Below are 65,171 nucleotides of genomic sequence, written 5' to 3' on the forward strand. Positions count from 1 at the left end.
AATCCGTATACTACACATAGTATGCATTTACGGGAAAAGTCTGGTTAGCGTATTTTTCGAAAATACTGGTCCGCGCATTCCTGTAAAGAAAAAACAAATTCAGTCTGACCGTGACATTAATATGGAATTTGTATACAACATATATCTTGCATAAACGGGATAAATATTGCCCGTATATACAAAGCTGCAGGTCCGTATATCCCCGTATATCAGAGGCAAATACATTCCATATATGACACAAGTACGGGGTCCGTATATTGCACATACCATGCATATACGGGGCAAATCCGTAGCCCGTATAACAAAAAGAAATAACGTTCCTTATGTTCCCCGTATATAACAAAAGTACGGGATTCGTAAACTAAGTATATTACGCGCTTACGGGAAAAATCCGCAGTCCGTAGAATAGAAAATACAAGTCCGTATATGCCCCGTATATTAGATACAATCGCAGTCCGTATATGACAAAAATACGGGATATCTGGAATATACAGGCTCGTATACGTGTTCCCTATATTCTAAAATACGGAAAGTATACGGGAAAGAAGTCTAAGACCCTTCGAATGCATGAAAATAAAATTCTATGTTAAAGCAAGACACGAATAAACGCCATTTCTACAAAAAGAAATATGAAATATCGTATATTCAAATATACGGGAAATATACATATATGTTTATTCGGCGTATACAGGATCCCGTATATGTATGACGAATATACGGACTTCCACTATAATAGATGTTCCGAATACGGGATCTTATATTAGGTCCGTATATTGTAATGTATATCCCGTATACTCCTGTATTTTCGAAATATACGGGTCCGTATATTCACGTATATCAACTCTTGTTTTCGCTTTGATTAAGGTTTTGCTATATACAAAATATGCAATAACTAATTGTTTTTATACACTTTGATAACAAAATGTTTTCCGCCCGGAAAAAAAAGTCCAGCACGCCAAAATATGGAGAAAAATCCGATTGAACTTTAAAAGGAAAGGCAACGTTGTTTTTATGTTAATTTCGTCAGCTCGAATTTCATGAATCATCTAAAGGAGTGAAATGATTTTCAAAATCGGAGTAAAAATGAGACAGTTATGAGCATTTAAATATTTGGTAAAATTTGTGGCCATTTTGTTTCAATGGCAACACATCAAAAATGGCGGATTTATTGAATTTTTAGACACACATTTGAACTGTATTTACATATTTCTATAAAATAATTTCTATGCTTTTCCAGCTATATTGAAAGAAGTTATCCTGTTTCACACCTAGCACTCAAGAAACAAATGAAAATTAATATATTTTAAAGGTAATTTGCTAAATAAAGAAATCAGCAATGTGAAAATGATGTCATAAACTCATTGAAATGGCTCATGATCAGCCATTTTCTTAGATTTCAAGCTGCCATATCTCTTTCAACAGTGGTCCGATTTTAAAAGTTCTTCCATCGTTATAAAAGGCTTTTTCATACAGAATTAACTTATTGTCAGGCTTTCCTTATTCTTTGAAAATTTTCAATCGGACGCCATATTTCCGACTGTACACATATTTTTAATCATCATTTTTGTACATAAGAAAATCAAAAAAGATGCAAAACTATATCATTTAATATTCCTTGGCTTCTAAAGTATCATCCAATCTAAAACAGAAGTTTCTATTACACATAAAAATTGCAGTGAAGTTTGCAAAACGTCTAGTTTAAAACGAAAAGGTTGCGAAATATAGACACAGTATGATCTTGCTCGAGGGCCATCTCCATCAATGTCGGGAAAGGTGACAATGTTAAAATTAAAACCATCCCTTTTATCATATATTTTTGTTTCTCGACTATTATTTTCAATTGTTAAAGTTAAATCCAAATATGGCGCTTCTAAATCTGAAGTATTAGCCTTCTTATGCTGTAACTATTTTGGGTAAATGTGTTTCACCATTTCTAAAATATATAGCTTGTCCGTACTTAAAATACCATTCAAATACCTTGATGTTTGATTAAAAGCTTCAATAATTTCAAATTGTGTCTCAGGTGATAAACTAAGCATGAAACGTCGTTCATAACAGTATAAGAATCATTCAGGAACGAGTGGGGCGCAGGTGGTTCTCATCGGGATACCAATTACGTTTCTGTAAGTTGTAATGCCAAATTTGAGGCAATAGTCGGCTTTCGTCGTCGACACGGGTATAACTCTTCTATCTTAAAATTTAATTTAATTTATTAATATTATCAAACGTTTCACATGAAATAAGTTTAACAGGTTTGAAAACCAATTTCTAAGCTTTATGTCTATTTTCACTTTTAATATTTTAGATTCATGCACTGTGTTTCAATTAACAAATGCGGACAGCTTACATTGTGAAGAAAGGTAAACAACAATTATACATAACCATTAAGTATCATGAAGAGAAGTAACATTAGAAATGATAATTTGCAAATTCAGTCGAGACAAAACACAATATGGCTTGTATGTTTTAGAAACAAAAGTTTCAGTACTGAATTTACTAGTTAATAAAAGTGCTGGCCACCTGATGTTTCTACCAGGCAGTAGTCACATCGCATAATGCAAAAATGAGTTGGCTAAAAATATGATAATGACAATTTATAAATTACAAGAAAGAGAGATATCCTAAAGAAGAATGAAAAGAAATTTTAGAAATTCACACTTTTTGTCCAGAACTAATTCTGTTTCAGTTTACATCCCTTTTACGTAATATAAACAATGGTTTTGTCATTTTCAATATAAATTGAATACTTATTCGAGGTGAAGTGTAATATTAAACATCTAATCCAAAGTTAAAGTATTTATGGTTGACTGTTGTCCTATATATGTGTGAAGAATGGTGGCAACTTTGTATTTTAGTGACCATCTAAGATTTCCAAAAAGACGTTTTCTAGGCGTAAATGAACCCTGTAATATTTATTAACCACTTTTCCAAGTTCCATGCTTTTCACGGAAGGTGCGCAATTTGCACATTGCAAGCACGAAATACTTTAATTTCATTGCTCATTTTTAATAAGCAGTGCTTACTATGAAAAAAGGAAGTCTTCAATTAGTTTTCTTCAAATGTTATGGTTTATGCATCTCACTCAAGCCTGCTAGGACGGTTGTGAGTGTAAATTTGTAATACAATTTCAAGGACTCCGTGAACCGTAAGGTATATTTTACTTAGTACCGGTTCTAAATTGTCAGTATTTGAAAATGTCAAACAGTCGTTACACTGTTTATCTTGTATTCCAGTACGGACATGCTAAAGAAGAAATTGATTGACTGTTTCCCTTTATATGGCATTATTCTGATCGTTTGGATACATTTGTATACGCCAAGTAAAGAGTATGTCAGATATAAAGTGGATGTTAAACCGATCTGCAAATCTTTAAGTAAGTATTACAACATTTATTATTTATCTTTACTAACTGTCAGCGTCGTTTAGATATGATTTTTAACATAACTAAATATGCAGATCATATATGCTATTTTATCACTGTTATGCGTACTATGTTCGAAAGTGGAAACAACACTATAAGATATAAAATGTATTGGCGTGACTATAACAAGACCTCTACTTCTTTGGAACTTTCTTTAGGTGTCTACGACCATAAACCATTAAAGAAACATCAGTTTAGCAATCAATATCTTCTTTAAGGTACAAGTAAAGGAGAAGAAAAAAATGAAAGAAATGATATTGCCTTTCAACAGAATACATCTCAAATATAGTATTGCATCGGCATCACTCTGAGATTATATAATATCAGTACAATTAGGAAAAACACGCTACATTTAGGAATGATTAGTTGACACTTGCCTTAATACTGTTCTACAGACACAATAAATCTGGTCATTTGAACTGTAATTTTTATTATATTTTTATATCAAAGTTAGGCTGAAGTTCAAAGGAGTGTTTATTTATTGACTGTCATTAAAAAACTCTTAAATCAGGCTTTTGATAGATTTATTGAAACACTATAAAACAGGTAATTAAGTACTTAAGGGTAAATTCTGGACGTCGTGTATTTAAATAAATAAATCATTTAATTAAACAAGAATCGTCAAGTTAGGTTTTTAATTTCAGTCTTACGCTGTGCACGAGTGAAAATATTACATTTTGTGTTTACTACTATTGGAAAAAAGTATATCCTCAACATAGACATAATTGTTTTAAAAGGAGTATTTCCATCAGTATTAATGACATAAAATTTCTTGTCACCTGATGACATCACAAACGTGATATTGCAGAAATTTAAAATATTTTCAGATATAGTATAGATAGTGGAAATGCATGCTACTTCCCACGACCTTTAGCCCCGGGTTGAGCAGAACTCAACATTTACACATGCTAAAAGTACAAAAAGCGATTTAGAGACATCCACAGATGTATTCAAACGGCACTGAACATGGAACCTTCAATGATACACGGGCTGTGGCGTGTAATTCCATGAAAAGCGGCGTTTGGTCCCCAGATAAAGTAATGGGTTTGCCCCAAACGAGAAAACAATGGGCAGAACTAAACAAACTGGCATTTAGAAAGGGTATCTGAGGTTATGGAGCCTGCATATCACATGAACTGTAAAAAGACAAAATTAAAAAGCAGGCACCATATCCAAGGGGTGATTATACGATACCCAAGGCTATGAAAGCGAGTATTGGAACCAACCAGGCCGAAATGGTCATGCTGAGAAACTAAACAGTACCAATAACACGACATAAAAGTCGTGCTGACCTATCTGTGAAGATCGAAATATAGCAGCCACATTTTACAAAACATGGACTTGTAGGAAATCTGAATCAATTTGCAAGTCCAAAACGAGCCATAATTACTTGACAGAGTTATGTAATATTGCCTACAGGTAGACACTAATATATATAAATAAGTGTTCAAAGTTTTAAAGCTACATGTCACATAGTTATTACACACAATCATTTGAAAAAGAATTGAAAACGTGTGTACAGTATATTAAAAAGTGTTGTTTTTTATGTGTCCTTTTTTGCTAGTTTGACCAACTATCCTTGAATGACCTCAATCACTCCCAACAATATAACATTTAAAAGAATCTTTTACTACAAACAATTAAAGGGAGTTTGTAAAATGTTTTTTTTACACTTGTATGTAATGCCACCAATTGGATCTTAATAACAGATATATTAGAACCTATTTTGTTTCACCATGGTAACCATGTTAGCCAAATGTACTCCTCTAAAAATATTGCAAATGAAATTGTCATGCACAAACACTTTTTCTAATAAGAAAAATGACCAGTTATATCATAGAATTTGGGGAGAATGTAAAACAATTGCAGATAAAATAGTAATTTTAGACATTTTTGACCTTTTGACCTTACCTGCGGCCTTGAAATGACCTTGAGTGACCTCAAAAATATAATATGTTTTTACACATTGTTAGTTTAAATACTTGTATACAGTTAAGTTACAGGGTTTTTCTTCATAAATTATTTACATCCTTATTTTGAATTTTAACTATTAAATCTTAAAGTGGCGGCCATCTTGGACGCCATCTTGGATTTCTCGGTCCGCACCAAAAATTTGCAATTTATGCTGCCAGTCCGATAAACCTCAGACCCTGCCAAACATTTTGCTATATGACATGTTTTGTAACTTTTTTGTGGCTAGGTTACTCATTAACTAAGCCATTTATTAGGTTTTGCTGCTCTACTAATAGCATCCAGTATATCATTTCCTATACGTAACAATGCTGATTCGCAAGAAAGGTTTTCCCTGTAAGAAGACTGTTTTTTTTTTTTGGTAGAAGATTGTGTTTAATTTGTTTACATGATCATTGAGTTTGAACAGAGCTGTTTTTTTTTTTTTTTTGTTCTTTTTTTCAATAAAATTTGACAGAAACTATATGTTACTAACAGGCCTGTAAGTTGCAAATTCAAGTTCGAGTCCCATTCAACCAAGGTCTTACAAGTGCCTGTTTTCATTTTGTTGGAAAGATGTCGTCACGCAAAGACAAATTTACGAATTTGGTAAAAACAAGCAACGATTTTAACACTTTTGTTGGTAGAATATCAAGTTCACATGATTTCGTCTGTGGTTGGTTTATAAGTTTTCTAACTTCTTTCTCGCTGAGATCTTTAAAACTGTCAAAACAAGGAATATCTTTTTCGCATGGTTGAAAATTAACGAAATGTTTCAACGATTCTCGAATTGTTTCGAATTTTTTAATGAAATAATCTGCAAATTTCTCCGCCAGTGTGCTGTCATGTCCTGTTGGCATAGGGTTCTCAAACCTAGTGCCATTTGTCTCAGATACACATCTATAAAGCTTTTTCGAGCCACCTTTTGCATTTAGAACTTTTTCATTCAGAGATGATTTTTTCTCTTTCTTTTTCATATGTGATTGTCTATGGTTCTTCCACAAACAATCAGATTTGCGAGCTTCTCTCTGAAGGAGTTTTCTGTGAACCAGAGTTTTACAGAGCGACGAATGATTGTTTTTGTTTCTATGATTGATGCGTAATAATCTTTTCTACTGCTGTCTGAAGGAGTTTTTCTGTGAACCAGGGTTTTAGAGCGCGACGAATGATTGTTTTTTTCTATGATTGATGCGTAATAATCTTTTCTACCGCTGTCTGAAATTCTTCAACAAAAATGTCGACATTTTCACTTTCGATGGTCATTTCTCTCAGATCACTTGAAAATTTGTTCATATCCATGTCTTTGAAATTTCTAAAAAGCACCACCTCACTGGTTATATTTTCCTTTCTAACATTTGTCACAATTGTAACTGCACAGTGGTCAGAAATATTTGGACCCTGTTCACAAGAAACTACTTCAACACCATTCACCACTTCCGTAAGGACTCAATCAAGAATGTTACCACACGTGTGTGTACTAAATAGTACATGTTGTTGCAAACCCATGGCGTACAAAGAATTATTGAAATCTGTTACTGAATTTGTGTCATCGTGGATGTGAAGATTAAAGTCACACATAACCATTACATTTGAGTACTGTGATAGTACTCCCTCCATAAATTGAAAGAAGTCTGTGACGAACTGGGAACAAGTTGATAAAGATGGAGGTCTGTATATCTCAACTACATGCATAGTAATGTTCTTGAAAATCAACTGACAAACACCATATTCAAAACTGGGAGAATTTCCTGCCGATAGTTTGCGCATGTTTACAGCAGATCTACGTGTCAGTGAAACACCACCACCCACATTAATTTGCCTATTCGTAACACTTAATTTATAGCCATTTTGATTGAGATCAGACGTTTCATATTGATGTTGTTTCTCGTCCGAAACCCAAGTCTCTGTAAGAAGTGCAAAATCTATCTTTTCCTCGCGTAATAATTGACCATTAAGAACATCTTTGTTTACTGCTATAAATTTATACGTTAAGCGTATATTGTACCCGCTAAACGCGTAAAAATACACAGTGAGCGAGTACTTTTATAGGTCTACCGATTGAAATACACGGTAAGCGTGTACATTTACAGGCTAACCGTCTATAATGGTACCGCTCGAGCGATTTCAGACTTTTGACTCAAACGGTACGGGTTGTTCAAGGCTTGTGTCTTCAGGCGACCAGCTCTTTTTTCTCTGTACTGTTTCAATATTCTCAAATATTTTAACATTGTACAAAATAGGATTAGGTCTAAACCTTGTTGATTGTCCAATTCGGTGTAAGAAGTTGTTGTCATACATGATAAAATCCATGATTGAAAACTACAATGGTGAGCGAAAGTTCACAAAGTGTTTATCAACAATTAATATTTCAAGTTTATATATGTGATTGTTTCTCATGCTGATTCTGGATCAATACATGCAGCAATCCAACAAATAATGACATAAACACATTAAGCACACATTCACAAAACTACACTCTAAAAATCACGTCACTTCCTCCACTATTAACGACAACAAAATTAAATCAAATCAGATCACAAAAAGTGCAGCCTGACAATATGTCGCACACAGTAATCTCGGTGCCATAGAGGACAGAAGTGCATGTTTCTGAAACGCGCATTTTTATTGGTCATAACAAATTTAAATATACCGTTGATAACAGGTGATTACACGATAGTAAATTAATATCTAAACAGTTCTGTTGCAAGAAAATATAAAAATATAACATCATTCAGTAATTTTGTTTCAGTGTAACCTAACCGTTACCGAAGGAACGCATGAGAACCGTCGTACTTAATAAATGTGTACCAAAAACAATTGTTTTTGGTTCCATACTCTTACACGTTTCTTCCTCTTATTGGGATAGGCACGGTATCGCATCACCTTATTTTTGCTCTTTTTGCAAATGTAGATGATTGAGACATACATACAGTAGTGCATCCATTAAAATGATGCGAAACAAATCCTCAGTTTTTCAGCTCTGTAGAGCTGTTTTCCTTGTTTTCTTTGCATTTGTATTGCTGAAAACACTTGTCATGTTTATGCTTGACATGTAGGTAGCATTTTTATAATACTAGAATTTGTCAGTGATACTTAATCATACATCACCACTTCAATTTTGGATCTCATTTTTTCTGGCTGTAGATTTTGTGCGGTGCTTGACTGAAAATGCTTTTCTTACGTCAAACATGATCCAAACTTTCTTTTATTTTTTCAGCACCGACAATATTCTTATAAGTAACAAATATTTAAAGCAGGCATTAGAAAAATGTCAATTTTTGTAAACAGTACTTTCTTTTCTTCCAGCTTCCCTGGTGAAAACTAATAGGGGCCCTGCAAACCTTTGAAGCAAATAACCATATCATTATGATAGAAAAATTTCCGGCACCTGTACAGTTACGAGGTCACATGTCATCATGAACGTGATATAATATGATGCATTTGTACTATGCATTTTGATGGTCCCGCGTTCAGGGCCTGTGGTCTTTGAACTTTGTCTTTGGGACTAGACCATAATTACACTTAACTTGGTCTACAGCACCATTGTACATTCATTTCCCAAAAGTATTCAAATGGGTCAATTTAAGTGCTCTTAGGGACAGTTATAACTAGAATTAGGGAAACCTTTATACAACTTCTCATTAACCTCTTCACTAATCTTCACTGAACCTATTCTGTGGCAACATTATAACATTGCGTTGTAATTCTTTACAATTACAAACGTTGGAGCCCCTGAGCTAGAAATAGAAATAGTTTAAACGACTTATTCTCAAAATAATCGATGGATCTTTATTGAGCTTCCTTTGAAATAAGAATAATTCAAATGGTGATACCTGCCTCATTTTAGGGGCTGCTGGAGCTTAAAATAAGATAAGCTTTATATATGTACTCATTTTTCATTTGAACTGCTTGATAGATCTTCATCAAACTTGCTCTCTAGCGTCATTTTAATGTCCCATCTAAAGTATGTCCAAAATAGGGATGTTGACCACCTTGAGTTAAAATTAGAAATTCCTCGAAGCAAATTCTTCTCGTGAACTACTTCATGGATCTTCTTCCGTTATTACAAATTGCGTAAATAGTTTGCTAAATTTTACATCGTAATTCTGATTTAGTTTTAAAATTCAATAGTAATTTAAGGCCCCTTACGCGAGAAGGTAGTTCTAAACCCATTTTTTATGGGGATGTTGTTTAATAACTTCGTCAGATCTTCGGTCATGGTAATTTTCCAAATGTGTTTAGTAAAATTATAAAACGTTTTATTAAAAGAGGTTACGACCCAACTGTTTTGAGACATACCGCGTGTTTAGTGTTCAACCCGTTTACAATTGGACGCTACGCTTCCCTCTTTGATTGTGTCTGACGGAAGAGGGGAGGACTCTATGATAAGCAGTTTTTAAATCCTACGAGGACTGAACTGTTTTGATATGTGTCTTCTGGCCTGTTTCGTCGGGCCCTTAAGGGTGTTTCTCTTGTTGCTCTGTCTTCTGAAAAGGCATTGAGTACATACGTTTATGGTTCCTAAGGTTTGCTTTTAATATATTTATACACGAGCATTTTTGTGTTTTACATGTCATGCCTTTTTGTTTCCATTACGTGTGTAAGAGATTCACCTGGAGGGGATTACTTTTATTTAGACTGTGCCCGTTGGGTCTTTTGTTTGGACTGGTGGTGGTCAAGTTGAATTGGCTTGTTTCTACCATAAACGGTTGTAGATCCTCTCCAATTGTTTTGCCCCTAGACCTGTTCCTAAGCGATGAACTATGTTCCCTTTTTTGTTCGTTTGTTAATGTGTTGGCTTTGTGTGTGTGTGTGTGTGTGTGTGTGTGTGTGTGTGTGTGTGTGGTGCACGCGTCTGCGTGCTATGGGTTTCGTTTTGGGGAGGCTGCGTTTTTGGTACGTGGCATTCCCTGTTTGATATTTGTCTTTGTTTTTCATTAAACTTGGTCAAGAGAATTATTGTAACGTTGGTAGGATCCTCTCCTAAATTTGTATTGGTCCCTCTTAGGGACTACTAGTTTATACTTAACACAGATGTAACTATCCATGATCCAACATGTCTTACATACGTTAGATGTATGACTTCTGTTAGAATTAAGAATGAAATATGCCTTTGATTTATATCCATCATAGTTTACATGATTTTGAAGAAAAAGGAACATGTGTCTTTAATTTAGATGCTGCTCATTTGAAAGTTTTGATGTTGAGTTGTACAATAAATATTTATATGTAATATAATAATTTTCTGCGAAATACAGTACAATCCAACTTTGTCCAAATGCCCCAATTTGCTAGGCCCTAAATTTATTCCAGCTAAAGGTAGTTCGTAACAACTATATTTACGTAAGACTAACTATGGAAACATAATGTACTGCATTTCTTTCTAAGCAATAGACAAATGAAAGTATGGACATGCTATAAAATACAGTTTTATACTTATCCAAAACAATCACATTAATTGTAAATCATATGAAGATAGGGAGTTTATAAGGACCAAAGGTGGAGTTCACGCGACACAGGTTATTCGATATTTTTTGTTTGTGCAAATGAAGTTGGATGCACCATCAAACTTAAACAATGCACTCACACGTCCGTTTTATTTTTGCATGTTTACAGGTTTGATGCAGCATTAAGGTTAGACTGGCATCATTTAGTAGAGCCATAAAATCAATCTTCTTTGATATCACCTTCTGATAAAATTTACACTATCTCTTATCTTTATGAGGAAAAGAGTATTTTGTTATGGGCTTGATAAATATTAATTTTAATAAACGATGTAAGTCTACCTTAAGATAAACTTATGATGTAAGGACAGAAGGACAGTGCTGTGTTCATAAAGAATAAAATAATCAAACATATTTGAATTGATATTTATTCATGCATTTGGGTTAGAACTATGCAATGAAAACAAATGTGTACTATTGTTGGAATCTTTCAACAAGTAAATAGATAAATTAAAATTTAGTCATATTTGTGCAAATAGGATAGCCACGCAGTGATTTCTTAGACCATAGTTAGGCGATACATTGCCGCAGGTCATCTCAATAAACAACGTTTGATTAACTAATTTCCATTACATGGTCATAAAATTACCTGCATGGATAAGGGGAAACCAAAGAAAATCTCTAAAATCTAGGCAAAAAGTACAAGATGTAAACAATAAATACTACTTTATGTGATGTAATCTATAAAGGAACGTTAGAGAAAAAATATGCCCTGATGAGGGTGTCTTATTTGTTAAGGATTTGAAACAAAAATGACAATTGTATTGCATTCTTGCTGCAAATATAGATAAAATATAAAATATGTTTTACAGTTTTGGCTGTATATTTATGAAAAGAAACATATTTTTGCAGACTGAAAATTAGTAATTTCTACCAGCTAAAGGCTCTACTTTTTCTCCTTTTTACTCCTTGACCGTTTCGTTAGTCGCTGATCCTCAGTGTCGCCATTCTGTTTATGGTGGATCGAGGTAACTATCGGTCAAGTCAGAGCTCGTTTCTGGCCTCGTCGTTTACATTTTTGAAGTTCATGCCCAGTGGCCTGATCTTCCTTATCACACGGACAGATTGGTAATGGTGGAAGTCTGTTTTTCTTTTTCATGTAATCACTGAGCGTTTTGAGTCCTTCGCGAAACCTGACCAGCATCACTTGTTCCTCTATCCTTGATCTCGTCAGTGCGACGTTCTCCCTGTAACGCAGATTTTTTGTTGGTTTCTCTAAATGAACTCCTAGCTTTGCATAATTGTCTGTAAGTCAACAATGGAATGGAGATCATTTTGTAGGTAATACTTAGACACTGCATTCCCCTGACCACCTTGGGATCATTATTGCTGATCAGAGCTTCCCTGTTAAACAAAGGATTGAGCAGCCGAAATTAAATCTTTAACCCGCTAATAACTGAAAAAGGAACTTGAAGGATAAATAACTTTTTTTTACTTGTAATATGCAAAGGTACATTGTCTCCTGGTTGACAAATTCTAATGTTGTAGAAATTACTGTACCGTGAAGAAGTCAAATTGTGTTGCAGTAGTAAAACCAGGACAACTTTAATGCAGTCTAACAAACTCATTTTCATCACTGTAATATGGGAAAACTCAAGTTCTGCATCACATTTCTACTGCAAAAATCGTCACAAAATATCAGATGCATTGAATTTGAATTTAATGGTAATGTGCATATAACTTAATTTTGACATGACTCACTTTGGACACACATGCATTGTTCTGATGCTGAATTGGAGTTTACTAACACAATGTTCCCTTTCTTAACAGACATATTTAAAGAGGCACTGTATTTTACGTTCAAGTCAAATTTCAAAAGTAATTGAAATGCATTATATTAGTAGTGTATATAATACCGCAGCGGAGCCCTATTTCACCTAATTTAACATTCAGTCCCCGGTCCGAACTGACCAATGCCGGACAATTTAAAATCCACAGGTTTTAAACCCAATTAAAAGTTTTAAATACATATGATATAGATGAGTTTACAGAATAAAATATATTGTTTGAAAGAAAGAAGATTTACTGATAATATAAACCCCCATTATGTTATAACAAAAAATGGGAGAAAAATGATAAAAGCTACCTGTTCGTCTTGTGGGAAAATGAAAGCAAAATTTGTTAAAAATACTATCAAAGCAGGTAATTTAGATATTCATAAAGCAATGTTACCTTTATTACCTAAAAAAGGTTTAACACTTCCAGGATATAACTATTGTGGACCAGGAAATCCTTTAGATAACGGACCTCCTGTCAACGAACTGGATGCAGTATGTATGGACCATGACTTTTGCTATGACAGTGGTGTAAAAAAGAGTACATGTGATAAGCAAATGCTTTCCAATTTAAATAACACTAAATCAAAAACATTTGGAGAAAAGATTGCAAAACATTTAGTTGTAAAACCAGCTATCAAAACGAAATACACACTTGGTCTCGGACAAAAATCAAAAAACGGGAAAAGGGGGTAGAGTATACCCCCGGAATCACTGCACCAAGCTACCGCTGGAGTGATGAATTAGCAGAAGAATTACACAAACCAATTAAAAGGAAATTTAGGAAACGAAGAGTGATAGTTAATGATATTGATGATACTTGGTCAGCTGATTTAGTTGACATGCAAGCTTTTTCAAAATATAATAAAGGAGTAAAGTACTTATTAACCGTTATTGATATATTTAGTAAAATGCTTGGGTTATTCATTTAAAGAATAAAAACTGGAGAATCTGTTACTGAAGCATTTGAAAAAAAATTTTAGAAGGTAGAATTCAGGGACAAAAGTCCCGAAGACTGCAAGGATTCCACAAAATTTATGGGTAGATGAAGGAAAAGAATTTATAATAAAAGTTTGAATCATTTTGAATAAAAATAAGATTAATATGTACCATACATTTAATGAAGGAAAGGCTGTAGTAATAGAAAGATTTAATAGAAGTTTAAAAGAATAATGTGGAAATATTTTACAGCAAATAATACTTATACTTATTTAGATAATTTGCAGGATATGGTTGATAAATATAAACAAAACAAAACATTCTAGTATAAAAATGACACCAACCGAAGCTAGTAAAAATTTAAATAAAGGTACTGTTTACTTTAATTTATATGGTGTTTTTAAAGATACCAAAGAGTAAAGCAAAATTTAAAATTGGTGATCGAGTTCGTTTAAGCAAACTTAAAAGACATTTTGAAAAAGGATATACACCAAACTGGACAGAGGAAATATTTATAATTTTATAAAATTAATAATACAAATCCCAGAACGTACACTATTAAAGATTTAAATGATGAAATAGTTCAAGGTTCATTTTATGAACAAGAACTTTAAACCTACTACACAAGAAGTTTTTAGAATTGAAAAAGTTATTAGACGAGACTATAAGAAAAAACAAGCTTTAGTAAAATGGAAGGGTTATAGCGAAAAATTTAATAGTTGGGTACCATTTAGCGATCTTGAACAAATTTAATTTAGAAATAAAAAGTTAATTATATAAATGAGCAATAAAAATCTAATTTCTAATAATAATGGAATAGAAACAATAGATCAATTTAATTATTCACTAACTAAACTAGCTGCTGCTTACAGAAAAAGTTATAAATTTTGTGGGAGAGTAAGTACCGGATTATATATTACAGCAGGTGTCTTTGGTTGTTCAGCTGCATTAGAAACTTGTTCCAGCTATTCCTATATTTGTAGCAGTTGCTGGCGCTGTTCCATCAGTAATTACCATATTCACAACAGACTAAAACTTGACGACAAGAAATTTATTTTAAAAGCACATCATCATAAAATAAAACACACTTTAACAAAAGCACGGATTGGAAAAGTAAATAAAGAAGATCCAAATAAAGTTATTCAGGATATTTTTACAATACTATTAGAAATGCAGAAAGAAAAAAATTATTCAAACACCTCTTGAAATGCATATGAAGGAATTTAAACTTAACGGATATAAAAGTAAAAAAGAAGAAGAGTTGTATTAACTTTAACTTTAATTAAAGATTTTTTCTATAAGTATTTATATAAATGAGAAAAATTATATCAGTTAAAGGTAATATTGCATCAGGAAAAAGTACGTTTTTAGATATTATTAAAGAATATAATCCTAATTTTAATATAATTCCAGAACCAATTCACGAATGGCAAATGTTATAAAACTCTGATTATAATTCATATAACCTTTTTGAACTTGCTGCTCAAGAACCTTCCAAATATTTATTTCCTTTTCAGTTAACAACTTTAAACAGTCATATAAAAATGTTATCTTCTGCTAAACAGTTTGATGGTGTTTCTGTCCTTGAACGTTGTTATTTAACTAACAGTAACGTTTTTACAAAACAACATCACGACAACGGTGTTATAAATGACCCGAGTGGGCAGTATACAATCTTTTCTTAACTGATCATATTATAAAACCATACGGAAAAAACCCTATTGATGGATTTGTTTATGTTAAAACCGATCCAGAAATATGTTTTAAAAGACTTCAAAAAAAGAAACAACGGAAGAAAAACAAAGTTGGTTTAGATTATTTAGAAAAACTACACAAATTACACGAAGAATGGTTAAACAGAATGTTTCAAGAAGGTATTAAAATTTTAATAGTTGATAACAATTTAGAAAAAATGACTTTAAAATTTATTCAAAAGATATAGATAATATAAACAAATTTCTCAAATCAATATAATTTCATTAGGTGCGTTTTTAAAGATTTTTTTCTATAAGTATATTATATATAGATGGTTAATAGAAAGGTAGATAGAATGATTATGTCAAAATTATCTAGCACTTTAGGAGAAATAATGAATCCAGACAAAAATTCATATAAGAAAGTTCTTAAAAGAAGAAATGTTATTAAATCAAAACTTGATCAAATAGTTAGCGATGAATATAAAAATCATGTCATTGATAAATTACAAAATGTTATAGATCCTTATCTTCGTAAAAGAACTTTATTTGAATGGGACTGTGGTTGTCTATTAACTGAAGAAGAAAATGATGAAAGATTATGTGATTGTCCCAGACCAAATAATTATCGAAACAATCCTAAAAAAGTTATTGTAACCGACTGTGATACTAATGGAGAAAAAATATATAGAAGCACTTACAAAGCATCTAAAGAATTTGGTATTAATGCTGGGTTAATAAAAATGTGTTGTGAAGGGACAAACCGAGTAAAATGTGGAATATCAAAAGTTAATGGAAAAAGATATAAATTTAAATATTTTATTTCTTCTTAAAGATAATTTAAAACTTTATTTATTTTATTATTTTTTTAATTATTTTTTTAATTATTTTTTGCCTGAAGATTTTTTTTCTAAATATAATATATAGATGGAAATCGAGAGATCTACAAAACAATATTATAAGAAATTTGAAATTAAAATTACATATAGACAAGATCCAAAGAATCAATTATATTTAACTATAAACAACTCTTATGAAATACTTAAATCTGAACTTTAAAAACTTTAAAAGGTATAAAAATAAACGTTGTTTTAAAAATAACTTTTGCAAAAATGGATAAAACTGATACAATATATAAATCAGCTTATTTTCAATCAAAGGCTTTAGAAATTATTAACACAAACGAAATAAAAAAAACTTCGCATCAAGCTTTTGATGAAATAATAAATAGAATTGGTAATTGGATTTCTGAAGGAAGTGGCTGGAGAATAGAGTCAGTTGATGTTTCATTATATAAATAGATATAAGTATAGTCCATTGGCTGCTTCAAGTTATTTAGAATTACCAAAAACCCATTACAAAATTCAATGAAAGGATTAATAAATATAAAGAATGATGATAACGAATGTTTTAGATGGTGTCATTTAGCTTACAAATTTCCTGTAACAAAACATTCTGAAAGAGTTTCAAATTATAAAAAACATATAAACGATCTTGATTATTCTGGAATTAAATTTCCTGTTACATTAAATCAAATACCTAAAATAGAAGTTTTAAATGAAATATCATTTAATATATTTGGTTATGAAGAAAATAGTATTTATCCATTGTACATATCAAAATATCATTATTCTGAAAGATGTGACATGTTATTAATTACCAACGAAAAAAAACAACATTATGTTTGGATAAAAAAACTTTAATTTGATTAATGTTTAATAAAACCAAAGATCAACATAAAAAACATTTTTGCAAATCATGTTTACAGAATTTTTCACAAGAAAGAATATTAAATGAACATATTCCAAATTTGTTTAGCTATTAATGGTATCCAAGGCGTAAAAATGCCAAAAGAGGGAAGTAAAGTACAATTTAAAAATTATCATAAAGGTTTAGCAGTACCTTTTGTAATTTATGCTGATTTTGAATCAATAACTAAAAAAGTTTTAACTGCTTTACCATCAACTGAATCTTCATTTACTGAAACCATATCAAAATCATATAGATTGTGGTTACGGCTATAAAGTTGTTTGTTGTTATGACGATAAATATATAAACCAACCCAGATTTATAGAGGTCCTAATGCAGTTTATAAATTTATTGAAAAAAATGCTTGAGGAAGAGGAATATTGTAAAGAAATATTTAAAGAACATTTTAACAAAGATTTGGAAATGTCTAAAAAGATGAAAGTGAATTTAAAAAACAAAAGTTTTGTCATATCTGTGGGAAAAAGAATATATAGAAGATTCAATCAAAGTAAGAGATCACTGTCATATAACAGGAAAATTTAGAGGAAGTGCTCACTCAGAATGTAATATTAATTTTAAACTAACACACAAAATTCCTGTTATTTTTCATAATTTAAGAGGTTATGACGGTCATTTTATTATGCAACAAATAGGGAAATTTAAAAAAGAAATTAATGTTATTCCTAACAATATGGAAAGATATATGGCATTTATGATTTCCGACTTGGTCTTTATTAATTCATTCCAATTTATGTCTCAATCATTGGATAATCTAGTAAACAATATTCCAGAATTTAAATACTTATCTCAAGAATTTGATTACATTGAATTATTAAAAACAAAAGGTGTTTATCCATATGATTACATGGATTCATTTAAAAAATTCAAAGAAACAGAATTACCTTCTAAAAAAGAGTTTTATTCAATTTTAAATGAAACACACATATCTGATAATGAATACGAACATGCTAAAAATATCTGGAAAAAAATTAAAATTAAAACAATGGGAGAATATCATGATCTATATTTAAAAACTGACGTATTACTTTTAGCTGATGTATTTGAAAATTTTAGAAAACTATGTTTAGAGTACTACAAATTAGATCCTTGTCATTATTTTAGTAGTCTGGGTTAGCTTGGGATGCAATGTTAAAAAAAGACTGGAATTAAGTTAGATTTAATAACTGATATTGATATGTATCTTTTTATTGAAAAGGGACTGAGGGGAGGAATAAGTTATATTTCAAACAGATACAGTAAAGCAAACAATAAATATATGAAGGATTATGATCCTAAACTTGACAGCAAATACATTATGTACCTCGACGCCAATAACCTTTACGGTTGGGCTATGTGTCAACCTTTGCCCTCTGGAAACTTTAAATTTATATCCGAAAAAACAATTTAAGAAATTAATTGCAAAAGGTAAAACTAACTTATAGTTTAATGTGATCTTGAATATCCAAAAGAAGTACATAAAACCCACAATGATTATCCTTTAGCTCCTGAAAAAATTATTATACCAGATCAATGGCTTTCTGATTATAGTAAAAATATTAAAACAGAATTTGAAATAGGAAAAAGTAATGTAAAGAAGTTGGTTAATGAAAAAACAAAATTATGTAGTTCATTTTAAAAATCTTGAACTATATACACAATTAGGGTTAAAAGTAACAAAAATACACAAAATATTAACTTTTGATTCATCTCCTTGGTTAAAAAAGTATATTGATTTTAATACTCAAAAAAGATCTAAAGCAAAAAATTCATTTGAAAAGGACTTTTTTAAGTTAATGAACAACTCTGTATTCGGTAAGACGATGGAGAATTTACGTAAGAGGGTTAATATTAAATTAACACATGATGAAAATATTTTATTAAAATACATAGCCAAACCTTCATTTGTTAGTTCAACGATGTTTAACTCTAACCTTTTTGGTATTCATAGAATAAAAGAAAGTTTGTTATTAAACAGACCTTGTTATGTTGGAATGTGCATTCTAGATTTATCAAAATATTTAATGTATGATTTTCATTATAATTATATTAAGGAAAAGTACGAGGGTAATTGTAAATTATTGTTTACTGACACTGATTCATTATGTTATGAAATAAAAACCAAAGATGCATATGAGGATTTTTATAAGGACAAAGATTTATTTGATAATAGTGATTACGATAGTAATTCAAAATTTTATTTTGGTAATAATAAAAAAGTAATTGGAAAATTTAAAGATGAAGCTGCCGGCATTCCCATTGTTGAATTTGTTGGATTAAGAAGTAAAATGTATTCATATTTATTCGAAAATGAAGTTAACATTAAAAAATGTAAAGGAATTAAAAAACTTGTTGTTAAGAAAACAATAGTTCATAAAAATTACAAAGATACTTTGTTTAATTTCAACCCAAAGTAATCACACCTTTAAAGTTATTCGTTCTAATAAACACAATCTTTCCAGTTATGTTATAAATAAAACATCTTTATCATGTTATGATGATAAAAGATATATTCTGATAATGGTATTGATACATTAGCTTATTCTTAATTTAACTCTTAAATTATAGAACCATAAATTGTTAACTGAATATTCATAACGTTTAAAGAATTAATATAAATAACATCATTTATTTTAAATTCATTTGCATAATTAATAGAAATAGATTCATTTTTTCTGTTATTTTTTACATGATAACTTTGAAGAATTACATTTTCTTTATTTTTTAATTGTAATTTAGCTTCTCCCTTATCTAATTTAATTGCATCAACAAGAATAATTAAGATTCAATTAAAATTAATTCATACATTATTACCTTTTTGAACTAAACCAGGACTAGCATTTACAGTTTTCCATTGAAATAATCCACCATCAGTATCTTGGGTATAACATGTTAAAAACAATGGAGGTTTTCTTATTATTTGTTTTTCTATTTTATTTACTTTTTCATTTATATTATTGAATATTCCCATTATAATAATTATTCCAGTTAATTTACATGTCCTTTTTTATTAAAATAATTTATAATAGTTTGTTCATTTTGTTTTACATTATTAATTTTTAGTATTTTATTACAATAAATCATACAACGGTACTTTATCTTGTAACATTTTAATGAAAAATAAACAATAATATCCACAAAGCATACTTGTTTTGTCTTGATATTGAACATTGTTGTATTTTACATTTGGTATATAATTAATTACTTCTTTCGGCGGAGGAAGTCCAAATGGATCAAAGTACAAAGCACTTTTCAATAAACCTCTGGTTTTATCGAAATACAAAGTATTAAAGTAACAAACCCGATGTGTTCCAGGACCAACAGAGTCGTCCAAATTTATAATTCCACACTCGTCCTTTACTTTTAATTTTGATAAATTATTTCTACTAAACACACCCCTAAAGTTTTTAATTTTTAATTGTTTTACCCATTGTTCAATTTCAAAGTTAGATATTGGTTTGTTTATAAATTTTATTTTTTTTTTACTATAGGAATTCGTCTGTAAGGTCTCCGTTGAGAATCAATCTGTAGTCCTTTTCCACTTAACAAAGATGTAATCAAAGGTATTCCTAGACTAGCAGCCAACATACCTAAAAACCCACCGTCTTGTTTTTGTTTTAATTTAATCACTCCAGATCCTACTAATTGTTTTCTTTGATTAGGTGTAAGATATGGTGATATCATATTTCTCTTATCATTAGCTACTGAAATCATACCATTTCCAAGTATTTTACTAACACCAGTACTGGCCAGTCCAGAAAGGGCCCCAATGCCTAGAGGGGCTAATATTTTTGGAGCTATTTTTGCTGCCATTGGAAGAATTGTTTTTCCTAACAAACCAGCTAAAGCTCCTAAAAATCCACCATTTTGACCTCGACTGGACATTTGTTTTTTTGAAATTGTAATTTCTAATCCCTTATTATTTGCAACAGCTTTTTTAATTTGATTAATTTGTGTTTTTGTTAATAGTAAAGGGAAGTTTCCACGTAATTGTTCATGTTTTAATCTAAAATTATATGGAGTTTTGTTGTTGTAGGCTCGGGCTAAATTTTTCTTTTGTCCATCTGTAAGGTTAACTTTATATTCAATATAATTTGATGTGTGGTTGTTTACAACCCCAGTGTTTTTAATACTCATTATATATAATTTATATTTATTTTATTTAAACAATAACAAGTTCATTTCCAATAGTATTTATTTCAACTGTTTCTTCATACAATACAATTGCGTAAACACGAATATTAGCTGCTGGTGGAATATTTAATTTAGCTGTTAATGTAATATGCTTAGGATCTTCTGTAGTTACTTCCTTTTTATATTCCAAGTTAAAATGAATAAATCCAAACAATTTTTGAAAATTTGATCTATTTAAAAGACTTCCAGTAGTTTTGTTATTTTGTTTATAATAATAATTAATTACATCATCATATATTCTTGATATACTTGTGTATTCTGTTTCTGGATAAAAAACACCATTACCAACTTCAAGACGACAGGAGCTCAAAATGCAATTTTCATTATCTACATTAACTTGAAATGTATCTAATAAATGTGGGTTATGTTCTTGTGAATTACTTTTGTCAGGTCGTTGTAAATAAACAAATACAAGTTGTGGTTTTGTTACACCAGCCGTTATTCTAAAGGTTATATTATTTTGTTGTGTATCAGTTGATTGCGTCATCATTTCCCTAAGGTATGACCATCTTGCTTTTTTAAATCTTTCAGTAGTAATTAGATCAAACCCAAATTCATTAAAAACCAAACGTGGAACCCACAAAATTAATTTAGTTACAATTACCCTACCAGGATCAGCAGCATTAGCTCTAAAAATTAATTCATCATCATCTGTCAGCTGCAGTGTTATTTGAATTTGACTTGGAGGTAAAATATTAGTTTCTAAACCCTGAAAAAATGAATAATTATTTAATGGAATTTTAGCATTTACCTCTTTATTACCCTGGATTAATGCCTTTCTAATAGCAAAACCACTATTATATTCAACTTCGATTTTTCTGAGTTCAGTGCTAGCGCTAGTATCTAAATAAATAAATTCATTTGTTCCAGTTGATTTTGCATAATCTTCAGATAGTTCAACCAAACTCTTTACATTTATTACTTTGTATAAATTATTACAATCATAAACAATGTTTCCATTTTGTTTAACCACTAACTGATCAATTAATGAAGCTGCATTATTAATTAAAGCAATTTGATCTCCACCACTATAATTATTACCATTAGCAAGCTTATTTACTTTAAAACTTACTTCAAAATAACCATTAAACCAATCAAAATATGAGCTTCTATCATTAATTGTAAAGTGATATCCGTTTTTTTGTTGCTTAACATTATTTCCCAGGACAGATATTAAAGCTGTATCTAATTGAATAGGAGTTAATTCATATCTTTCACAATATTCTTTTGTTCTAAACATGTATATATTATATATTATTTTATTTTTTATTTTAGTTTTTATTTTATTTTTTATTAAAGTTAAAACTTTAGTTTTTATTAAAGTTAAAACTTTAGTTTTTATTTTATTTTTTATAAATTAATCTGTTAATACGTTTTTGTTGAGCTGAAGTTCCAGCACGAGCTAAAGCTCCAGATCCTGACAATATTCTATTTATTCTCATATGAATATCCTCCTCCTCCTTATTATTTTTACTGTTATTATTTTCTTGTAATTCCTTGGCAATTAAATTACCAACTGCCGGCGCAGGTTTCTTTTTAAGTTTTTCAACAAGCTTTGCTGCAGCTAAATTTCCAACTTCTGTTCCAACCTTTTTTGTTCCACTTTCAAGTGCTGCTTTTCCTGCTGTTGCCAGAGCTTTTTTTCCAGCTGTGCTAATTGAAGATGCGGCTGAACTTGAAAGCAATTTCGTTAAAGTGTCAAAGATACCTGTCCCGTGTATGATTTCTTTTCCCGTGTGAGCATCAACATAAATAAATATTCCTTTATTTTTGTCATAAACTTTTTTGTACATTATATAAAACTAAAATTTAATAAAAGTTTTAATAAAAGTTTTAATAAAAGTTTTAATTAATTTCTTTTAAAATTAGTGTAAAACTTGTTTCAACCTCATTAAAATTAATTATTCTACCAAATACATCTGTAATATATATTCTAATTGAATTTATAATATATTTATTAATTTCAGAATTGCCAACTCTTTGTGGTTCTTTTGTAAATGGATAAGCTCTTGTTAAATCTGCAGTACTTAAAGCATAGATAATATCACTGAAATTACCATCAACAAGTGAATTATCAATAAGATCACAATGAATGTAAATTGTATCCACAGAGTTAGTTATATTTGGTGTTTTAGTTCCCCATTCAGTATTTTCCAATTTTTTTTTCTCAAATCCAAGCAATGTATGAAAATTTGATATTTCCAAATCCAACTTAAAATTATCTGTAATTGAAATCAAAATCTTAAAACTACTTAAATCAAATTCCAAACTTATTGGAGCAATTTCTGATTTATTAAATTCAAAATCATCATTACTTATTAATGTTTCCCTAATATAATTATTAATATCTGTGTAACTGTAAGAACCATTTGTAAATATAATATCTTTCCAATCCTTACCATTATGATAACGAATTCTTTTATTATCATATTCATCACTAATATTATGCCAAGAGTAGGTCATAGTGTTAATACTATCCAAACCAACAACGTAAGTTTTATTTTTATCTAAAATTAAAGAACGACTAAATCTAATTGTAAAATCACTCAGAGTATTTTTGTTATTATCTTTAACTGTTTCAGAACTTAATACTATTTTTTGTTCCATTTATATATAATTAAAAACTAAATTCAAGAAAAATAATTTTTATATAACATTTCATGTTGTTCTGGTAACAATGTTTTCATTTTTAATAGTTTATCAATTATTCTAATACCTTCATTTTTTAGTTCTTCATTATTATTTCCAGCATTAATTGAACCACAAATTAACTCCAAGTCATTAACCAATTCTTTTGGATTACATGGACAAACGTCATAACCTTGTCCCCTAATTACTTTTTTAAATTTCATAGATCTTTTATTGATAGGTAATCCTGATTTTTCTGTTAATTCTTTGAATATTTTTCTTGAATGAATTGAATGTTTTTTATTATTGTTATATCTTTTATTAATCAAATCAATTAAATCATCATCTACTTTAGTGTTAATGACTTCTTTTCCAGTTATTCTATCCTTAGCAATTAATTTATTTTGACCATAAAGTTTATTTAAGTTAATAATTAAATTACCATATTGTCCATTTGGTAAAACTTTATATGGGTTATGATGTTTTATTCCTTGTCCATATGTAGAAGCCATACCAAGAATATTATTTAACCGGTCTTTGTACTTTATCAGTTCGTCTTGTTCATGTTTTAATTCTTTTGCTTTTTCTTTTTTATTTGGATCTTTTGATTTTGATTTGCTAGCTATTAGACCATTTAATTTTTTAATATCTTCAGTAACATCATTTATTGTGTCTTTAAGATCGTCTTTATCTATTTTATTAGGATCAAGTATATTTGCATTTAAAAGGTCAAACAATTCAGACGGTTTGGAATATTCATATTCTTCTAAAACATCATTATCTAGAGAAGCATCTAAATCTACTGTAGGTATTTCCTTTGCTCCCGGTCTTGTCCCAACAATTTCAGGAAATTCTTCTGATTCTTCAGTTATTCCCATCTTTTCTCTTCCGTAATCTTCTAATCTTTTAAGTTCATCTTGAGGAACCCATCCAGTAGGTTCATCCCCCCAATTTATTGGTGTATAAGGAGCCGGTTTTGATGGTAATAATCGTGTTGGTTCTCGGAATAGCTCTTCCAAACTTTTTAGATTTTCTATTTCATGTATCTTATTAGCAAACTGTTCTGGAATTAATGCCAGTTGTTGTTTTATTCCAGGTAATGCTTTTAACTGACTTGATAATTGTTCTTTTTGACTTTCTATTTTTTCAGTAATTGGCTTATAAATTTCAGTATACATATCCCGATTTGTAGCTTTTCTTATTTTTTCTCTCATTATTTCTTCTCTAAGAGCTCTCATCTTTTGCCCGACTAATTTTTTTCTTATTCTTATTTCATTAAGTTTTGATTGCATTTATATAATAAGGTAAAATAATGTAAAATAATGTAAGATAATGTAAGATATTATAAAATAATGTAATATTATATAAATGGAAATTCCAAATTATGATACAAAAAGTGATAAATCCAATAACTTTAAACAACGTTATCCTTTTATGCCAGATTCATGTTTTAGAATGTTAATATGTGGATCTTCTGGATCTGGAAAAACAAATACATTAATGCATATACTTCGAAAACCTCTTATATATTATGATAAATTATACTTGTATGCTAAAAACTTAGAACAATCTAAATATCAAGATTTAATTAACCAATTAAGTCAAATTGCAAAAAAGATTAAATTAGATCCAAATGAAATACTTGAATATTCAGCTGATCCCAACCAAATTGAACCTTGTGAGAATCTTGAATCAGAAAAACAAAAAGTAGTAATATTTGATGATTTTGTATGTGAAGATAAAAAAGTTCAAAATGAAATAACAAAATACTTTATCCAAGGACGTCACAAAAACTGTTGTGTTATTTATTTAAGTCAGTCTTACTATAAAACACCAAAAGATATTCGAATTAACTGTTCACATTATATTTTATTTGAAAGTCCAGGTAAAATGGAAAATGATAGGATTTGTAATGAACAAAATATAGATCGTGATTCTTTTGCTAATGCAACAAATCAAAAATATGATTTCTTATATATTGACAAACCAAGGAAGTTTTTAAGAAAAAACTTTACTGGTAATATATAATGGGAGTTTTTAATGATGTAAAACAAATAAGTGAACCTGACAGTATAAGTAAAGTTAAATTTGATATTGATTTAAGTGATTATGCTACTAAAAAGCAATTCAAAAAGCTTAAAAAGGAAACGGAATCGTATCTTCACAGAAATAAGGGACTTGATAACACAATGAATAGAGCATTAGATATGGGAGGTAATGAAATAATCAACCTAGGAAATCCAGATAAACCCAACGATGCAGTTTCAAGACGGTTTGTGTATAAAAAAATTCAAAGTGTAATAGATGACTATAATCTTGAAGATGTCAAAAGTATAAAACAAACACTAGAAGCAGAAGTAAAGAATATTGAAGAATTAACAAAAGATTTTAAAAAGAATTCATTATTAATTAATCAATTACAAGGTAAAATTGAAGAAGAAATGAAAGCTATGACTGATTCTATTAAAGAACTTGAAGATAAATCTGATTTGACAGATGACAATATAAAAAAAGTATTTAGAAGCAATTTTGAAAAGTTATACACTCAAGTTCAAGAATTAAAAGATAGTATGATTAAACATGAAGAAATAAAAGACAAGATTATTGAAGCTGAAAAAAAGTTACAAAATATGTATCAGTTAGAAATCAAAACAGAAATAAATAAACTAAATACTGAAATGGCAAAAGGGAATCAAGATTTACTCGATACATTTTCAAATAAATTTGCAGAATATAAATCTGAATTGGAAAAGGCAGCTTCACAAAGAGGTGATGATCATGACACAGCTTTAGATGACTTTAAAAAAGAGCTTAATTCTAAAATAGATGACTTTAAAAAACAAATTCGAAATTGGATTAGTATTGTTGACAACCGTCACAATTTAAAATATGCAGAATTAAGTAATATTACAAAAAAATTACAAGAAGATATTAAGAATTTAATGATAAAGTTGAAAAACATAAAAATGAACTGGACTTTGTAGTTGAAAAATCAGTTAAAACAAGGAGAGTTAATTACTGCTAATACTGAAGCAATTAACATAATTAATGATAATATTAAAAAAATAATAAATGATTTGGACTCTGTAGTTGAAATATCAGCTAAACAAGGAGAATCAATCACTGCTGATACTCAGGTAATTACTGCTAATACTAAAGCAATAACCGCTAATGTCGAAGAAATTACCACTAATGCTGAAGAAATTACAAAAGTAAAAAATGTTTTTTTTAAAACAAGAAACACAATTAGCTAGAACGAAAGGCGTTGTTGACAATTTATCTGCTTCTGAAGTTGCCACAACAAAACGACTTGATGATTTAGCTGAAATAATTCTTAAACTTAAAAAGAAAGACAGGAAAATAGAAGAAAAACTAGAAAAAGTAAAACGTGAAGTGTTTCTCTTTGAATACTATTATAATCATACTTTTGATTACATACAAATGAAAAAGTATTTTGACCGTCGTGGTGCCTGAATACATTCAACATATAAAAATATGGCCGATCTGAACTATTTAAATATATTTGAAATAAGACCTGGAATTATCGTAGATTATGAAGATTTTATACTCATAGACCAAAAATATAAAATAGATGTACTAGATATGCTTTTGAGTGGTGTGTTTATAGTCAGAAAAACCGGAACTTATATAATAGATATTAAATTTTTATTAAAGGGTGCGAGCTCCCCGGGTGAACCGTATAAACCGACTAATAGCCCAATATCACATTTTATATTTAGGTGGCGGAATTTAAGGCCTCAGGATGATGTTTTATTTTTTGATATATTTGATAATGTAAATATAACAGCTGAGGCAGCTGAGGACTTTGACACTGATCGGTTAATATCTATGTATAAGAAAAAAATTAAAATTTATTTAACACAAGGGACAATGTTTGATATTCATCCTTATAACGATTCAGCATCTACAGAATTAACATTTATGCTTTTGATGGGTAGTTACATCAGATTCTACATATCGGATGAACCTGTATCCTATAATAGAAGCAGACTTTTGGATTAAAAGCTTAATTAAAGTTTTAATTACTATGTGTACCCTGATAATATACTTACTAATTGAAAACAAGCAAATTCGATGAATTGGTATCCCCCGCCGAAAGGGTTTGTGGTGAGGAATGGCAAAAAGATATATCCGGCAAAAAGTTAAGGATGTTAATAAGAAACAAATAATTTCATTAGTCAAAATCAATTTAACAGAAAACAAATGTTTAATTAAAGAGTACATAATAAATGTATGATACCTTGATCCTGACTTAAGAATTTATTTTGAATGGGATATGCTTACTGTAATAAGCTTAGCTTTTAAAATTAAATGCAGTTAATTGAAATGTGAGCTTGAAGTTTAACTGGAATGAAAGAACACAGGTAAGATATCTTGAAACGGCTGAGGGCAAGGTTTGTGCAGTCAGAACTTAACATGTTGAAGGTTTGAACATTAAAAAAAAAAAAAAAAAAAAGGAATGGAAATATATATATCTATATATAGATATATGTATATATTTATTTTTTTAGGGGGTGGGGGTGCAGGGGAATGGGAGAGGAAACAAAATTTCACATGTTGATTATAAATATTGATTGAAAATTAAAAATAAAAAAAAATAAAAAAGGTAAAAGGGTGAAGTTGGAGTGGGGGGCAGAGGATGCATGATCAGTGGTGGGCATGACTGGATGGGGAAGTGAGGTGGGGGAATGGTACAACTTAGAAGGTTTGAAAAAAATCTAAAATAAGAAATGAAAAAAAAAATTTTTTTTGGGGGGGAGGGGGGGGGGGGGGGGGGGGGGGGGGGTGACCAAGGCAAGTGGGTGACCAGGTGTGGGGTGCGCAACTTCACATGTTTATAATAAATGTTCACAGAAAAGAATGAAAGAAATTTAATAAAATTCTGCCAAATGGTAAGTTTGTAATGTACAAATATGTGGATTTTTAGACAATTAAAGGGCAATAACTCTGAAGTTACAAAAAGAAATCCTTACAAAATTGTCTGTGCACAACCACATTATAGTGCTCTAAATTCTGTTAAAGATTCATAGTTCTAGGTCAAATATGTCAAAAGTTATGATGCAGAAATTGGCATATCTATAGATCTATAGTACCCTATATAGTTAACACTAGAAACTTCTAAGGGCCATAACTCTGGTGTTACTTGGGCAATCTGTCTGAAACTTAATGGGCCCCATAACCTCATAGTGGTGAACATGTATATGAAGTTTGTTTGAAAAAAATCTAAAATAAGGAATGAATTTTTTTTTTTTTTTTTTTTTTGGGTGTGGGGTGGGGGGGGGGTCAGGGGATAAGGGGGGAGGTGTGTGATCAAGGTAAGGGGGTGACCAGGTGTGGGTACACAACTTCACATGTTTACAATAAATGTTCATGGAAAAGAATGAAAGAAATTTAATGAAATTGTACCAAATGGTAAGTTTGTTATGTACAAATATGTGGATTTTTATACAATTAAAGGGCAATAACTCTTAATTTACAAATAAATCCAAATGAAATTGTGTGTACACAACCACATTATGGTGATCTAAATTCTGTTTAAGTTTCATAGTTCTAGGTCAAATATATCAAAAGTTATGATGCAGAAATTGCCATATTTATAGTACCCTATATAGTTAACACTAGAAACTTCTAAGGGCCATAACTCTGGTGTTACTTGGGCAATCTGACTGAAACTTGACGGGCCGCAAGAACTCATTGTGGTGAACATGTATATGAAGTTTTAAATAAATATTCCCAACCATTTCCTAGATATGGCTCCGGACGGACGGACGGACGGAAAGACGGAAGGACGGACGGACGGACGGAAAGACGGACGGAAGGACGGACGGACGGACGGACGGACGACGCCAAAACTATATCCCTCCGACTTTCGTCGGGGGATAATAAGATCAAATATGTTGTATAAACAATATTCAAAAGCGTATGTTCAATCATGCATATGCCTATGGCATACTCAAACGGTTGAGTGATTTCAGTTGTTTGTACTTAAATCTTGTAATACTTGTTTAATAGTAAAAGTGCAAACGTATCAAATTTAAAATCAAACAAAACAGGGAAGTTTAAACGGGATTGTACTACAAAGTAAACATATCGGTTAACTTTATGAATGAAAGTAAATACCAATAGAACGACACCGGTGTCGCTTTACATTGAGCTCACAAACGATATTGATTGATAAACTTGTTAAAGAAAATGACACCGGTGTCGTTAAAATTTATAGGGATAAGAGGATAAGTCAGGTTAAACTGACCATGTTTTCGTGGTAGGATTTTGACAAATATTTGGTGGAAGTGTTTAATCATATTTTACTACAGGTTTTAACAATAATTTGTTAAAACTTGTTTATTTTTTTGGTTTTAAATTGTCCGGCATTGGTCAGTTCGGACCGGGGACTGAATGTTAAATTAGGTGAAATAGGGCTCCGCTGCGGTATTATATACACTACTTATATTACCGTAAAACATAATCATCATGTGTTAGAATCCTTTGTTTGATTACATTTGAAAACTTACGACATTTACTTGAGAAACTGTTCCATCAATAATTTTCAGATCATCCTCAGTTTCCATCATGTGACACATAAGATGTTTTGTGTTATCTGACTTTGTGTGGGCAGTCAGATCATCTAACATGTTATGATGCGGAAGGCTTAACTTAGGGAAGAGATACAGTTATTTGAATATTTGCTACCGTAATGGCATGCATTTAAAACAAACCTTCTTATTGATGCATTCAAAGTATATGATACAGAAGCAGAGGGTAACCTCATTCTTATCTTAAAGTTCCCGCTATATAGGAAATATTTTCAGTCGCGACAAAAATAGAAGAGGTGGAAACGATAATTGTTAGAAATATTTACACATCAGTTATGAAAGTTATTTTGATAAAGTATTACCATTTAAGGACGGTTGTTATCATTTTGTCATGTCTATATCAGTTTCAAAATATATTATGCATTTCATACAGATAATAGATCATGTTTTGTTAGTTGAGTACCGTTGAAAACGTCTATCAGCAATGAACCCTCTTTCAAAAATTGTGCAGGTAGTCCTGATGAACAGATGTACTCCTGTGCTATTAACAGAGGTATAATCTAGTTCAGCATACTTGAATACGTAGCAAAAGTTAGCAAACTACTTTTTATTTTGCATTCTACTGCACTCAGAAAGTGGAGAGATAGATGGTTGTTGGTATACTTATCATATCCCAGTGCTAATGTAGGAACATCTTTTTGATGTAATGTTTTCATCATTTTAAAAGAATGCAGATCAAATGTTGTTTTTTTCTAATATGGATAGTAATTATGGTTTTGAATCTGAGGGGATATCTTCTGCCGAGTCTTCAATCATTTAGATGGCCTTCGTGAGTGATTCAGCCTCTCAGTAATTGCTACAGTGTTTGGGTTAGGGTTAGGGTTAGAAATAAATAGTTCAATCGAACAACATAGTTTAACGAACGTAAAAAAGGGTTTACGTTAATAAACTCTGGTTCACGGTCGTAAACATAGGTTCACATCCGTTTTCAATCGTCCAATGATTACGTTCTTGTTCGAAAAACTAGTATTATTAAATATTAACCTATATTTACGAGCGAAAACACAGGATAACGGCCGTAAACCATAGATTACTTTCTTGAACCCATATTTACGTTCGATAAACTAGGTTTCTCGATTTAACAATAAATTTCGGTCGTTATCCTAAGTTTACGAGCGTAAAACTAGGTAAACGGGCATGAAGCTGGGTTCACGAGAGTAAACCAATCGTGGTTTATTGCAGAATAACCTGTGATTTGAGTATTTACGTGTAATAATATATCACAAAGGCCATAGGCCTGAGTGATCTATTGTTTCGCATATGAACGAAAGGCTCGGGCTATTCTACGATAAATCACACTTAAGAACTTATTATTTCGATTCTAACACGACAAACTAGTATCAACAGTGTTAGAAAAAAAGGTAACTACATTTTACGACCGTGGTACGCATCTGGATAGGATAACGTAATTGCACGCGCGTCGGTTATTGCAGAATAACCCGCGATAGATTTTGCTCTACATATATAGGTTATTTGCTGGTTAGAATTTTTAATATAACAAGTTTGAAGCGTAGCACACTAAAGAAAAATATGGTCTCGCATTATGTGAGCCGTGCCATGAGAAAATCAACATAGTGCCTTTGCGACCAGCCTGTGCATCCGCTGCCCATGCTGTTCGCTTTCAACGCCTATCGCAATTAGAGAAACCGTTCGCGGACCACATGGATCTTGACCAGACTGCGCGATCTACGCAGGTTGGTCTGGATCCATGCTGGTTGCAAAGCCTCTGTGTTGATTTCTTTATAATGTGGCTCATGTATATTTAGATATTTGATAAAAAAGTTTAGAATAATTCCTGATTTACGCAATGTTAAGGCGATGTCAAGATGCCAAGATTGTTGATCGTCAATAAAGTGATAATGTTTCGGCCACACGGTCTAGTGTCCCATATCATACGCTTCCTGTACCCATCTGCATTTTCTGACATACCTAATCATGCTGATAATTTGACGTACGACCCTGAACATTTATCCGGACTACCTCTTGCCGCTATATTCTATACCATGTCGCCTTAAAATACGTTCTTAATATTGAAATTGAAAAACATTATATGATATAAATTGCTAAATAGCGATTAATACCATTAGATGGATGTCTAATACAGTTAGATTTAAGGGCGGGATTTGTCCGCTTTATCATTTATATTATATATGAGGGTGTATTTTTAACTGACATCCCGATATTAATGAATTCCGATTCCTTGAACAACATTTCTACATGGAATTAACTTAATAGGTATGGCTTGAGATAGAGATGTCCCCAATCTCTCCCGCAAGATATCATTTATCATTTTTTTTAAATAATGCCATTAATTGATATTATTTGCAAAAGTAATTTAAACAAATTCAAAGATTCAAAGTCGAACGCTCATAAAAAATAAAGCATCGACATAGACGTTATCATTTTCACATTTACGCAAAAAATGTTACCAACTGAAATCGCATTAGAGATACAAAATATAGCATAAATATTTCTTTCTTAAAACACCGATACCGGTATGAAAGATAACATCAAATTTATGCTAATTAGAGGACCCTCAATTCTGATTATAAGTAGATCTCAAACACAGCAAAAGCGGTATTGCACTTTGAACTTTTTAGGACCGGATATTGGTGACATGTCAATCAGTGTAATATATTGTAATGACGACTGTTCGGAATCAAACAATTTTGTGAAATGCAAAAGAAGGCTATGTTCTTTTATACGGATATTTACTTTTTGCTGTTTTCACTGCTTTCTATTTCAGTTTTCTTTTTCAATTACTTATTTCATTGTTTTGCATTTTGCAGTTAGCTGTAAGAAATTAAGAAAATATAAAGGAAGTTGTGAAATAGTAATTTCACGGAGAGGCGATTTCCAATTTTCAAACAGGCTGAATGTAAAATATTTGAACAAAATTGAAAACAAAAGTAAATGAAAAAAATAAAACGGTAATAATGGCGGGGTGTGGGATGGGGGTGAGGAAGCTTACGTTAAATAGGGGATAAAGGGGTGGAGATATGTGTGCTGCAGGTGGATGGGGAGGTTGTCCAGCGGCGGGTACGGGGTTTTCATGAGTATGATATGTTTTAATTCTTCTTTCGAAAAATGCAATTTTACATTTAAGGAAAGTATCAGGTAAATGAAACGAACGGACGCAAATTCAGTTGAAGTGCAACTTCAATTCCGTGAAGTCAGATTGTATAAAGAATATCATAACCATTGTTAAAAATAATTATATGCATTATTTTTAAAACAATCGGTATATACGAAATTAAATTCATTCTCGCATTTGCAAGCTTTTTCTAAAAATTATTTATTGCCTCATTTGGATCCGTTAACAATTTTATGACTTTAATCCTTTTCATATCCCTGATAAGATAGTTAACTATTGTTTGAATCAACATGTGAGGCACAACTGTCTTCCAATGCAGATTATTGACCAGTTTATATCAATGAGAAAGCTTGAAAATTATATTGTTATTTATGTTCGAATCAGTTGTACACTGTAAATTCAATTGACACGCCACTGTGACATTTTACGCTTAAGGCAAAGAAAAATATCTCTTAAGTATGTGTAAGCAGATTATTGAAATCAAATCTACCTCTCCTTAATTGTTAGCAAAAGCAAATCGCAAATTTAAATATTATTCTCTTTTGCGTTGATAAATCGATTTGTGGAATTATGCCGCTGATAATACGTAAGTAAGTATATGTTTTATTAACGTGACATGTGAATAAGTATTGAAATACATATAGACAAAATAATACAGCACCCGGCTATATGAGCCTAAAAGTCAACTAAATCAAATACATTTAATTATCTTAAATTGAGTATAGCGAGCATGCTTTATTCTGTGGTTCATATTCATATACAAATCAATTATCAGCTGAGAGATATATATATATATATATCACTGACATATGCAGACAACAATAAATTATAACGTGTTTTATTAACTAATGAATAAATCCAATATATGTTAACGATGAAACAAAAGAATGTGAAGGATTACATGTTCAGAAAAACGTTTGATTATATTTTAAAAGTATATTGTATAAGTTTCTGTAGTTTATTTGCTTACTTAATAGATATCGTTCACATTTTAAGTGAAATAGAGGAAATTCATAGTTTCGCTGAGATTTCCTTAAGGTAGTTCGGTATATTTTGTGCGCAAGCGCGAATGATTTCGGTTTACGTAAAGTCGAAAAATTTAAGTGTGTTGAATTTTACTTATTTCTTGCTTGCTTTCCAAGAGAATCTTCAATAATTGGCGTCTTAATATAAAGTCTAGAAGGAAACTATTCGTTGAGGCTTTAAATCGTCTTGATGCAGTTTTTTGGTTGAAAAGTTGACGAATTCTTCGTCTCACTACGTCTGTCATTTGTTTTACATTTGCCATCAGTTTTAGGCAGTAACTGTTAGCTGTCGAGAGTACCGGAACAGACTGTGAAGTATTTCTATAGATCTAAATACGGCTCGTAAAAATGACAGTTTGTCTGGCATTCCGAACATTCCTAGACTAGTGATCCATGAGGACTTTGTCCAGTTTCCAGAATGGCAGGAAGGAAGCACTAATTGAATTGGACCACTTGTCAAGGCAGCTTAAACATTGCAATAAATGTAATCAGCAGCTGCATCTTTAGTCGAACTAATCCGAGGTATACAGTTTGTTTTATATTGTGACGGTCAAACTGTGGCTGTAAAAGTCAGAAAATAAAAAGCAGCCACCCAGCGACAGTAAGCTTGTCTACATTTTCCATAAGATTTCCAAAATAAATACTGGAAAAAAAAACATGGAGAAACATCAACACAAAATAGAACAGCACCAGAATGAGTGCGGAAGTTGTCCAGATTGGTGTGGCATTGTTCTTGCTCATTTATGGTTTATAGTTTCCAAAAGTCTGGTGAGTCATGTAAAATATATTGTATTGTCATTTGATACTGTACTGTAATTGTTTTTGTTGTAACACACCAATTAAATTTAAGATGTACAGCCAAATGTTATCGTGTGTACGATGTTGTTCCTTGATTTCTTAAATATTTCTTGACTTACAGATTAGGACATGTTTTATTTCATAAGTTTTGCCTTACGTACCACCCACGTTGACAAGCAACAAATTGGTATAATTAGTTGATAAGAGGCAAACGAAAGAAATTCCAGAAACAATTGCTCAAAAAATAAACACAAATCTGAATATAAAATGGCTTCCAATGCATGGAAAAAGGATGGCACTGAAAAGTTAACTGATTTGAGCCGCGTCATAAGAAATCAACATAGTGCCTTTCCGACCAGCATCTGCGCAGTCTTGACCATGCTGTTCCCTATGAAACGGTTTCTCTAATTGCAATAGGCTTTAAAAGCAAACATCATTGATCCTAACCAGACTTCGCGGATGCATAGGCTGGTCTTGATCCATGCTGGTCGCAAAGCCACTATATTGGTTTTCTCATGGCGTGGCTCATTTGTGTCATGCATAATCAAATTCATGGGATATTATTTTTTATTTAGAATGATTACATTCTTTTCATTACCTGATGCACTATGTTTACTAGATAAAGCTCTGTTATTTATATCCATGGGAGTGGAATACTGTCTGAATGTGAAAGATGTACAATTTTAAAACCTTTGAGATAATTAGTGTTGTGCAACCATGACAACTAGAACTTAACGTCTGTTGAGGCCTTAAGTTCTTTTATCTTTCTGGAGTAATGGACCGCTGTGCTTAAATATGTTTTATCATGATGACTTATGAATTAATTAATAAAGACCTACAAGTATAATGTCAGATGTACTCCAGACTTCACACATATGTTAATGTTTATACATATGTAGTGATTAATTTGTCAAGTGAAGAAATTTTAGCAATAATGTTAGTGGGTGACAGAACAGAAGTATAAAGTCAAGTACAGAGGACGACAACACTGAGTTTAGGATACAGAAAAAAAACCGGTGATTCTGACGAAACAACATACATAAAAAAGATTATACTAGTAAAATGAAAATTTTAGTGTACATGGAAAAGTTTGGAAAAGGTTTATCAGTGACAGAAGAGATAGTCTTTACAGACTGGTCTATATTTATTTTGATTTGACTTTTACACAGTGATTCATAGTAAACAGCTAGTGATCTGATAGAATTGTGTTCATTATATCATACAGGTTTTGAGTTAATATAAAATTAATGTGTATTTAAAGCAATAAAAATTTTTCAAAATTAGATGTTGAAACTTTACAACTGTTTAGTATTTGAGTAATTAGTTACGATTTTTGAGTGATTTCAATAAAGTACAAATGGAAAAAAAAAGAATCACTTTCAGCCAGGATGATGTGCTATTGTAAAAGATAGAAAGAAAGAAACTTCACAAGTCACATTAACTTTGTAAAAGGTATTTTAACAGAATTAAACTAATTGGGATTCTGCATATTGTATCAAATAACTATAATGTATTTTATAGTTATTTGGAAGTATCTTCTATCTATCTCTTTTCAAACCAATTTTATCTCTTAAATCTATTGAAATTGCCATCAAAATAAATATTTCTTTTAAAAACAATATATTTAACAATTAAAAGGTATATGTTCAACAAGCCACTACTTTGATACTTTTCTTAGTCAGTGATATTTATTTTTAGACTTGTCCTATGTTTTGATTCAGTTTCTGGATCCCCATTTATTAGTTACAGTACACATTTTGGGATTCCAGCAATTTTCCACATCCTCATTACAAGGTAGTATTGATTTTTCATTGGTCCAGTGGTTAACTAATTTTAGCATAAAGTAAAACTGTTCTATTAATAAATTTTCAGAAAATCTGTTTGTGTATTTTTGCATTAAAAAGGGATACCGAGTATACAAATTCACGTACTATTATTTGATTTGAACATTACTGTCTAATATTATCCTGAACAAATTACAGGTTTTCTTTGCTTTATATTTGAGAATTTAGGTAAATTTCATTGGTGAAAGGTCCAAGGTACTTTTCTCAAATAGTCAATTAATAGAAATTTTCAAATATAATATATTGTGCAGTGAATTAACAAAGAAATTAATTTACTTCAGTACTAGTCAATTCTGAACTTGAAATATACTTTGATAGGTATTTGGTCTACTACACACTTTATATATTTCTATGGCCTGATTAGAAGTAGCCTGTTGGTTTAATTCAGTATCTTAGTATAAGAAGCATTATTTAAGGTAGCATAACACAATTTCTGGATATAAGGTGATTTATTATCATATATAAGATAATTTTCATTGAGAGTCCTACATACCAGAACATTTTTGAGTGACAACTAGAAATATTTAAGATTACTTGGGGTGGTTCACTACCTGTTAGAAATATTTAAGGTGGTTAACCATCTGTTAGAAAATGATAATACGGTACGGTACTGGGACTTGTTTTAGTACTCTAAACGCAAATATTACAACATGAAATTTTATAGGTGCTGAATTGAAGGTCATTTCCTGGTTATTGTCGTGGTGTTTATAAATCCCCCGCCACAAGTGGTGGGGGTTATAGGAATGGTCTCTGTCCATCCTTCAGTCCTTCCATCTTCCATACTTCCGTAACATTTTGTGTCCACTCTGTATCTCCTAAACCCCTTGAACATGTTGAAGGATTTTCATGAAACTTTGTTCAAATGATCACCTCATCAAGACGATGTGCAGAACCAATGAGTCAGCCATGTCGGTTCAAGATCAAGGTCACAACTCAAAGTCAAAGTTTGAACCTTCAATTTTGTGTCCGCTTTGTATCCCCTAAACCTCTTCAAGTGTGCTGTTAACAGACAGCTTTTATGATATAACAGGAGCACATAATTCCAGACAAACTGGTCTGATCATACCCAAAATCGAGTTATTCCAAGACCTTGTGCTCATATACATTGACGTTAAACCTGATCAAAATTGTTAAGTAAAAATTTAAAAAATAAAGCGTTAAAATTGTCACATATTGCAACTTTTTATATAACAGGGATAGATAACTCTGGACTAACTAGTCTGAAAATCCTGAAATCTAGCTTTTGCAAGACCCTATGGTCGTACACATTGTCTATAAGTTTATTCAAGATTTCTTTCAATAAAAATGATACAGTTGTATAAAATGGGTAACTATTGCTATTTTTTACTATATCAGGGGCACATTACTCTTGACATACTGACTGGATCATCCCCATAATGCAACACATTCCAGATTATGTAGCCATGCATATGTTTTTTTTACTTTGGTGAAGATTGTTATAGTAATATTTATGCTGGAGTGTTAACAATGCTATATAATTCATACTTAACTTTAAAAAAGTGGGTGGGGTAATATTACATATGCCTTTTTATGATGAAATGTCGATGTAAATGGTTTGGAACTATTTTGTTATTTGAAATTATGTTTTGCACACATGTTCATATTGTTTAGGCTTTTTTTCATAAAAATATTTGTTGTTATAGCTTATTTGCCAGCCAACCCCAATATTCTAAACTTTTGGTACTTTCATGATAAAATACAGAATATCTCTCTTATATGTTCGGTGACCCCCAGTTTTTTCCCCTTATTTTGAAGCAATTTTGAGACACAATGAATACAAAAAATATTTCAAAAATCTTAATTGTAGAAATAAAGTTATGCTATCTTTAGACTGATACAGGTACTGGTCTCATGGGAAAAAAGTGGGTGGGTAATTATATTGCCTTGTGAAAATGAATTACAGTATTATGTAAAAATTATTAAAATTTCATACTGATTTCATAGCATATTCAAACTGAATTTTTAGAAATACAATTATTTTACAACTGATAAAGATAGTTTGTGTTTTGAAATGTACCCACAATTTTTCCAGGTTTTTCAAATTTTACTTTTGTCTTGACAGTATGTGTAGAAAATGGCCGATATAATGTAAAGGAGTTCGGTGACCTACCATTTTTTTTTTGTTTTTATATGCAATAGATACTAAAGATCTTCAAACATGCAAAGTATGAAAAAATTCTTAATTGTAGAACAAATTTGCCTGAAACGTATCCAACATCCTTAATTCACGAGATCACTTAAATCTAATTTTATTGACTTGTTACAAAAATTCGACCTTAACACAAATCCGTATTGTTAAAAGATGATAATGTCTCTATTGAATCAAACGATTCAGATTTTTCACGTTTATCGTTTCTTTTCTCGCTGCGCAGGCACAGTAAACACACGTTTCACGGTTCTCGTTTAACGGTGCGCATGAGTATTTCATTTAAAGGTTTCACGGTTATCGTTTCACGAACACTTGCCTAACGGATACCGTCTTTTTCCCGAAATCACGGAAATTTATCGCAAGCGCAACTCTACGACCGGAAACCGATAGTTTTGTTCAAGAAATCTAGTTTCACGCTTGTAAACATAGGTTCACGCCCGTAAACCTACGTTCACGCACGTAAATATAGGTTCATGTCCGTAAACTATGGTTTAGTTCAAGGTCGTAAAGACAGGTTTACGTCCGAAATTGATAGATGATTTGATAATCCTAGTAGATACATCGTAAACCATGGTTTACATTCGATAAACTAGGTTTCTCGATTGAACTATGAATTTCGGTCGTTATCCTATGTGTATACTTGGGTCTACGAACTGAATCTACGTTTATGAGCGTGGACAATGGTTAACGACGTTAATCCTAGATATTTTCGCTCGAAAAATAGGTTAAGTATTCGAAAAACCTGGTTTACTAGAATCACGTCAAACATTGTTCAGAAACATGTCCCTGTAAAGGAATGAACTATTCTCTGTAGACCGACAGTCCCTTGGTACTCAGGATACCTAAAACAGTTGCAACAATACAAACGATCGATAGAGAAAATCTTTATGAATGACAAATCTGACCTGTCAAAGAAAGTATTAAGTGGTGTAAAAATATATGTAGTGTTGAACTTTCTAGGGCCAAGGATAAGTACTACCAGAACAAGATGGGAGAAACAGAAGGAAACACCAAAAAGCAATATATGCTGTTACATCCGATTTAATGGGAAAGTCGAAGGCCAATCAGCTTCATTACACGCAAGTGTAGTATCTTTGGCAAATGACTTTCTACGATACTTTGCTGATAAAATAAGCTCAGAAATGATCTTGACAATATACCAATTGAAACACCCAGCAATGGTAATTCTTCCTACTCAAATCCACCTGTGATTATGATTACATTTAGTGCGTTCAAACCACTTTCCAAAAACGATATTTTGAAACTTGTAAATGTATCAAAATCTACAATTTGTGAACTTGATGTGATTCAAATTAAGAAATTAAAGGAGAATTTTTCACAACTTGCTCCCGTTTTGACAGAAATTGTACATCGATAACTGTTATCCGGTGTGTTCCCTGAGGAATGGAAAAGTGCTGTAATAAAGCCTTTGTTGAAGAAGAAAGGTCTCCCACTTGAACTGCAAAACTATCGTCCGGTGTCAAGTTTAACATTCCTCCCCAAAATTTTGAAAAAGCTGCACTAAACCAATTCAATAAACATGCACTCTCCTTCCAGCTTTTCAAAGTGCCTATAGAAAATGTCATGGGGTTGAAACAGCAATGATCAAAATTTATAATGATCATTTGGAAACCATAGATAAAAATCATGTAAGAATCGTGGTCATGATGGACTTGAGTGCAGCGTTCGATACCATCGATATCCCGATACTGATTCAAATCCTTCAAGATGAATTTGGTATACATAGCACTCCCTTGAAATGAATAGAATCTTACCTCATGAACAGAACAATGAAAGTTTTAGTCGAACAGTCAGCATATGACACAGAGCCACTGAGGTTTAGAGTCCCGAAGAGTCTTGTGCCGGACCAGTGATCTTTACCCTGTTTTTATCGGCTCTCAACGGAGTGGTGCAGAAATATTCATCCGATCTCTATGGACACGCGGATGACCACAATATTGCGTTAAAAATTCAAGCGGGAAATTCTTAAAATGAGACAACTGTTCTACAACAACTCGACAGTTTTCTCAATGAAATCATAAAATTGATAACAACCTTCAAACTGGAAATGAATCAGTTTAAAACTGAAATAGTTATATATGGAACCAGACAACAAATAGCGAAATTGAACATCATAAGTGTAACGGTTGGTGGATGTGACGTAAAGTGTCAGAGACCTGGGTGTATCTATAACCAATACACTCACATTTGACCATCACATCTAGATAAAGTGTCAGATAGCTCATGTGAAGTTACGAAACCTTAAGGTTATATTGAAAGGAAACATCTCACACAAAAATCAACTTAATCATTAGTGCATGGACTGGTTCATTCTCACATTGACTTCTGCAACAGTTTATTTACCGAAATCATAGCCTACCAAATCAACAAACTACAGTGAGTCCAAAATCATGCTGCTGCTAGAGTAGTCATGAATGCTTCCTATGAACAACCAAGAGCTGAACTTCTGAAAGAATTACATTGGCTTCCAGTTAAGACTAAAGACATGTTCAAAGTCTCAGTAATAGTCTTCCGTGTCATCAATGATACAGCTCCAGTATATCTGAGGGAAATGTATGTACCTACCCGACAGCGATACAGATTTCGCTCACAAAGTGACACTAACTTTTACATCCCTAGACAGCGAACAGAATTAGCAGATAGATCTATGGCAGTCGTTGGTCCCAAATTGTGGAACGATCTACCTAGCTATCTGAAAGACATTCAGTCTGAAGCCAGCTTTAGATCAAAACTGAAAACACATTTGTTTTGTTTCATGAACAATGAGTGTAGTCTTGTTAAAATAAAAAAAAATATCGGAAGTGATGTGAAAATAATATTTATACATGTCCAAATCTCTAAATCTATGTTCTAGAATCACTTAATATATAGGAAAGTCTGGTGGTAAAGCATGCACTTCCAATGCAGGAGGTCGCGATTCCCGGCCGCGTCATACAAAAGACGTAAAAAATATACCAGTAGTTCCCTTGATTGGCTCTCAGCTTAAAAAGAGAAACTAGCCTCTTCTCTCACACCCTAATGACGATGGATTTAATCGGGAATGATTTGTGGACAGTAATATATATATAAGCTGTAGAACTTGCTTCATAAATTAGTAACTAATTCAGGAAAAACCCTGAAGTATTATCATACTGCAGAAAGTAAATTATTTGCTACATTTAAACAGAGGGAAAGTAACTGTTCAAAACAAAATGAAAACTTAAGCCTAAATTATGTATATGATAATAACATAATACGCTACCTCCACTGACCGTCCGTCCGTTAGTAATTTCATGTCCATTAATTTCTTAAACACAACATATAATGAGAACGAGACGCAACACCCAAAGACAAAGTTACACTAGATCGGAAATCGTGACACATTTTTTTTTTTTTTTTTTTTGAAGTAAGTATTTTCGATTCTGTCTATGCATAATGTGAGTACAAGAATACCAGATTCCTACCAGGTTTCGGGGATAGAAAGAGGCATCCAAAGGGCTGTTTTCTGAATTGAAAATGCCATCAAAGAATGAAACACATGGCTAATCCACGGCTAGATTTCCATTAAATTGGATATTAATTAACGGATTTTTTTTTTACATTTTCTAAGGCAACAAGCCTTGCATTTCCTCAGTAAAAAGCCCAAGATCCTATATCTTTGTTTTACGAATATCCCAGTGAAGTCTCTATTACTTCCTTCAAGTCAGATGGGTAGACAACAAATGTTATATCTGACCCCACATGATCCGAAGTGAAGGATATTCCTGACAAGGCTTCTGAACAGAATGTCTTGTCTGACACTGACAATTGGTCATAGGATATTTTTCCCCTTTGTTTGGCTCAGTTTAACGAACATACGCTTGTTTTCTGGTAAAATATTGTGGGTTTTTTTTGTTGTTTTTTTTTTTCATTTTTTCTAATAACGGTTTAGTTTATGTAGCATGAAATTCGGTAAAAATTGTACCATCGTGGTGTAGTTGCAAGATCTGCCTAGAAAATGAATATTCAAGTTTTCATTTGTGTTTTAGCACTTCTGTGTATAAATTTGGGGCTTTTTCATTCGAAGAATTTATTTTTAGAAAATTAGGACAGATTTCATGTTAAATTCCCCTTGTCTATGATAAATGATACACAGAGGAAACGAAAATCGGGTCGTTTACTGTGCGACGACGTCAAAAGTGAGATAAAGGAAGGATCAATTTCTTTGTTATCTTCGTTTGTGGTAATGCGTACATGTGTTTTTCTACTATGCCCGTTAGTATGGTTTCACTCGCTTATATTTTTTCATGTGTAATACTGTATGGACGGTAACATTCTTTGGATCTGGGTTATCCTTGTCTGGTTTCTTTCATACCAGCGTAAAATGTAGAAGCTGGTTACGTTTTATACATAAATAATATTATATCGCGTTTTATTAGTAATTTATAAAAAAAAAAAAAATATATAAAAAAATAAACATCTTTTGCTCACTTATAAATCTGTGTACAGAAAATGTACAAAAACCACATTTAATCAATTAAGGAACTTACAACTGATATTGATGTTTACAATTATACCTGATTCAATAATGAAAGAAAATATTCAAGCACCAGACGCATTTCAAAATGGGTTATTCTTTAAACAAACAAACATCCTTTGTTGCCTTGCAGTTATCAATACTCATGAGTATTCGTTTATATGATGTGGCTGCTTTCATTAATAATCAACAGTCTTAACAGCAATATCGTACACGCTTTTAAAAACTGAAAAAAGGTATCAGTCGTGTTGACTTAATTTTCGTTATTTCATATACATATTTTATAACTTTTGTGCAATCCTTTTTCCTCTGACGCCCTCCATATAATTACTTTAGGTTAATTTTCAATTTTAACCATAATGTAGTTAATTAGCCTATGTTCTTACAGTGTTCATTCTTACAGCATCGTCCATATGATTTTTTTAAGACTCATCCTACAACACATCAACTGAAAATATATCTTGGGAGGTTTTAGAGCATCAGATCAGAAACGTGCTGCCCGGAGGACTCTACACACCTAATGATTGTATACCTAGATGGAGGGTCGCCATCATAGTTCCATACAGAGACAGAGAAAACCATCTGAAAGTTTTCTTGAAAAATATACACACATTTCTGCAACTACAAAAAGTCGACTATGGGATATTTGTCATAGAAATGGTAGGGATACGTCTTTGCATTTTTTATTTATGAAATTGACTACAAAAGCGTTGTCGTGCAACATATATTTTTCCTACATTGCGCGTTTTCACTATTTTGCTTACCCTCTCTAATTTCATCACAATTGAATTATTTGTCTTGACTAGAGAATCGACTTTGTTTTGAGCGATTTACTGAGCTTTCGGTACTTAACATTACTGTAGAAATACTCGGACAATGAATTATTATGAAAAGTAATATTACAGAATTGTTCAGAAGATTTGTAACCGCATGTACTTTAACTGCCGTATTGCTTATGTTTAATCGGCTATACTATAGTGTTCATGACAAAAGAATATAAAGAGTTCTGACTCTTTGAGATGGACAGATAAAAGAAACAAAAAATCGGATAGTTGTTTTGGAAAATTGATAAAAAAAGTTACTGATATCGTTATACGTACATATACATTGAATGAAGATGCGTCACTGATTCAAATTTTCTTTGTCCTCATGTTGATTCTCAATCCGATTATAGACGAGCATTTCAAAAACTATCTTTTCTAGATAAAAGGAATAGAGTTTAATGATTAACCTAATAATTTTACACACCATCTGTAGTTAACTCTATTCCTAAATATTCAATAATTCGGAAGCACATATTTTCTATTACAAATATAATATACCACTTAGAAACGTAATATTTAGTAACAACAACATTGTCTCGGATTCAAATATATAGCTTAATGTTCCAGACAGTTGCGACTGTAAAGAATCCAAATAAGATTATCAAATGGTTGGCCGTATCATAACAGGTAATTTTACGATTTTTGATGATAAAAAAATCAGAAACATTTTATCTAAATATTTTTAATACTGAATATCTTCGTCCATTAACTACAAAATGTGTCTGTCTGAAAAAACCTCAACGATTGATGACTGTGCTAAAATGAGACTCGGACGCTCTTACTGAATTCTATGAATCAAACCTTGCCTTAGTACCTTAGGGGCTTCGGTGGCCGAGTGGTTAAGGCCGCTGACTTCAAATCATTTTTCCCTCTTCAATGTAGGTTCGAGCCTCTCTCGGGGCGTTTAATTTTTCTTGTAAGAAAGCAATCCAGGTCGATGGTTCTACCCAAGTGCCCACTCGTTGTGCAAATGCACGGAGGTACACCTGGTGTCTTCCTCCGATATCAAAGCTGGACAGTCGCCATATGACCAATAATTGTATCGGTGCACGTTAAACATAACAACTGAACAAAATGAATGAATGAAATACATAGAAATATTACAAAATGAATTGAAACATGAAACTTTGTCGCCACAAAATGAGAATAATATTGTAAAATGTCATGTATAATTTTATTGAAGGACTTGACGACAAGCAGATGAAGCACCGCACTCTAAATTGGATCAATTTACTACAAAAAACATCCTATATAAAGCTCAATCCACTGCAAATTCAGCCCTATGCACTTCAAAAATGTTTATCTTCTTTTGACTCTTTGACTACCGCATTTAAAGACCATGCGCAGAAGTATTGCTCCAAGGTTAAAAAGAACTTGTGGGTTAATCTGTTTACATCCATCAGTAATTCTGTAGACGTTATCAAAAAGCACACAATACAAACGTTCGACAACAAGTAGTTTTTCTACTCTTTATACTAATTTTACACATTTTCTTAAAAAAGAAAAAAAAACAACAAAAAACTGGTACATTTTTCTTTAGAAAATATTTGTAAGATGAAATATTTATTATCTGGTATGTAATGAAACTTAAGCATTTTTTCTTACAGTAAATTTGAAAGAGTTGTGATCAGTTTTGTGAAGATCTAACATTTCTCTTAAATAACATATTTATCAGATTTAGTAATGAACTTATACACTGGTACTTGGTATCTCGATGGGGTCTACCTGCGCCCCGCTCATTGCTGATATATTGTTTTACTGTTATGAACGAGATGTTATGCTCAGTTTATCAACTGTGGCACAGTGTGACACTACTGAAGCTTTAAATGGAATCTAAAAGTACCATAATAATATTTTCAATATGGACAATCTATATTTTTCAGAAATCATGAAACACAATTTACCTTAGATCTAGAAGCATCTTTTTAAATTTTAAATTTAAAATTGTGAATACAAATATAGAAGCAAACTATTTTGATAAAAGAGACGTTTTCAAAATTGTTACCTTTCACAACTTGATAGAAATGTCCTCGAGCTGCATCATACGGCGTCTAAATTTCGCAACTAATTCGTTTTTGCAAGAGCTTCCTCAAAGATTGATGGTTTTAATAATAGAAAATTTCATGTCTCCAAAACATTATTATAACAATGTTACCAAAATCATAAACTACGTAACGCTTTTTATTAAATTTTGCTACCGATCGTCCGAAATTTTTAATAAATATAACACCAACCTTGCAACACTTGTAGCTTAGTTTTACGCATCCGGTACACTATGGAGATTTAGTATATAGAATTTGGAAAATCAAAAATAATGCTTATCTTTATCAAATATTCGTAAAATGCGTTAATGAATTTATCCAAAAAGGATATGGTGCGGAACTCATGAAGTGCATCTTTGGTGATTAAAACTTCTAAGTTAGTCGCCATGCTTTCCTATTCGGTGTTGCGATGACTCATCTATGTTTTTCTCCTAAATCAAAAAAGAAAGAAAAAGAACGGACGGAGGGAGAGAGTGAAATTTTGTCTTTCAGCCTGCTTCGTCGTGCCCTTAAAAGTTAGACTCTTTCTGCTCTGACTTCGGACAGGAAAAGTCCTTGACAAACAGAGGAGCTGAACAAACCCTCTGCTGAACTACGTTTATTTCAGTTTACACTTGAAAATCCTATATGTAGGCATTCTCCTGGTCAGTCTTTACTTGGATTTTAGCTCATCCTTTTGTTTACTTCGTGAATTCAAACGTCGTACACTTCTTCACTACAATTTGATATGGGATTGCTTTGTCCTTGCATGATGAGTGGCATAAAACTGTTTTCTTGATGATATGCAGATTACAATTTATTATTATTTTTCTATTTTATCTTTATTTTTATTTATTATTTTTTTTTTGTTTCTGGAAAACTTCAACCGACTTAGTCATATTTTAAGCAGCTAACGTTTTTACCATAATGATTTGCACTGGATGTCGCAATATCTCTCCAATTTCTGTTATTTTGTAGTTTATGTAGAAAGAAAAAAACATTTTATTTTTAACTGTGATAAGGCAGGGATCTAGAAGCAAATGAGTATAAGTGGTATTATTGATTCAATTGCAAATTAACCTGGTTGCTTTTAGTTATAGCTGCTTAGAGTAATGATCTTTTTTTACCGTTAGATTCAACTTTTATTATTACAATTGTTTGCCCATGCTTTTAGCTGCATAGAGTAAAATAATCTAGTTTATTTGTCTAACTGCCTGTAAAGTATATAGAATATATACAGTTAGATAATGTCAAAGATGACCTTTAAAGCTTATTTATGGGGACCTTTTGGGTTATCCAGTCAAATTGTATTCTAACGGTATGGGTTTAAAAAACATGTCTTTGAAATATCGTTGTTTCCTCTCATGTTTTTGTTATAATTTTTTTTCTCTGGAAAATTCAACGGGTTTGTTACAAAGTTAGTGTCTTTGCATAACATGGCTGGTTAACCAAACAAATTATTACAATATCAATGTTTTGATAGAATTTTAGACAAATGCACTGTTTTTTTTAAATATTTCCAGATACTATGTTTCAAATATTTAATGAAACGGTTAAAACTATCGACATTTAAGGTCTTGGAAACACATGCAATAATTGTAAATACAATTTTATACAACAATAATGTACTGACATCCTGTATGTAGTGTCTTCTTCTTTTATTTTGAACACTTCTCCCCTTTGACTAAGCATCAGTTTTGCAACACACGTATATAATATCTATCTACAAAGGTTTGCAAAATACTGCGTCAGTGGGGGGTGGGAGGGGGTACGGGGATATATTAAAATTCGAAAAATGATTGTTGTTTTCATTTCAGTAGCATAAATGCCAATAAAGTCATGTTGTTTGGTTCACAGCTTGTACAAATTACTACAATACATTTTGAAATGGTCTTTTACAATCTTTCTTACACTCATTCAGAAGTCTGGTCTTAGCTTAACTTTCACTTATTGGATAGGCAGTTTAGATATCAAAATGTCCGATATCCTTTGGCTACTACTAAAACAAATCTGTAACATTTCAAGTTTGAATGGAACTATTAGTATCGTGTCAAGTTGCACACAGGAAATGTAATGGGACGATGTAATTCAATTTGGATGGTATTTTGAATTGCAAACATGTGTATTTTATTTCCATTATATATTTCTTTTACTCCTAAGTAAGAAAAAATATTCAACCTTTGTAGGAAGCATCGAAGCCTTTCAACAGAGGACTTTTAATGAATGTCGGGTTCAATGAGTCACTGAGGCTACACAATTACAACTGTTTCATATTTCACGACGTTGACCTTATACCAAGAAATATAAAAAATACGTACAGTTGTGACGATCGTCCGAAACGTATGGTATCGATAAATAACGAAAGAAATTACACGTAAGTTTCGCCATCAAATACCATACAGAAGTATATGGTTGCTAGTTTTAAAAGGTATGAGTACATTTCTAAATGTTGAATACTGCTTAATGCTCTCATGAACTTATGTATTACTGATTGCGATAAACGAGACGTATGTGTATTCGAACATTTATCAAGATTTATATTTGCATATATCAAAAAGGCTGCATTTAATAACTTGGTCAAGTATTTTGTTTTCAGTTATTTGAACCGATATCTGACAGCTGTATCGTTTTGTCTTTATAGACCCCTTATTTATTAGTCCCAGTCGACATACTGTCTTTTATGTTGTTGATATTAACAGAGGGACGGATTACTTTGGTGGAGTAAATGCTTTTTCGAAGAACCAATTCATTCGTGTCAATGGCTTTCCAAATTTGTACAGAGGTTGGGGAAGGGAAGATACCGATCTTTATCATAGGTATTATTCAGTGTTGTATACTATCTTGTGAATGCAATGATATAATTGTTGAATATGTAGTTTACTGGTTTTCGGTGTAAAAACATAAGTTATGATCTTAAAGAAGTTATTTCAAGTTGAAAATGTGACGTCAATAAAGTATTGATAAAATATCATCTTCTTTTACAGGGTTTTAAATGCAAAGCTGACAGTGCAGAAACTCCCACCTGACATTGGGCGTTACACGAACCTGAGACATGCACAAGCATCACTTGCATCAGAAAAGTACTACGTTCTTACCTTTTTATTCAAATACAGCTTATATAAAAAATAGTTAGAGACCAAATTGTTTATGATAATGTTGCTTCTTTTTTCATAAATAAACATATCATAAATCATTTTCTCCGTTGACGTACTGGTTAGTAAAAACGAAGGGACTCCCAGTTAACGATACATCCATCTACAAGTAACGTTACTCGTATCTTCTAACTATAAATAAAACATTACAGAAATAATGAACAGTTGCTGGAAACATGAATGATGTGCAATTTCAGGTCAATTATACAACTAATTTTACATATTTTTATACAGCTGAATATTTAAAGAATTTCTTAAAGAACAAATAATTTAACTGTGAATTATTTAGTTTCACCATAGGTCTTTTATTTTAATTATTTGAATGGGTGCTTTGAAATGTCGGTAACTATGCCAACATAAACAACGTTGTTTTATGTAAAATATGGAAGAGTACGATTTGCCTAAATAAATGTTAACGTAATCACAATAACTTCTAGTTAAACTTTATTTTCATGTTACAAATATTATCTTTCGACATAGATTAGGCCTTAACTAAAATATTTTTTGTTTCCCCTCGTGCGATACGCCCGTAGAAGAAACGCGGCGACCAAAAAAAATTTTTACTGTATCATCCAATGATTTTTTTTGATAGGTTTGGAAAGTTTTTGGACAAAATGAGACGTAGGTACAACTTGTTTAATTTACTTTAATGCTTCATATTATTTTTATACTTAACATCATTTTGCCCTTATTTATAAAATAATTTTCAGTGAAATCCGTTAACTTATTTATTTTTGAGCTTTAAGGTTACAATACCCGCCTTTCCAATTTACAGACAGTAACATGCGCTATGAGGTTTCCTATGCTACATTTAAATGAACAAAGTTAAGATGCCGGCTTCATATGATATCACTTTATTACATTGCATGATAATATAAAATGTACATTAGTCATCACTCAGTATTAACATGCTCAGAGTATCGTTGATAGTAGAGGAAATACCATAAAAATTATTCAGTTATGCGCAAAAGTCTTTATCCTTGCATAATCCTCAAAACAGCAATTTAGAAAAATAAAACTACAACAGACTTTTGCACTAATAAGTCAAAAATATATCATACGTCATCATTCGATCAAATTTGTTGTTATTGTATAACCCAAATGAGGTAACGATGATTTTACCAACAATACCCCAATGATAGACTCTTGTGATGACGGTTTCTGTATAATTTGATTCTTGATGGTTTATTATCTTCATACAATTTGATAAAAATTTATTACCTTCGTGGTTGAGTTTTGTTCCTTACTGTATATTTTTTATTCCAAAAGGCCACTTTGCGACAAACGAAGCGTTACGCTACAAACATCAAAACTAAATGGGAAGACACGTCGTGATGCCGTTTCAGTTTACTAAAACTCCCCACGATGTGCTACGTCACACAAATTAGTTTACACTTTGTGAAATATAGTATTCAAGACAATTATTCTACCTCTGGTTGTAGATGCTATGTAGCAGCTTAAGTGTGAGTGTAACAGAAATATATGTGTGGCATTTTGAACTTGAGCCTGGTTCATGTTATCAAGTTGAGACCAAATAATTATGTTAAATATAAAGGCTATTGTTTCCCCCTTTTATAATAATATTGTTGTTAGTCAATATGATATGATCCTTGTGTTAGAACATTTGTGTTTGTGGGATACAAGTATGATGTAACACATGTAATGTGTGCGTTTCGGAACTAGTTTGTCATTGTTTTAAATTGTAAGTGAAAAACACTTTCAAATGAAACGTTCACATCGAAATTAAGCAATATCGTCAAAAACTTGAAATACGATCTATGTTGTGACCTTCCATTTTATGTGGAACATGCTTAATACGTTACCTGAAACTCTAGCTTTAACCGGGAACTCTTTCGTATTGCCTAAACAATGTTGGGTAGATTATTCAAAAACGCTGAAGAGTGATTATTACAACCTGTCAACATTCACCCTTAATTGGCCAAAAGCGTGCAGCTGTACAACTTTATCAAAACATAATTTATATAACTGATGATTGAGTATATTTAAGATATATTCATATAAATTATAAATATCTCAATCTTCACCTTTATTTTACATGTTTTTAGACAATGGGCGCGTTTTAGTGTAATATTGTAAAAAAAAATTCGATGTAGAACATTTGTTAGTAGAGAATAATCAAGATGAAAAACAAAGAAATTAAATAAACGCAATTTCTCCGTTCTTTTGAATTTGAGTCAAGTTTGCAAGACAACGGTTCTTATGTAGACAAGCTATGTCTAAATTCAAGATAGCGTTGCAATCTGATATTAATCCAATATATTCGTTCAAAAGAATTTCACTTTCAGCAAGGGATTGCAACATTTTCGCGGCTGAATTCAACAATTGTAGAAAGGGGTTTACTCCTTGTATGTATTTAAAGTAATAATATAGATGTTAAACTTAAATATTGTTTCGGGTATATCAGCTCTTATCAAATTTAATTTCAATCCCTATTAACAACAATTATAAGTCTTCTATTTTCATTTAAAATTTACCAGTTAGTTAATTCTCCCCGTTAATGGTTCTAATGAGGGCTTTTACTAATTCTCGATTGCGCCCCTTGCTTTGAAATTGAGGTAAGTAAGTAAGTAAGTAAGTATGTTAGTTACTACGACAGAACTCATTTAGATCTGTAAATTGTATACATAGTAGACTATTTTATATTCACTTGAAAAATAACATCGTTATTTTTCATCGCCGTTTTTATTATCAACCATGTCCAGTATAGGAAATTAAGGTTATTCAGTTACATGAAACATTACCATTTTTTGTGACTTTAACTCTGCACTGGCAACGTGAAATCTTCAATCACCAATATAACAATCTTCTAATGTTTTGTGACTAGATGAAATACTTTTTTAGATAAATATGCGACACGAATTTTTATGTCCTTAATGCATAATTTTGACTAAATCAAGGGCTGAAACTCTGGTCTGGCTTAAAGAAACCCATAGCGCACACCATCACAAGCAGTATGAAAGAACGCAAATATGCGGATCGTGGAATCGCGAGTTCGATCTCCAGACTGGTCATACAATTTTCGTGACTGACTCATGTGAGGATGTTGGCAGTTACTTATGAAAAACAACGTTGTGCTTGTACTGGCACAGAATCCAATAACACAGGTTACATTATTATTTGCTTTCCGTTACATAACGTAACATTGTTGAAAACGGTATTAAAACAAAACTAGAAAAACATTGTTCATCATATATGCAACACAAAATTCAAGCACATGTGTAGTTTTCTTGCTGAGCAAGACGTAACAAAAATCCCAAAATGCACAACTTCATATATTTAAACTATTGTCTATGATTTTTTCAATATTTTAGGTCAAGTTTGTTTTGAAATAAAGACGACCTATAAAGTTCTACTTTTAATATTGTCTAAGTCAATTGCCATAACTTTTCTCTGTTGTGTGAAAACCAAAGTAAAACACAATGGCACAACTTGATATGCTTTATTACAATCCTGCGAGATTTAAAGTCTTTAGGTTAAACATTTTTAGCTCGACTATTCATAGAATAGTAGAGCTATTGGACTCGCCCATGCGTCGGCGTCCGCGATGGCGTCCCGATTTGGTTAAGTTTTTGTATGTAAGCTGGTGTCTCAGCAGACACTTGTGAGAATGGGTTGAAACTTCATGCACTTATTTACTGTGATGAACTACATTGCACAGGTTCCATAACTTTATTTTGCTTTTTTACAAAATTATGCCCCTTTTTCGACTTAGATTTTTTTGGTTAAGGTTTTGTTTTTAAGCTGGTGTCTCAGTACTCACTAATGGGAATGGATTGTAACTTCACACACTAGTTCACTGTCATGATCTGACATGCACGAAGCATATCCCATAACTCTATTTTGCTTTTTTACAAAATTGTCCCCTTTTTTAAGATAGAAATATTTGGTTATTTATTTTGTATGTAAGCTGGTAGCTCAGTATCTACTATTGGGAAAATATTGAAACTTCACACACTTGTTCACTGTCATGATATGACATGCAGTGCAAAGAGTCCATAACTCAACTTCGCTTTTTACAAAAATATGCCCCTTTTTCAACATAGGAGTTTTGGGTTAAATTCTTATATGTAAGCTGGTACCTCAGTACCCACTAATGGGAATGTATTGAAACTTCACACACTTGTCCACTGTTATGAGCTGATAAGCACTACGAGGGGCGTTCAATATGTAATGTTACTCCGTATGTAGTTAAATAACCGCTGGCTATTTTTAGATGCGGTTTTCGGCACATTATAGAGCAATTTATTGGGAATACAATGGTATATAAATTATAAAATTCGGCAGGTTCAAAGTTAAAATATAATCATTTTAGTGAGGTGTATTCAGGTATACTAGACCATTATTATAATTGAGGTTTGTCCTGGGCATCCAGAGTCTCAGAAATATAGAATAACTTGTAAAAGCACAAACTTCTATCATTTTTCTACGAGGTACAGCAATTTGTGATGCGTTTGCGTTTGTTTTAAACTATTTATTGCAGTTTTAATTTTACAATACAACTAAAAAATCTAAACTCGAGGTTTATTCCATCTGGAATGGGTGTTGAGAGAGATTAATCAAAGTTGTAAGAACTAGTTTCGCAATCGAGAATTAAGATACTAGTATCAACTTCAAATACAAGAATTTTCTAAACGATGATTATTGCGCCTGACAAAATTGCAGAGGCTTATTGTACTCACCTTATCATTTTTCGAGTAAAGATATACACACTCAATTTAAAACTGTTATAAACTTTTTTATTTTAGTTTTCATATGTTTTTGTGAAGATCATGATTTTTTTTTATCTGTTTAAACTGAAAATTTAACTTTAGTTCTAGTTGTTGAATAGTATAATCAAGGAATTACATATTACGATCTCAATATTTTGGACATAAAATTGTCTAGTATACCCGAGTATACCTCACTCAAGTGATTATATTTTTACTTTGAATCTATCAATTTTTATAATTTATATATCATTGTGTTGCCAATGAATTGCTCTATAATGTGCCGAAAACCACATCTAAAAATAACGAGTAGTTACGGAACTACATAGGGAGTAACATTACATATTGAACGCCCCTCGTATGCAGGTTCCATAACCCTAGTCTTCTTTTTTACTAAATTATGCACCTTTTTTCGACTTTCGTATTCATTCAATCGACAAGGGTGTTGAATAGTCGAGCGTTGCTGTCCTCCGACTGCTCTTGTTGAGATATTCATTACCCAGTTTGGAAAGGACGGAAAGACGGACCGGGAATATCTTCCAAATTTATTCACTGGTAACAAAATGTCAGTTATGAACAAGGCTTACATCTAGGGGTTATCCATTTTACTTCTATACCAAAATCTTCTACTGCCTTTAGAGACAGGTATTATGAAAAAAGATCGGCTTCATTTATGGCTTCTTCATATTGTAAGGTTCTGCGGAAAGACACAGCTTTGAATAATTATACTGAAATTAAAACACATAGTTTTTCTAACGTGGAAAAGTTTTAAAAAATGCAAACAAATAATGCTTATTTTATTGACTTTTTCTTGACCTTGTTACATTAAAATGCAACAAATGGATCATTCAAAAAATACACTCCTGATTTACTACAGCAATAAAATTTGTAACGATCATTGACTTTATTGCGCTTGACTGAAGGCTGTTTTCTATAATCCTAATTGAGCTTAGAATCTCTCTCTGTTGTTACAAATTAATTAACAATTTCAGAATGAATGATGAGATCAACTATAGCAAGTTCTAAATCATTAGGAAACATACATATAGAGCTGTAACTAAGCATCGTAATATGAAACGAGTTCATCACTGTACAGTCCCTGGCTCACGGATTTTGTCTTTCCGCGTTTCCACCGGCACATATATTTACACTTGGTGGAAAATTGCGCTGATTTTCTCAAGTAACTTTAATAAGGAAAACTTAGACTATAACCAGGTATTGAATATAAGCATCGAAGTGATTTCAAATCTAGTATAAACAAGTAGTGTATTATTTGTAATGATATCATTAAAATTAACCGACTGCCACTTTGAAATATCTTGGGTACAACTAAATACCTCGAAATGAGAAAGAATATTCATTAATATATTAATATATATATTCCAAAAGGTTATTATATTTACGAAAAATGTAATAATGTGTTTAATTTCTTATAAAACAATTTGAACAATAGTAATGTTTATTTCACTTTTAAAAAAACACCTTATCTAATGACACGTAAGAAAAAAAGACATACTTCACTGTGAAGGTCATACATATAACCGGTCTTATACAATGTAACAGTTCATTGACAAGTCTACACTTTACATTTACTTAAATATTATACAAGATGATTTCATGCATTTTTACTGTTAATAGTTTTATCATTTATACAGTAAACCACGATTATAAGGGACAGCTTGGGACCTCTTAAATTGTTCCTTATAACCAAGATTACTTTTATCTGTTTAGCTTACTAGTTCTCTGTAACCGGTGTCTGTATAACGAACACAATTTGTATAGCGAACACTATCTGACTTACGTTTGAAAAGGGTTTTGTGTTCACATTCCGAGCTGACCATGAATCTTTAGTAGAGGAGGTTGCGAGTCTAGTACCGGCCCTTTCCTGGAGAGATGGTAAGGTAAACTGTCCGCATATATATGAATGAACTAGCGTTAAACACGGCTTTAAACCTAAACTAAGCCAATATGTACGTCGGTAAGAATGACCGTTATTTGTATATCTTCTTTTTAGAGAGCGCTACAATATGACTATAAAATATGTTGCAGTTACTCCTCTTACTTTGCTCGAGTGCATGTTATGTGAATATGCCTCAATACTAAATATAAAATAAATGTTCACATGTTTAATAATTTTGAGCAGTGTTGTTATATTTTCTGGTCCTTCGGGATCATTGATTTCAACTCATTTAGATTTGAAGATTGAATACTGCTTAAGCCGGTGCTAGGGGGCGTGGGCAGTGTTGCTTTTCCATTACTGCCCATGAACAGACTCAATCAAACCGAGTCTGCAATTTTCACTATTTGCCTTGTTCTCGGTGCTTCCGAGGGATCTACTTTCCAGATTTATTTACTTCACAACAGCGGGTGTTAAGTGCTAAGTGGCGGCCGTAAAAAGTCGCCCCGACTTCATCTCAGTGTTGTTATATTTTCTGGTCCTTCGGGATCATTGATTTCAACTCATTTAGATTTGAAGATTGAATACTGCTTAAGCCGGTGCTAGGGGGTGTGGGCAGTGTTGCTTTTTCCATTACTGCCCATGAACAGACTCAATCAAACCGAGTCTGCAATTTTCACTATTTGCCTTGTTCTCGGTGCTTCCGAGGGATCTACTTTCCAGATTTGTTTAATAATTACTTGCAAAATTAATGCATTATTTTAGTATCACTTAGAACAAATGACATTAAATTAGCATTACATCACTCATTTTTTTTGTCAAACAAATGCATTAAATTAGCATTCCATATGGTGCAATAGCATTAACATTACTTTTATGTGATTCACTGCATGTTATATTCACAAATATTATTGTTTGTAGTTTATTTAATCATTTTTGTTGTTTCATAGCAGCAACACATGACGTTATTATATTTATCATTTGTCATGAATCACAGCAGATGAATTTGCTTGGATTACTTTATTATTTTCTTCAAATGCACGCTATGGGACATTAAAGTGCTTAAAAACATTCATTTTGTAGGTTTGAGCCAATAATGAAAAAGAAGTTACTTTATGCATAAACGTTTTTTTCTGAATGAACAAACAACAGTTAATCCTATAGTATTTGAATAATTATTGCATACTGCAATGACGAGATTATCTAAGACTGATCAATTATTTGTGTTACAATCATGATATTTCAATAATTTATCCAGTGCACACTGAGTAATGTTTACTACGAGAGCAATTTTCAGCTGTACACTGAAAAAAAGGCAATTATACAATTAAACAGTTTAATAAAATCATACAACAATCTATTAGAGAACTGCTATAACCTGTGTAGACTGGCATCAGTCATTAGAGTCATTAAATGTAAAGTACTTGGTCATAAAATCAATCCTCTTTGATAGCAGTTTACAATATGTCTAACCTCTGATTCTAATGACTGGACAAATGCCATCCGAGCTGAGCAGCTTACATCCCAGCTATAATAATCAGCACCTCATTCATTAGAGTTCATTGCAAATGTGTTCATGGTGTAACATAACCCTTGAATGACTCCAGTGCCCTGCTTAATGACCTTCACAGTCTGTATTGAAGTGCTTGCCAAACTTTTATTACAGATGTTGTTCAACTTTATACTTTAATAAACTTTCATAATGTATCATATTTAAAATGAAAATGAATTAGAAATGAGTGTTTAATAAAAAAAAATGTATCAATAGTTTATTGTCATGCTAAATCATGCTTCTGATGCAGTTACAGTAAAGCTTGAATTAAATACTGACAGATTATTATATGTTATTGAAACACACGAGAATTGGTTGTTTTTATTATTTCTTACACTGGAAATTGAAAAGCGTTCGTAACCTTTTTACTCGAGGTAAACTACCTGATTATAAATATCGTTGTAAACATATTCCTCCGTTGCAGCAGGAAATTTGCTGGGGCGGCCCGGGTTCGATTCTCGACTCTGGCATATTTTTTTTTTATTTTGATTAAGCAAGTTAAAGATAGTTTAGAAACAAAAAAAAAAAAGAAATCGTTTTTAATGTTCATAATATGACCAAACTTCAGTTTCAAGAAGGATAATTTCTAGCCAAAATGTGTTTCTTTAATGAGAGAAAGTTTATTAATCAAATCATACAATTGTTCAAAACATAATTGGCGGTCATTTAGTAACTTCCATGACATACTTTAATCATATTTTTGCACTGTCTACATAATTTCAAGATAGGCCTTCAAGTAAAAGGTTTGAAACCTCACATGAGATGTTTTAATTTATAAACCGTCCTGGTGGCTTATATATGGAATGTCGGCAATTTACTCTGATGTCTGCCCATGCCTGGAATTATGCCTAGAGGTGCACCTGAGGTCTTCCTCTACCATTAAATCCCACCGCATGATCAAACTGTGACAGTGTGACTATACCCCGACTAAAAATAAAAAGTTCAAAATGATAAAAAATAATAAGACAATACTAAACTATTCACTACTTCATCTGTCGAATTGAGAACATTGTCAAATATATCTTAAATTAAATAAAAGGTGTTATTTTGAATTACATGTTTGAATAAAAAAATTTAAATTTTAAAAATAATATTTGTTTTAATTCATCAATTTTAAATTTATGATTCACACATATTTTTGCCCTTAAAATATATAATCAAAAGATTAAATACATATCTAAAAGTTACGCGAGTAATTGGAATAAACTTCCCGGCTCTCAATTTTGAAACAAAAACCCGATAATCATTCAAAATCACCAGTTTGAAGAAATTGCAATGTTATGTAACAGCAGGTAGCCTCGGCAAGGTATAAACGCTGTCAATTCCAAGTCGTTACAATACCCCTAATTAACAGCTTAAAGTCAAGATTATCAAGATAAGAGAGATACTCGTGTTAAAATGGTATAAATGGAAACAATCAAATTTAAAGAACTTGGCTTAATTATCAAGGGACAATACTCTTTAAAACTCTGTCTCATTCTGGACATGATATATCTATACTAAATGACCACAGAAGTCGATCTAACGATTTCCAAAACAGTTCTAAAGATATTATGATAAAGACATAAACTCCTGTCATATTTTCCATAACAACGAATGGAATAAAAATATTTTGAAGGGTGCAAATGTTTAAAAGATTTAACATCAGCTATTCAGCAACTAAATGCTTGAACATACTTCTGCAGGGAATTTACAATGTGGTAAAGACTTTCTTTCATTTCTAGAGAAAAAGCAAACATCTGGTTCAGGTGATTTGAAATAGTTCAATTAATCTTGTTGCCGGTCAGTTTATTGACAGGTGGTACTAATCGCTCTTCGTGACATTATATTTCCCCAGAATCGCATTTTAAACGTCTGTTGAGATGAGCCTAGAGAGAAAATGGTTTTCTTGGAAAATATCAGTGTCAGTTTGAAGAAAGAATAAACATTATTACAGATAACTTGATCTCAACAGATATTGTAAGTCTACAATCTGTGTAAATAACAGCTTGCCTACATATAATCCATTTTAATCGACCTGGTGGGGCGGTTTTTCGTTCCATTATTGTGCAGGATGTGTATTACATTCGACAATCTGATTTCTATTCACTAGGTACACTGTAGTTACTGTAGCTCTACCTATTTTGCTCGTTTTTTTTGTGATTACAATTGTATAAGCCAGAAGTTAACTCCGCCCCTTTAGTTAAAAAAACGCACTCAACGTATAATTTTTTTCCCAGTGATAATGCCTATGTTATGCTTATCATTAGCATTATCATTACCTACTTTGGCATTAGATGAGCATTTTTTTAATGCTAAAACTGTGGCATTAATCATTACTAGACATTATTTAAAAGAAAAATATGGATTTATATGCTTCAAGCTTCACAAAAAAAAAGAAGTATCAACGGAGCCGCACTAACGCGTCTCTCAAACGAACCCCAGCCGCTAACGGACCAATAACCAACCTCAACAAACATAAGACAACGACAACACACAACGCCACCTAGCACACATAGACAAAACGACACTGACTGACTTGACCTTGAGTAAATATAGTCTAGTATGCTCTACTTTTCGGTGAATGCTAATGATGATATTAAATATTTTTATTTTGTCCATGAATTAACAACGTAAAGATCATAGAGATGAAATAATTTTTGTTTATTCATGTGCATGTGCCAACGTTACTCAGACGTCATCAGCAATTATCCTGTTTATTTCCGGTTTTCAAAACTTTTGTTCTTTATATCTGTTTGCTACAATCGAGGGTTTTTCCATTAAATTTCGTACTTTGAGACTTGGAAAACTGTTCCTTATAACTGAGTGTTCCTTATAACAGACTTGCCCATAACCGAGGATTTTTACATTGAATGAAGAAGGCATTAGATCGGGAAAACTATTCCTTATAACAAAGTGTTTCTTATATCCGAGTTCCTTAATAAGTGAGGTTTACTGTATCTAGATTAGGTACCTCGCACTTATTTTGTATATTTCAGACAGAAATATCCCTTGGGATATGTTTGTGGTCGAGACCGAAACAAACAATCCCGCAGGCTTCTGCAGACGTTACTGATTTAACTGATTTAAGAAATTATTTCTGTTAAAAAAAATGTTTGCCCCTTGTCAATATAGAGACTGCTGCAACTTTCCTTAACTATGAACATTATAAAATGATATCGAAAAGTCCTTGTCTTTCCCATGAACTGATTTAACTGATTTAACGTTCCCATGAACTGATTAGAATGTGTATTATCTCTACAAAAGTATCAAACTTAGATTACTGTATTTAATGATTATATCTTCAACATTTCATGAAAAGTTTAAATTCTGGATTAGGACATTCACAGTTGCTGGATGAATCCAGAAATAGAAATATTCGGGTTAAAGGTAAATTTTGTGTATTGAAAAGAATACTTAGCACATGAAAAATCTCATTTTTTTATGTTCGTATTATCAAATTAAATAGTACAACTATTGAATTAAGATAGTACCTATAACTATTTTCTAACTTATATTTGGAGATTATATTGCAATTATTATTATTTATTTATTTTCATTTTTATATAGTTTTTTTCTTTTTTTCTGCTTTCTAATAATTTGTTGTTTTATTCAGCAATTTGTCGAAAATTCAACGCTAAAATTATTGAATGTCCATCCGCTTACCTCTGTAGGGAAAGCGTTGGTCTACAGATCGGGGGTCTTGAGTTCGATCCTCGGACGGGGCTTATGTTCTTCGTGACGATTTGATAAAAGACATTGTGTCTGAAATCATTCGTTCTCCACCTCTGATTCATGTGGGGAAGTTTGCATTTACTTGCGTAGAATACGTTTGTACTGGTACAGAATCCAGGAACACAGGTTAGGTTAACTGCCCGCCGTACATCTCTGAAATACTATTGAAAAACGACGTTTACCGCCCCCACCCCACACCTCAAGAAAAAAACAAAAGAAAAGAACAATATTAAATGATACCGTCATGAAAATAGAAGATACTAATGACAAACAAAAAAGTTCAGTTGTCCAACAAATTGAAAATGGAATAGTCTAAAAATCCGTTCTGATAAAGACAGCTCGTGGCCTGAGTGGAACGTTGCTCTGTCTACCATTTTTTATACGTGGCGAAAATCGCTTCCAAAGTTTAACTCTCGTCTAGTTTCTTTATTTCTGGGCGGAAACAATAATAGATATATCTACTTGTTCCTTGCGTTTAGTTATTTCTGACTATAAATGCATTTTGATACATTCGTTTTACTTTTGTGCACATTTTCATTTTTCTCTCTGGAGCAAATTTGTCAAAAGCAAAAAAAACAAAAAAATGGATACGAGATTTCGAATGACCTCTTACACAGTAATGAACGTCGCTATACTAATTTTGAAATTCGTTGTTTTGGTGCTCTGTGCTTCCGAGAAATTTACCCTTACCTATTATCGTTTTTAGTATCATCAATCTGACAAAATATTTTAGGCCATATTGCAACTTTCAAAATTTTCATTGTGTTTGAGGACTCTATGTGCGTTTCAATTTGGCACGAGTGAATACCTTGGTATATGCACTGAATTCCTTCGTGTCAACTGGATGGCTTCCTCACATGAAATAATGCTACACACCAGTCAAACAGTGGTGAGGGGCAGGTGTTCAGAAGTCAGAATATTTTGACTAATTTGCCAACTCTTTACCATGCTGTCCAAATTGTTCAAGGTTAGCTGAACTACTTCATCGCTACAGACATAAATGGCTATTTAAACTAGGCATATTGGTCCTACTTATTTGCAGATGGGTATTTGTACAAACCTTATCGTACTATTGTGTTAAACTACATCAGCAAAAAAAAATGGAAGTTTAATTACTCAGTAACCGCAAAGTTACTGTCAGCAATGAATAATAGATCTAAAATCTATTTAGTCGTAACTATTCTATTTGTCAGAAACAACTGGCTTTTCATTACGCTGAGTAAGTTTTTCCATGTTTTGTTATCAGTTAGCATAAAGTTCAACACAATACTAAGCATTATAACAATACCTAACAACATTGTATTTGTTAATGAATATTCTCAGTAATAATTATCTTCTTTCGCAAAAACAACAGTTTTTATATTATTTTTAATTTCTGCATGTTACTTTATTTTTCAGTTATATCAATTTTTTTATAGGACACTATCAATGTTACATTCATATCTCTTTTTAGCTACTTGTATAATTGGATTTTCCCGGCGTCCGTCGTCCGTCTTTTTGCGTCAACATTGTACTTCAAATTCTTCTCTTTAACTACTGGTTACATTTATACCAAAACTTGGTCAATAGCATTTTGGGATGGATCTCAATCAAGTCTCATCAAACGGTTACTTTGCCCCCTTGAAGAGCCGCCAGAGCTAAATCAAAATAGAAAAAAAAAGAAAATCATTTAAAGTACTTCCCATGAACCGTTTGATGGATCTTCATCAAACATGGTCTGTAGTATAATTAAATCGCCATTTGTTCAAATGGGTACAATTGCTCCCTTTGGGGAATTACTAGAGCTAAAATTAGATGTGCCTTTAAATGATTTCTACTCATTAACCACTCGATGGATCTTCCTCAAACTTGATTTGTAGCATCGTTATGAGAATCTTCATCAATATTGTTCTGTTGGGGGCACTTGGTCCTTTCAAAAGCAGTTAGAGTTCAAAATAGAAATACCTTTAAGAGACTTCTTCTCATGAACCTCTTGATGGATATTAACCAAACTTGGTCTAGAAATCAGTATAAGGTCCTTTGTGAAACTTGTTTGATATAGGCCACTCTGCCTCTCTTATGGGCAACTAGAGCTACACATAGAAATACTTTCTTGCCATGAACCGCTTTACGGATCTTGACCAAACTTGGCCAGTGACATTATTAGCGTGTTCTCTCTCCATTTTTTTTTTCAAACGGTGGCTGTTTGCTTATTCTAGGGTTAAAATTGAAAAATAAAAATAAACTTTAACACTACTTCTAATGAATTGCTCAATAGACTGTCATTATTCTCGGTCAGAAGCATCACTGTAAGGTCCTCTCCAATATTTTATAATTGTTGTGTGGGGGAGCGCTTGGTCCTCTATGGGGCCTCTAGACCTAAAACTACACACGCCTTTGAATGATTACTTCTCATGAACTGTTTGATGAATCTTCATCAAACTTTATTAGGTCCTTTAACACATTTATTCAATTGGAGATAATTGACCCCTTTTAGGTGCTACGGGAGTTGAAAAAAGAGATACCTTTTACTAAATTCCTCCCATTACCACTTTGATGGGTCTTTATAAAACCTTGTCTGGAGAGTCATTTTAAGTTCCTTTACCAAGTTTTGTCTTATATCAAATCTTTTCAAATATGGACATTTTTGCCCTTTTAGGGGCCACTAGAGTTAAAACAGAAATAACTTTAAATGATGTCTTCCGATGGTATGTGTTATCGTAAACAGCCTAAAGAATTTTCATCAAACTTAGTCAGAAGTCAGAAAGTTAAGGTTTTCTTCCGTTTAAGGACTTCTAAAGGCCCTTTTAGACCTCGTGTTAACTGTTCATATAATTCTGACAATTAAATCAAGGCTCAAAGATATTGCATTGCAGATTAAATTTCTCAGTCCTACCTTTCATATACACTTATTGTATTATTCAATTTAGTTTGTGCATGCCATACTTAAATCTGGTGGCATACATTTCACCTTAATACTGAGTGTCATATCAATAAAACATAACATTAATTTTGCAACTAAACATTCCCAGTCATTGCAAGCATGTTTCATATTCGATACAGTTATATCATGTCATACCTTAATAGTTTGTGGCATTAATTTTGATTCACACCGACCATTCGGGATATGTCTTGACAACTTAACTTTCTAAGAAATATCTGTACTCTGTCACAAACACAATCATTTTTATTCCTCACATTTTCTACATGTAAATACTGTCGTCTAGTGACGTCATGAATATCAGCATTGACTTTAAGTATTTAATTTTCTCTGGTGACAAATGTTGCAAGTTTCACGATAAGATATTTGCATCTGGAAGTAGGGTTTTTGTACTGCCAGTTCTATTTGTCCTAAGAATGATGCATTCCGCAAAATTTACATAGCTAAAAAGT

The 65,171-nt window shown here is 31.9% G+C and overlaps 1 protein-coding gene across 1 annotated transcript; it reads left to right on the forward strand.

The window, feature by feature from the left end:
- The first annotated feature begins 3,205 nt into the window (after positions 1 to 3,205).
- LOC128555018 (beta-1,4-galactosyltransferase 4-like) lies at positions 3,206 to 49,886 on the forward strand. The gene is made up of 5 exons (XM_053536368.1): positions 3,206 to 3,373; positions 44,340 to 44,572; positions 48,944 to 49,131; positions 49,457 to 49,573; positions 49,742 to 49,886. The coding sequence occupies exons 1-5, from the start codon at positions 3,241 to 3,243 to the stop codon at positions 49,884 to 49,886; spliced, it is 816 nt and encodes a 271-aa protein (XP_053392343.1). The 5' UTR covers positions 3,206 to 3,240.
- The last annotated feature ends 15,285 nt before the right edge of the window (positions 49,887 to 65,171 follow it).

This window comes from Mercenaria mercenaria, unplaced genomic scaffold (assembly GCF_021730395.1).
Source record: "Mercenaria mercenaria strain notata unplaced genomic scaffold, MADL_Memer_1 contig_947, whole genome shotgun sequence".
Classification (NCBI taxonomy): Eukaryota; Metazoa; Mollusca; class Bivalvia; order Venerida; family Veneridae; genus Mercenaria; species Mercenaria mercenaria.

Coding starts and splice junctions, on each gene's coding strand:
- LOC128555018 (XM_053536368.1), top strand. CDS start 3,241: ATGCTAAAGAAGAAATTGATTGACTGTTTCCCTTTATATGGCATTATT. Junction 44,573..48,943: donor GGATATTTGTCATAGAAATG/GTAGGGATACGT, acceptor CAACCTTTGTAG/GAAGCATCGAAGCCTTTCAA. Junction 49,132..49,456: donor AATAACGAAAGAAATTACAC/GTAAGTTTCGCC, acceptor TGATATTAACAG/AGGGACGGATTACTTTGGTG.